Raw genomic sequence first — 72,089 nt, forward strand, 5'->3', positions numbered from 1 at the left:
TGTATAGCTGCACTATCTTTAATATTTAATATGCCTAAACTGGAACACAACTATTGGCATAAAATCAGTAAATAATTTATATGACATTCATTCAGTGGAACACTATATAGCAGTGATAATGAATAATTTAAAATTACTACACTATAGCTACACAAAACCTAGATGACACAAATCATATAGTGAGTGAAAGACATAAGAAACCTAAATTACATACTATGTGACTCCAATTATATAAAATTCAAAACCAGACAAAGCTAATCTATTAAATTAGATGTTTGGCACTAGCTACCATTAGGTTAGTGAATAATTACAGGAAAGGAGCAGGATGGGACCTAAGGGGTGATTTTTTTTCTTGACTGGATGGTGATTCCCCAGGTGAGCTAAGTGCATGACAATTCATCAAACTGTATATTTATAATTTGTGACTTTTCGTTTATACAGGAATAAAAGCTATGCACAAAAAGAGAAATTTAAATAAGTCTGATTATAATGAAACATATGTATCACTCTAAAACAAGATAAGCATAGTGATTAAAAATTTGCTAAAATATATGCAGGGTTATGGGTATATTAAAGTATACCCATAAAATACCCTATATCCTAATAAAAACCTAGGTTATTTTATAAATGTTTTCTATAGAAAACAACATTTTGTAATTTAAATCAATCATGAAAGTTTTTTTCTAGCAGTAAATAACAGAAGCTTCCAATTATAATCAATTCACATACAGATTTAGTTGTATTGTTCCAATGTAAATTACACAGTCATGTGTTGCTTAACAAAAGGGATACATTCTGAGAAAAGCCTTGTTAGGAGACATTGTCACTGTGTGAACATCACAGAGTGCATTTACAGAAACCTAGATGTTGTAGCCTACTATCTAAACTGTATAGCCTAATTCTTCCAGGATATAAACCTCTACAGCTTGTTGCTGTAGTGAATACTGCAGGAAATTCTAATGCAATGGCAAGCATTTGTGTATTTATATCTAAACTAGTTCCCCAGTGCACGGATTCATGCACATTGAAAGGAAATTAATTAGAAGGTGGCTGGTGGGGCAGGTCTGGGTGAGACCAGCCGCACACACCCTGGAGCCAACCTCCCACGATCCCTCCCAGCCAGCTGTACCTGGGGCAGCACTGTGGCTCGAAGGGCGTCTTCAGAGTGGGTGGGGTCCCTCTGGCAAGTGGGGCCCCTTGGCCTGGCCTGTGGGGATTGGGCCGAAACTGGCTCTCCGTCATCCTCTGAGGAGTCCCAGATTGCGAGAGAGCGGTTCTCAGGTAACACACCCCGGTATCGGGCTCCCTCCTCTCTGGTTCCAGGGTGCATCACCCGAGAACTGCCGCTGCCAAGTCACAGTAGCTCAGCAGCTCCTGTATTGAGCATTTGCCCCTGCATGGTCATTGCGCATCATAGCTACCAGTCAGTGGTCGGACGGTTGCTTAGCCTTTTATATGTATAGATGTATAGAAAACATCTAAACATTGAAAAGGTATAGGAATGATATGATATAAAACATTTTTTTTTTTTTTTACAATATGGGGCACTTACTGTGAATGGAGCTTGCAAAACTGGAAGTTCTGTGAGTCTGTGAGTGAGTGGTTCCTGAACGTGAAGGACTAAGACATCACTGCACACTACTGTAGATTTTATAAACACTATCCCACAAGCCCTCTTCTTGCTTCCTTCCAATAGGGTCAGACACAGAACATCAATGCTGTTCCATGAACAGAAATATGGACTGGATTGATTGAAAATATCAACAGGAAACTATCTGGGTGAGGCATAATTCACCAAAATAGTAACTGTCAGGAGAGAGTGAAAGGTGGCCTGAGGATCTGTAGGACTAAAAATTCAAGATGGAGATAAAGGAACATATGGGATTGTCATAGCAATGATGCTTTGGCTAGTGCATAGTGGAACAGTGGTTAGATTAAGGAATTTCGTTGTATTCATAAAACACTATTGTCTGTGTCCATAGGCTATGCATATATGCATCTAAGTTCTTAATATCCTTCCATTTCTTACAGGAAACTCAGCCCATTATAATCTTATGGGACCACCCTCATATATGTTGACAGAAACATCACTATGCAGCACATGATTATATTAAGATCATGTTATTATCTTTATAATTTTTGCTTGAATAAAACAAATTACAGGGCATTTAGCACTTCTTAAATTGAATAACATACTTCTCTAGAATCAATTAAAAATTATCTACACTAATAAAAGACAAAGATGCTAATTGACTGTACCTTCGCTACACCCTAAGCCACGCCGACTGGCCAATCAGAGCAACTATATGCAAATTAACCCAACCAAGATGGCGGCCAGCAGCCACGAAGCTGGAGCAAGTAGGAGGCTTGGTTGCCCAGCTGATGGAGGAAGCCAAGCTTCCCACTAGCCCTGAGCCGGCTGTGACCTCTGCTAAAGGCAACAAAGTTTCAATTATAGAAGATAAACAAATCCCAGATACCTGCTTCCAGCCAGCCTCCACTGGGAGCTTGAGTGGCTGGGGGCTGTGGCCAGCCTGCAAACAGCCATCAGCCCCTCACCCAGGCTGGCCACACCCTCATGGGGTGAGGGTCCCTGCTGGGGGGCTTAGCCAGCCTGAAAACGGCCCTCAGCCCCTCACCCAGGATGGCCAGGCACCCCAGGGGGAACCCCTACCCTGAAGGGGCTGTGGCCAGCATGCAAACAGCTGTCAGAACCTCACCCAGGCTGGCCAGGCACTCCTAAATAATAAAATGGTAATATGCAAATTGACCCTAACAGCAGAATGACTGGGAATGACTGGTCACTATGACACACACTGACCACCAGGGGGCAGATGCTTAATGCAGGAGTTGCCCCTGTTGGTCAGTGCACTCCCACAGGGGGAGCTCTGCTCAGCCACAAGCCAGGCTGACAGCTACCAGTACAGTGGTGGTGGTGGGAGCATCTCCCGCCTCCTCAGCAGTGCTGAGGATGTCCAACTGCAGCTTAGGCCTGCTCACCGCTGGCAAGTGGACATCCCCTGAGGGCTCCCGGGAGGCCAGAGGGATGTCTGACTGCCAGCTTAGGCCCAATCCCCCAGGAAGTGGGCCTAAGTCAGCAGGTGGACATCCCCCGAGGGGTCCCAGACTGCGAGAGGACACAGGCCGGGCTGAGGGACCCCCCCAAGTGCACAAATTTTTGTGCACAGGGCCTCTAGTCTTATATAATAAAAGGCTAATATGCAAATAGACTGAACATCAGAACGACTGGTCGCTGTGACACGCACTGACCACCAGGGGGCAGATGCTCAACCCAGGACCTGCCCCCTGGTGGTCAGAGCACTCCCACAGTGGGAGGGCTACTCAGCCAAGAGCCGGATTCATGGCTGGTGAGTGCAGTTGCAGTGGCGGGAGCCTCTCCTGCCTCTGTGGCAGGCAGACATCCCCCAAGGGGTCCTGGACTGCGAGAGGGTGCAGGCCGGGCTGAGGGACCCCCCCCTCCCCTAGTGCATGAATGCCATGTACTGGGCTTCTAGTGTTTATATAACAGTGTCAGAGTTGACTCTGTAAACGTTTTTGGGGGATTAACATTAGTTAATTTTAAAAGTTTCAGAATATTTTACAATATGGACAGAATTTGATTTGCAAATACTTATTGTATTAGAACATCAGCTGCCTGCTTATTTAAGGAACAAAAAGTGACCCAGCAGTGACCATACTTGAATAGACCTAGATTATACTTCCCCAAAGAGGGATAAGGAATAGATACATTGATAATGTCTGTTCAAAACTAAAATCACTAAGAAATATTTTGTATACACAACAACAACAGCAACAAATCTTTGGGATAGAGATATTAGAAAACTGGAATTAATTCTAGTTTTTCCTATACAGCTTACAGGTCATAACCAGCTATTTGTTCATTAGTTCAACATATATTTATCAAATATCCATTACATGTTAGGGATTTTTCAGTCTGAGAATTTAAAGTAAATATTATTCATTTCCTTTTTCAGAGACTCATATACATGGGAATAAATAATTAAATGCAAAGGGATAAGAGTGAGAGGTAAGCAGAAAAATCCACAGGTTTCAGGTGACAAAATAACAATCAGGTGAAGGTCAAAGCACTACTGGGATTCCTTAGTACTAGATCACTTTTCCCTTCAGACACAAGGTAGGCATTTAAAGAACAGGCTACTTGAAATATTTTTAGGGAAGAACTTGGAAGAATGTCTATACTACATCCAATGATTGCTCATGCTGTTTCCAAATATTCCTGACTTACAGACTTAATGAGATTTGGTCCATACTTTAAAAAAATCGAATAGCCTAATTCTCATAAAGCTCACAAAAAAGCAAACTATAAACCCAACCTGTGTGTGTGTGTGTGTGTGTGTGTGTGTGTTTACTTTTTTAGTTACACTGCATCCTTTCAACAAATTTGATTAACAGAGTCATTTTCAACATTTGGCTCCAAATTCCAAAACAGGATACAATTTCTATCTGATTTATGAGATATACATCAGGAATCAGTCCACTGTGTTTATAAATTATAATTCACTGGCTATCTTTTCTGCTTCCAATCCCATCAAGAAGTACAGCATTTATCCCATATCTGACCAGTATCTGTCAGCAAATGAAACTGTTAGTATAACTGGAATGAGAAGCTACAACACAGTGAATGTGCCTTTGAAACAAGATTTCAAAAGTCTTTCTTTTTCCATGTTCTTTATTCTTTGCCTTCTTCCTCTCTGCATTCTTCCATTCCTTATTTCTTCCTTATAATATTGAGACATACACAGAACATCATTTCAAGAATGGAGAATTTAGTCATGTACCATGTTTGCTCGTAGCTTTAATGTGATGTTCTATGATTCCGTAGACAAACATAAGAACACTGCATTGCACACAAAGCTATAGTCATATCATCTGTGGCTACAGATGGAAAACAGCCTGCACAAACAGGAGGTATTGCTCACCAGGTGGGTTTCCAGTTTCAATATGTTTGAACAGATCTTTGGGTAGCAAACACAAAGACATTAGCAACTGGGCAATGTTGAAGAGGTGTCAGGAGAAAGTACTTTCAAGTCCAATCCTAAACATGTTTCCTAAAATCCAAGAATTAATTGAAGAATCTTAATACATCAGAGCCACCTATCTATGTAATGAGCTTATTTTCTCAATTACTCCTGTGGCAGCATCACACTATGAACTGCCCCTCCTCTCTTCTGGGTTTGCTATTACCTATGAGATGACCAGGAATTCAAAGAACCTACAAACAATCTAAATTAGCTGAATGCTCTCAACCTCTAGAAAATTTTAGAGTCAGGAAAAAATTACTATTTATGCCTGTTCTTATATCTTGTTTGCCTTGAACTTTTTTTCAATTACAGTTCACATTCAATATTATTTTGTGTTAGTTTCAGTTGTACAGCATAGTGGTTAGACAATCATATACTAGTACTTCACAATGTGTCCCCCTCCCAATATTTTCAGTACCCACCTGTCACCATTCATAGTTATTATGATATTACTGATTATATTCCCTATGCTGTACTTTACATCCCCATGACTATTTTGTAACTAGCAATTTGTACTTCTCAATCCCTGCATCTCTTTCACTTCCAACCCCTGGCACAATGAATGCCATCATCAGCAATTTGGGAAAGGAGGGATTTTCCTATGATTGTTCTCCTTTCTCCACCTTTTCTCACCTAAGTGATCACAGTGACCCCTAATGCTCCTTGAAAATGAAGCTCCTCGATTGTGGCCTGTTAGCCTGGCACTTCACCCACACAGCCTCATCCCTGTTTTTGAGGTGTGCCTGGCCTCCCAGCACCCGTAAAACACAACAGTCAATGGAACATCCAGTTTCAACTTTTGCCTTCAGGACCACTTCCCTCCTCAGTGACTCATTCAGCAGGAAAGGGAAATCAGTGTTGGGGTGTGGAGTTTTCCCCTCAGATTAAAATGCTTCTGGCTGCTGGCAAAATTAGAAAAACAGCTTCAAGGTAAATTGGTTTTATTTTATTTCACGCTACCAGTAGGGGACATTTTTAACATCAACACCCAACAAGCATGCCCCTTTGGCTTCAGAAGTCACCCACCCTCATAATTATATAATACATATTGCACTTTACCTCTGAAAACAATTTCTGATGATGACCCGGAAATCAAAATGAGGAAACAGCCAGAAAGCGTTTCCTTTCTTTTATGTTTTATGTCTGATGCCATCCCTGCGCCTATTCATTTATCCTGGCAGAGGTTTGTCTCTCTGCCTTTAAAAGTTAAATCCACCTTCATCACACAATATAGAAAGAAGTGAAATTAAACTGCAGTGTGTTCCAGAGGAGAAAATCTACTTTATTCATCTCTCAGCCCTACTTTAACTTACACTGACCTAATTACAGCCTACATCAGGAGAGGTGGAAGAGTCGAAGGAGCGCTTCTGCCACCTAGTGGTCACTGCCCTGCACTGTACACTGAGACTTCCACGTTTTCGCTTTATTTTTCAAATGTCTGGCACACAAGTGCAAATGACCTTCTCTAGTCTCTGCGTGAACACTGAGGATATGCATCACACAGTTCTGTTTCTTTAGAGATTCAACATGTAATGGTCTCTTCTCAAGAACTCTATTTAGAAAAGGTTGAATTAGTGGCTCTTAAGATGAACTATAGCTTGAAAACTACATTGAGACTGCATGACATTACATGAAAGTTAAATTGAAATAATAATGCAAATATTAATAGTCATTAAACCAATCTTTTAAAAAATTATGCATTGAATTTAATATTTAGGAATATTAGCACCCTCCCCACTAAATCAATTACCGTTCCTTGTAGAAACTGCACGATTTAGCTGGCTGAGTGATTTCTTCAGCTAGCTTATTTGTTTGCTTTTGGGAGTGGTATGCACATTTAAGAATGCTTCGTTCTCTTTTTCAGGCTACATTAATGAGTTATTGATCAGTGACTTAAGAGAAAAACTGCGATGAAAAATGTAGTCAGCCTTAAATCACCAATGCTAATTAAAACCAGGGAAAAGGAGGAAAATGAAAGGCACTTACAATGCCCAAATCTCAAGATAGCTGATCTCCTCCAGTAGCCATGAGCTCAGCCTGGCATTGTTGCCTGTATCACAGAGCAGGGAAACAGACCGGCACCAAAGTCCCTGTGGATAGAAAACAAAGGAATAGCCTTGTATGAGTGAGTGATCAATTCCAGAATCATTAGGGTAAATAATGGTCAGGGTCACAATTACACTCCTTTCAACAAAGGCGTCAAAGTGGAGTGAAAATTTTCAGTGTTAGAGTATATTAGGATGCTCTTTAACCTTGTGGTTCTAGGTTGCTTATCATATTCAATCAAAAGATAAAATTACTAAAGCATTTTCGCCATTATTCATAAGGACTGTTAAGTACCTCCTGCTTCGGTGACCTTTTTTAGAGCTGTAGAACAAAAGATTATATTATTAATGGCTTAACTAAGCCTGCTTTGTGTTATAAAAACTTAAGAGTGTTAAAATTAATATTTATTCAATAAATATTGATTCATCAAATATTTATTGGAGAGTGAATTGTGAGCAAGTCTCTGAAATAGACACAAGGTTTACACATTCCAAGCAAAAACCAGTATGTTCAGGCTCTCATAGAGGTTGCTTTGATTTTTCCCCCTACTATCTGCAACCTGTAGACTAAAGAGATGATGTATAATGAAGTATTGCACAGTATGTAAAAATTAACCATGTCCTTTTCTTTCCATTCTGCTGCCTTCAGTCTGCTTTATTTTTAGCTTAGATTATTTCAATGGCTTCCTGACAGCTCTATGGTCAGTTTCTCTTTGTGGCCCTTCAGAACTCTTATGTTGAAATCCTAAACCCCCATGTGATGGCATTGGGAGGTAAGTCTTTGGGTGGTGACTTGCTCATGAGGGTGGATCCCTCAGGAATTGGAGTAGGGCCCTGTGATAAGGACCCTAAAGAGCTCTCTCGCCCTCTTTTTGCCACGAGAAGATACCATGCAGTCTCAACAGGCTGCACCTCAGAAAGGACCCTCAAGAACCAGACCATGCTGAGACCCTGATGTTGGACTTCCAGCATTTAGAACTGTGAGTAATAAATCTCTGTCATTTATAAGCCATCCAGTCTATGGTACTTTGTACCAGCAGCCTGCACAGACTAAGACAGCATCTTCACATTTTGGCTTAATTAAGGGATTGAGATCTGTAGAGATAACTGTGGGAGTGCATTCCAGACACAGAGAACTGCCAGTGTGGAGCCTGAGACTGGACCTTGGTTAGCGTGGCTATAGGATGAAAGGAGGCCAGTGAGTAGAAAGAGAGGAGAAAGGAGATAAAGTAGTATAAGTTGAAGCAAAAGCATTAACATGTATCGTATCATGTAAGGTCTTGCTGGCTTTTATAAAAACACTGACTTATACTCTTAGGGAATTAGAATGACTTTGGAAGATTTTGAGTGGGAGTGGGGTGTGTGTGACATTATCCTGATGAAACAAGATCATCGAGGTTACTGGGTTGAGACTCTACTTTTTATAGACAAAAAGTTAATTTTTTAATATTTAAAACTAAAAGGAAGGAGTTGCAATTAACAGTACAAAGGAAGCAAGATTTTCAGAAAAGATCAGGACATTAAGCTTGAGATATCTATTTGAAGTTGAGTTGGCAATTGTAGACCTGTGTCTATAATTCAGGAAGTGATATCTGGAAAGATATTTGGAATTCTCAGAATACAAATGGCATTTCAAGCCATGGGACTGTATGAGGTTGCCAGGAGAGAATTCAGATAGCAAAGAGCAGAGTTTTAAAGATATTCTTAATTCTGGAGTACTGTCATTAATGAATCAAGAAAAGGGGAAACCTACAAAGGAGATTAAAAGATATGGCCTATGATATATCCATGAAAACAAAAGAGTTTTGTTCTGAAAGTCCAGTGAGAAGTTCTTACAAGAGGAAAGAGCAATCGAAATGTCACTGCTGCTTATCACTCAAGTAAGGTGAACATTGAGACTGACCATTGGATTCATCAACACGGGATCATTAATGACCTTGACAAGAGCATTACTGGTAGAGGATGAGAAAGAAAGCATGATTGGAGGGGATTCCAGAGAGAACAACAGGAGAACAAATAAAGAAAGTAAATATATTGTATAAACAAATATGCCAATATAGATCACCCAATGTTTTTTGTGTTTATATCATTGCAAGCATTTAACAAATGATTATTATGGACCTCAACCCAAAGCATAATTAATTCTTGAGCCTCTTCAGATTTAATCGCACAATGAATTAACAGAATCTGAAGAGATGCAAAAATTTTCTTTATACAGTATACCTAAGAAAATACTCGTACTGTTATTGCAATTGTTATTATGTGTCCTTTATATTCTTTGTATTATTTATATTCTTCCATTGAAAATTTAGGTATAGCTTATAGATTTTCACAAGTGACCTTTTGTACAGGAATCACCACTGAATGGTTCATATATACTAGTATAAAAGTGTCTCCTAACTTGCAAGGTACTTACTATTAAAATGAGAAAACCATAAAATATGCATATTCCTTTTAAAGGAAAGAACAGAGTTCAAAAAATAAATTAATATAAATGTCTTAATTTTTTTCATTGATAAATTGATAGAGATTTAATAAAATTTACTGTGTTAAAAGACAACATAACATAAAACAAATATATTTAGACCATGATTTATCATTTACATGGCTAGGTATCCTTAGGGAGTCTCTTGTCTTCAGTGTCTACAGTACTTAACAGAATAGAACACAATGCCTAATAAAGAGAGGAGAATACTATAAAAGCAAAATAAAAATGCAATTTTAGAAGCAATTCACAAAATACAAACAAATAAAAAAAATGGAAAGCAGGCCTGTTAATACCTGGAACTATCCCCCAAAGCATGGTGCTATGGAAGATCTCTATGTACTTCAAACAAGTTTGCCTAGAAACAGATTATTTCATGGTCCTATTGCAAAATATCATGTAGACTTGGGTCAGATACCATGACTTTGAGCCTAGCAAAGGGAAATAAACATTTCATGAGTTTCTTAATCCTTAAAAGCAAGGAAGTTTTCCAAGGAAGAAGGCAGAGCATTTGAGGATATGATATTCCTGGTCTTCGGCCTATAAATACACTAGATCCGCTTTATTTATTTATTTATTTATGTACTACATATTATTTTTTTTTATTGATTTCAGAGTGGAAGGAAGAGGGAGAGAGAGAGAGATAGAGAAACATCAGTGATGAGAGAGAATCATTTTATTGATAAGCTGCATCCTGCATTCCCCTACTGGAGACCAAGCCCAAAACCCAGGCATGTGCCCTGACCTCCCTGTTCATAGTCTGACTCTCAACTACTGAGCAACACTGGCCAGGCCTAGATCCAGTTTTAAATCCTCTTTTCATTTAGTCTTAAAGTATGTGAAGCCAGGATTTACTATATATATATTTTCACCTTAATGTTTTTATGAATTATAAAGAGATTCTGTTATAATCAGCACTGTCTTAGCAGAATGGATTAAAACACAGACACACAAATATACACATATATACATTGAAAAAAGAAATAAAACAGAACATTCATTTAGTATTAAAAATTCATTAGTATATCTGAGGGAATAAAATATATTCATAAGCTGTTTTAAATATTTAATGTATAAGATTTTACTACCAAGTAAATTCATTAAAAAGTAATCTTAAATCGATGTGTGTTTTTTCTCTTTAATAAATATGCCAGGTTTAATTATCCCAATCTAAAGAGTATTGAAGATAGTGAACATTAAATCCACTATAATGTTATTTTTATGTTGTATTACCTTCATTGCTATCAATTTAATTGAAGTATGCATTGGCAGGGACCAAAATGACTTAATTGTTTAAACAAAGCTTTTCTTAGTCATTGCCAAACCTAAAAATCAAGCACTCTCCAGTGAACCTTTATTTAATGGCTCCTATAAAACTATTACATGGAAATAATTTAGGAAAACCATAATTTGTACATTTCAATTTTTATCCAATAAACAAAAAATTAAAATCAGCCATTTTAGAAAATACTGTTTTTAGATGGACAAAGAATATCATTCTAAATGAATATCCAAGGGAATCCTGTTTTCCACAATTCTATTTAAGTTTCATATATTAACAACAAACTTTTCTTAAACTACTATATTTTCATTCATTTGTCTTTTTTTTTATTTGCTTTAAAAAATCCGAGAGGGGCTGGCAGATGTGGCTCAGTGGTTGAGTGTCGACCCATGAACCAAGAGGTCCCTGGTTTGATTCCAGGCACATGCCCAAAAAGGTTCGATCCCCAATCCCCCATAGGGTGCATGGAGGAGGCAGGTAATCAATGTATCTCTCTCATTGATGCTTCTATCGCTCTATCCCTCTCCTCCCTCTCTCACATCAATAAAAAACATTAAAAATTTTAAAAAATATGAGAGATGAGACTTGAACTCCTTGCAGATGAGTTTCAGACATATATTTTTTCACTTACGCATTCCTTGCTTATAGCTGATTCCCTAGAACTTAGTGAGCAATCAATAAATATTTAATATATGTATGTTTGGATAAATTATCTGAAAAATGAATGAATGGAATATCAATCCCTCTGCCATTTCAAAGATGAAGACATTTAGACTTAGATATGTTAGTAATTGGTTTTAAAAATTATTAGTGGAAACACTGAAGAGCCTGTTGCGAAGCTGAGGACTGTCCACTGCAACATTCTTCTCAGTTGGTGCAAATAGTTTGGAAGCAAGAGGAGAGGTAGCACTGTGGGAAGTGATAATTGCCAAAGAACAACATAGTTTTAAGTAGGTTCCTAACATCCACTTAGATGTTGACTAAAATGAGCAGAGACAGGCAGGTCATGAATGAAATTATTATGAGCTGGATTGGTATTGTAGATAGAAATACCAGGAGGAAAAATAGTAATTTAGATACCTCATAAGAGAAATCTATAAAACCTGGGCACTAAATGGATAAATAGATCAGAGCGCTGAGAAATCAAAGGAAGGTTTGTCGGGAGATCCAAGAGTGATGTTTTCATTTTGATTAACAACAGGTGACACATTGAGGAAAATATGATGATTCCAAGTTTCAAAACACTATTTTGTGAATAGAACGAAGATAACAAAATAAGTGTCTTACAGAAATTAATGAAGCACAAGATTTTTTTAAAATGTTAAAATGGCAAGTTTGATAATTCAGCACTAATCTTCATCCACATTGGAGAAACCTTGAAGTACTCAAGTGAATGAATGACTTTCAAGGACGTCAAGTTCCTTATCTTTGAAACTGTACCTTGCTGTATCGTTGCAATGTTCTTGCACATATCTCTTTAGCTGATATGGTTTTCTTATTCAACTAGCAACTGAAATACCCCTCCTCCGATGGTTGCTGCTGAGTTAGTACTATTAAGTGCAAAGCACCACTTTGTACATCTTATATATATTAACTCATTGAATCCTGATAAAAGCCCTATGAACTAAGTACTATCCTAATTACATTTTACTTAGAGATAATGGAGACAAAGTATAAGAAATCTGTAATGATAGCTAAACAGTGGTCAGCTTAGTAAGTGAAGATAAATGAGATTTGAACAGCACCGTTTGTGTCTTAATATATGCACCCAGTAATCAATCAATGCTGCCTAAGTACTTGTTAATCCTTATTGACAATATCTTTGAATGCAACCCACTCTGACATCAATGGATTCATTTATTTCCTAGTACATTTTCTGTTCTTTCCAGAGATTCTGTTTCCATAAAGACACAATGCCAAAGGCCTGTACCTTCAATGCAAGCAAGCTGGAATGAAATAAACCTGCACCAGCCAAGCAGGGAGATTGCAAGTTGTCTTAGGTTGTATTCATTTATATATCCACACCCCTTGTACCATGTGATTTTGCAGCTCTTCTCACATAGGAGGTGGATATAATTCCCTATCCCATGAATTTATATTTAGTCTTGTGATATGTTTTGGCCAATTGGATATTAAAGTCTAGAAAAGCATATATGCAACACTTGTGTTTTCACCGTAAGAACATAACCTGGCTAGTTTGTTGGTTCAGAAAGCAGATCCAGCTGAGATAAGCCTACGCCACCCTGCTAAACCCCCATACACATCCCAATAATCTGCAAACTCATGAGCTAAATAATGACTCTTGGCTCTTCTGGTCTGTACTAAATCTGACTGATGCAGAAATTGGTACCAGAAAAGGGGTACTGCCATTATAAACAACGAAATTATCTGGTGTTGCCTTTGCAACAGGCAGCAGGCTCTGAAGAGACAGAAGACAATGGGAAAATGTGAAGGGAACTGTTTTAGGAGGATGAGAAATTTGAGACATGCATTCTGTAGTGATGAAATATTTGGTGAAACTCTCACAGGAGGTTACTTAGAAGATTAAAATTGTATCTAATGAATTCTTGGAATTGCACAAAGAGAATTCCAAGGAAAATAGAATGTTGACAGCTTGGGTTTTACTCTTTTAGCTGCAAAAACTAGAAAGTGAAAGTGAGAGATAACCTCAAAAATAAGTTAGTGAGCAGAGTTTTGGTAACCAGAACTTGCCAGATTGAAAAATACAACTTTTTCTCCTCTCTACACCTGCATCCACAATGTATTCTCAAAATAAGATACAGACTGTAGGTAAAGAGCCTCTCTTCAATATTATAATGTTCGTGGAGGCCAATAAAACATATATACATAGCCCTGTCAGGTATCCTATATAATAAAAGGCTAATATGTAAATCGACCGAATGGCAAAACGACTGGTTGCTATGACACATACTGACCACCAGGGGGCAGACGCTCAACACAGGATCTGCCCCCTGGTGGTCAGTGTGCTCCCACAGGGGGAGTGCCGCTCAGCCAGAAGCCAGGCTCATGGCTGGCGAGCACAGCAGTGGTGGTGGGAGCCTCTACTGCCTCTGTGGCAGTGCTAAGGATGTCCGACTAACAGCTTAGGCCTGCTCCCCGAGAGGGCGCAGGCCAGGCTGAAGGACCCCCCAACAAGTGCACGAATTTCGTGCACTGGGCCTCTAGTTAAAATATATTTTAAAACTAGATTATTTTATGGCTTTATTGAAGTATAATAGATATACAAAAATTGTGTATTTTAATATATACAATTTGACAAATTTAGACATATGCATATATCCATGATACCATCACCACAATCAAGGTAGCAAACATAACTATCACTTCTAAAAGTTTCCTTGGGTCCTTTTGCTATTTTTTTTGTAAAACACTTAACATGAGATCTACATTCTTATGAAATCTTAAGTGTACAATAATACCATATTGTTAACTGTATGTACTACAGTATGCAGCAGATTGCTAGAATCTATTCATCTTGTGTAACTGTAACTTTATACCCATTGAATGGCTTCCCCATACCCCTCACCCCATCCTCACTCTAACCACCATCCTATTTTCTACTTCTGTTAAGTTTGACTTTTAGATGTCGCATATGAAGGATATCATACAGCATTTGTTCTTCTGTGACTGACTTATTTCCCTCTCCATAATGTCTTTCAGGTCCATCCATGTTGTCACAAATGGCAGAATTTCTTCATTTTATAAGGATGAATAGTATTCAATTGTATGTGTACACCACATTTTTTATCCATGTGTCTGTTTATGGATTTTTGAATTATTTCTATATCTTAACATTTAAAAATAATGGTGCAGTGAACATGGGCATGAAGATATCTTGTCAAGATCTTGATTTCAATTCTTTTAGATGCATATTTCAGACGTGGGATTGAGTTATTTTACATGTACAGTATTGGTGCAAGAATGAGTAGATTAATGGAATAAAACTGGACAATAATAAGATATACATTTGGATAATTTCAAGTGATAAGTGTTTGTTCTATGTGGTTGAGAATCAGCACATGCTCTGCCCCCAGGGGTTTGGGGAAAACTGGAAATTAAATATGGTTACAAATCTTTTGCAACTCTTGTTAATAGGAGGCAGAAAGTAACTCAACTCCCTTTAAATTTGATCTTAATGACTTGTATAGTCACTGGGAAGAGATGGTGACCTGGAAGGTGACGAATGGAAGGTGGCTGAGCTCCCAGCTGACAAATGGCTTCTCCAGCTCTGAGAATCATCTTGAACATACAGCACAATGTGGTCTTCAGATAACTGCTTGGTGAGAAACTCCAGGCAAGTACCATGCTGCTGAGCTCAGTCAACCCACAGAAGTGTGAGATATACTAATAAAGAGGTTTAAGCTACTAATTTGGGGGTGCTTTGTTACAAAGCAATAAATACCTAGAAAGAAGCTTTGAAAACTAAAGAAATAAAATAAATTCAAGCCATGTAAGTGCTATGAAGGAAAGAAATTAATGAGTTTGGGACATACAGATGTATTGATTGATTTAATTTTCACAATAATTTTTACAGTTAATAAAAGCCAGAACCAGGAATTTAGTCTGAATACCCTTGGGCCAGAATGGAATTACAATGAGTCGCTTATAAATAATTTTGGGATAACTGGAAACCAATACTATATATACCCTCAGATATATATATATATATAAAATGACATATACAGTGGTCAAATATAAAATATCCTCCATTAAGAAATGTAGGTAAAAGAAATATGCAAGTTGCCAAAATATTTATAGAATAAATATAAAAAATATCAGATTATTTAATATGCAAGAAGCACCTAAAAATCAATAAAAGAGGATTAAACATCTTAATTTTAAGGTGTATAATGCAATAAATACATTTGTAAAAGAAATACAAATCACAAATATATAAAAACATATTTAACCTCATAAATATTATTAAAATGCCAATTTGAATTATCAGTACATTTTACACATGTTTTCCTTAAGAAATGAATGTCCTGCAGAAACCGGTTTGGCTCAGTGGATAGAGCGTTGGCCTGTGGACTCAAGGGTCCCAGGTTTGATTCCGGTCAAGGGCATGTACCTGGGTTGCGGGCACATCCCCAGTAGGAGATGTGCAGGAGGCAGCTGATCGATGTTTCTCTCTCATCGATGTTTCTAACTCTCTATCCCTCTCCCTTCTTCTCTGTAAAAAATCAATAAAATATATTTAAAAAAAAAAAGAAATGAATGTCTAAAAAATTAGGTCATCTCTTGGTGTCAGAAATGAGAACCTAGTGCCTGCTACTAGGCACATATTATAGAGACAGTACTTTTTGAGCACTCTATGACATTACCACAAAACTGAATATGGCATTAATTAAAATCTTAAATATTTAAAATGAAATAAAAAATAAATGGAAAAAGTATATTAAATTATTAGTTGCTGTTATTCAAAATAACATAATTTTAAAACAATATGAGTAACAATAACAAATGATCTACACTAATAAAAGAGAAAAATGGTAATTGGTGTACGACCGCTACCCTTCTGATTGGCTAATCAGCGTATCCTTATGCAAATTAACTGTCAGCCAAGATGGCGGCCGGCAGCCAGGCAGCTGGAAGGGAACATGAGGCTTGCTTGCTCCAGTGACTGCAGACTGCAACGTTCCCGCCTGACTTGCCGGACTCTGAGCTGGCAGTTTGAAACATTCTAACAAATATAGCCGGGATCTCAGAGCTGAAGTTATACATTGTTTCGATTATAGAACGGCAAACAAACCAGCAGGGGAAGCCTCAGAGCTAGAGCCAGAGCTAAAGCTGGCCCAGAAGAAAAAAAAAAAAAAGAAAAAAAGGAGTGGTTGGGAGCTTCAGTCAAAACCCCTAGCCTGAAAGCAGTCCTCAGCCCCTCACCCAGACTGGCCAGGCACCCCAGTGGGGACCCCCACCCTGAAGGGTGTGTGACCAGATGCAAACAGCCCTCAGCCCCTCATCCAGGCTGGCCAGGCACCCCAGTGGGGACCCCCACCCTGATCCAGAACACCCTTCAGGGCAAACCAGCCGGCCCCCAGGCCTCTATTCTATATAGTAAAAGGGTAATATGCCTCCCAGCACCGGGATCAGCGGAGCCACGAGGCCTCCTGGCACCAGATCAGCATGACAGGGGGCCCAAACCCCCTGATCGCCCTGTGGCTCTGTGTGTGACAGGGGGTGGTGCCCCAACCCCCTCCCCCCCCCCCACGGGCCCTGCTCTGTGTGTGACAGGGTAGAGCCATAACCTCCCCATCGGCTCTGCCCTGAGTGTGACAGTGGTGGTGCCCCAACCCCCTGATTGGCCCTGCTCTGTATGTGACAGGGGGCGGTGCCCTAACTCCCCTATCGGCCCTACTCTGTGCGTGACAGGGGGGAGCTCCCCAACCCCCTGATGGGCCCTGCTCTGTACGTGACAGGGGGGAGCTCCCCAACCCCCTGATGGGCCCTGCTCTGTGCGTGATGGGGGGGGGGGGGAGCAGTGCCCCAACCCCCTGATTGGCCCTGCTCTGTGAGTGACAGGGGACAGTGCCCCAACCCCCTGATGGGCCCTGCTCTGTGACAGGGGGCAGCGCCCCAACCCCCTGATTGGCCCTGCTCTGTGCATCACAGGGGGTGGCGCCGCAACCTCCCCATTGAACCTGCCTTGAGTGTGACAGGGGGCGGTGCCCCAACCCCCCAATCAGCCCTACCCTGAGCATGACTGAGGGTGGCATCGCAACCTCCCAATCCGCCCTGCTCTGTGCATGACAGGGGGCGGCGCCCCAACTCCCCAATCAGCCCTGCTCTGAGCCCGACCAGGGGCTGCACCTAGGGATTGGGCTTGCCCTCTGCCACTCAGGAGCAGGCCTAAGCCAGCAGGTCGTTATCTCCCGAGGGGTCCCAGACTGCGAGAGGGCACAGGCCGGGCTGAGGGACCCCCTCTTCCCCCCCCCGAGTGCACAAATTTTTGTGCACCGGGCCTCTAGTATCATATAAGTAACAATCTCTAAATGTTAGTTTCAGGATAATATATACTTGTCATGACCCATTCTTTTTTTTAATCTTTATTGTTGAAAGTATTACATATGTCCCTTTTCCCCTCATTGACCCCTTCTAGTCTGCCCCACCCCACATCTTCACCACAATATTGTCTGTGTCCCTGGGTTATGCATATATGCATAAAAGTTCTTTGGTTGATGACAAATGTTTTTGAAAGAGTTTTTGAAACATTTTCAAATGATTTTGAAATATTGCCTCATGGAAAATTTAAATATGAGAGAAATGGGGGGAAATGATAGAGCTGTATTTTTGCAACAGATCAAGAATAAGGGGCAACTATAGAAACTGAAATCAAGACAGAAATGGAGACAGAGATAAAGATGATACAGTTAAAGATACAGATGGGACTCCTGATATAGTAAAATATTAAAGAACCTTCACTAAAATGTTAATGGACTCTAAGTAAGCTTAGGTGAAATTTTTTTTATAATCAGCTTTATTGAGTTACAATTTACATAAAATAAAATGTGCTCATTTTAAAGTGAGCTTAGATGAATTTTGACAGAGCTATTCACCCATGTAACCACCAAAAGGCCCTCCTCAACCTTTAGGCATTTTACTGAATGTATAGGGGAACACCATTGTTTTTTGTAAAAGCTGTATTGATGTGTAATTTACCCACCATAATACACAATTATTTATAGCATAATATAACTAGATTAAGGTCTTCATTATTAGGTTTATGTACTATAAAATATTGTTACCCATTTGTTGTCAATAAGTATTTTATGGGAAGAATTTTTAAAACCCTGTAAAATATTGTTCTTCATCAAACTCTGGCACACTATTTTGGTGCCATTGTTGTATGTTTGCTTTTTTGAATTATTACTATGATGGTTGCAAAATTTGTTGATTTTCTAAGTCCATTCTTTATTGTATATTTAATAGCTTCTTTTCCACTCTTGGAAAGATCTATCATTCAGTGGTATGAAAAGAGAGAGAGAGAGAAAATCTTATTTTCTATAAATATATTCAGTTTTCATTTGGACTTTAGCCCATAGAAATATTTACATCATCTAATTTACAAAATTTATAAACCATGCAAGAAAACTAATTCTAAGATGGCAAAAAGATTGAGTATAATAATGTGAAAGTATTTTTTTTCCTTTTAAATGGTCATGTAATCCTTCCAAAATAATCTTTCTATAAAATTACTTTCAAATTTTATCTCTTTATTCTTGAAAAAGAGAGCATTATACTTTGAAATAAAAAACTATTTTCTTCTTAAAGTTCTATATGTCTTTAAAATTCCAATAAAATTAAATGTGAAATTCACAGTTATATTTAGTTGAATCGGTTAAGTTTTATCTTTTTAATAATGAATGATGATGGGCTAACAAAGCAATGGTCCATTGCAGAGTGTGAAACAGAGATAAATAAAAAATTAATTTCTGTAAAAATTTAATCCTAATGTGTAAGAGATCAGGTAATAAATTTCCTCATTTATGAAGTGGAGATGATAATAACAATGCCTATTTTATAGGACTTTTATGAAGATTAAATGAGGGAATTAAAGGAGAAAAAGCAATAAAGTGTGTAGAACAGTAGCTGACATATAATGAGTCATTTAAAAGCTATCTTTATTATTAGATGGTATTGCTATATCATTAACACTAAATATTCTTTATTAAAGGGAAATCAAAGACTGGCAACAGGACACATGGATATTAGATATAGTGAAAATATCTTGAAATTTTAAATCCATCATCTTGTATCTGAATGCGACCTGTGTTACTTAATGGTGATGTTATTTGTTTGCTCTGAGAACTTTTATGAAAGTAACTATTCTGCACTGTCAGTGCCTTTAACCATAAAATGGCAATGATGGCTTTTATTATAATTCTTTTTGATTTACGTGAGGTCTCTTCTGATTCACTTATTTAATAAAATTTGTGATATAAAATATCCCATAATCAAAATAATGTAGCACACACCATATACTCATGTAGATTTAGCAAATATTAACATCTCAACCCATCTGTTTAAAACTTTTTTCTTTTAAATTAAACACTTACTACCCAGGGCTGTCCTACACAGAGACAAGCACTACTCTGAAATTAGCATATATGTTTCCTATTGGCATTATCTGTCGCAATATCCATTTTCCATAAAAAGTGTCATTTTTAATTTTTAAAGATTCATAAATGATATTATTTTACACATGGTTTATCAATGTTATCCAGAGTTATAAAAATTAATAAATCCAGTTCACTTACTTTACTACTCATGAATTTAAGTGTAGTTGTTACTTCCAAACATGTGTGTTATGCTAGTTTTCTGCAATTTAAGATAAATTATTTGGCATTTTAGGATGTCTATTATAACCAATTAAGCAATCAACTTTTGGAAATTATACTTTAAATACAGGGTGTCCCCAAAAATGTATACACTTTGAATAATTATAAAGGCAGTGTTTATTAAAATACATTTCATTTTTCAAAATTGAGCTATCAGCTGTTAAAGTATGTATACATTTTTGGGGGGACACCCTGTATATGTTGCAGGCTCCATCCAATTAGAATAAGCTATTCTCTTGTTACACAAAAATTTTTACAGAAGCACTAATGTGTGCAGCCTCTTGTATCAAATTATGAGTTGTATTATAATCTCCCCAAGGGTTTCTGATTTTGTTTAATATTCCTTGTATTTGATCAGCTTTATTTAAAATATCTTAGTCTCTTTTATTAGTTACACAAAGTTCAAGAATTGCATTTCTCATATATAATTTATTTAGTAGCAAGTAATTATCCAAATATCTAGTTACCATCAGTCTGTGGGCTACTACTAATACCCTGTTTGAGAAAACTGAGGATGTGCCTAGAAACAAGATCTTAACAGATTGAGAAATGCTCAGAAGAATGGCAGTTATGCACTCCTTTTATAATCAAAGGAGAAAACATAAAGAACGTTTCACAAAATCCACTAGTGGTAGATTTAGGAGGCAGGAGAAAGCAAAGAGGAACATTTCTGGATTTGGATAAAAGCAAGATAGAGAGATGGTGGGTACACTGTGGTTAACATTTACAGTTAAAAGAGATGGTTCTACAGGCAGCAAGGCAACAGTGAGGCGTTTCGGTGCTGGGGCTCCCATGAGGGTGGCCAAACCTCAGAGGGGTCTGGAAAAGAAGAATACGCTGGTATGTTAACCCGGATGCACAAGAACAATGGACAGGGCTCACTTAAGGCAATGATTAGCCTTTACTCAGGAAGCTGCACGCCTGGGGCATGACTACCCACCATGACCTGCCCAGTTAAGAATTTATGATCTGATCATTCTCTGTGGTTACTTTCAGTCACTGAACTTAACAGGCCTGTCAAGCAGGCCGCTGAGCTTCTCGGGTTTGCTACATAGCCAGCCCCCTTTGCCCATAATTGGAAAAAAAAAAAGAAAGAAAAGGTGTGGCACATACATATAATGGAATAGTATTCAGCATATAAAAAGATGAAATATTGCCATTTTGTACAACATGTATGGATCTTGATATTATGCCAAGTGCAATAAGTCAGATGGAAAAAGGACAAGAACCTCATGATTTCACTTATATCAGATATAAAACCAACAAACTAAGAAATGAAACTGTTTTTGTTTTAACATCGATTTAAGAGTTACAGGCTCTTGGATGATATAATACAAATTTGGATATCTGAACTGCACATCTTGGTGTGGTTTTAATTTAGAGTTTAATTGTTTCAATTTGGATCCCTACACCCCTCCCACATGCCTGGTCCCTAATACTCTCCTCTCAGAGTCTTAGGAAGACGGTCCTTTCTTTCTTTTTTTAAACTCCTTCAGTGTTTTGAGTGGAGTTTCTTCAGTAATTAGGGAGGTTCCTTTATGTAGGGTTTTCACTTTCAACTCTGAAGGGATAAGACTGCATGCATATTTCTTTAAAACATAGTCTCTTTCTGGTAAAGTAATTCTACCTAATTTTATTCCATTATTAAGGCTATTTTCTAGTTAAGTCATGAGTTTTCCATTCCCCTTTTGAGTTCATGCTTCAATCCAGCACCCGGGGTTTCCTGATTTGCTCTTGAGCTCAACTCTGTTTTAAAAAAGATGATTCTATTTTACCCAGCATTTCTGTATATTTCAAGAAGGATATTTTTTTAAATCTTATCAGTCATCCATGTTGCTGTAAACCATTTCCATTTATTTTTTCACTTGTCAATTACTATTTTGAGAAAAAAGCTACATAAGCAAGATCAGAAGAACTGAAATTGCCACAGTGAGAGATTTTAATACTTTTGCAAAATGAAATAAGAAAAACATGTGTTAGAAATTGGTACAGGGAGATCTTTTCAGTTTTGCAACTTCATAACTCTAAAAACTCACCTGACTTTGTTGGACATGTAAGAAGAAACAAACTGAAACACAGCAGCACAAAAGGTATCTTGCCTTCAAGTTTTTATAAAATTCTGCAGTGAAATTTTCATAGAAAGAGGCTTTAAAATTTTCTGTTTTTTTCTTTTGTTAATCCTCACCTGATGATATCTTTTCCACTGATTTCTTTTAGAGAGAGTGGAAATGAGGGAGGAGGAAGGGGGGAGAGAGAGAAAGAGAGAGAGAGAGAGAGAGAGAGAGAGAGAGAGAGAGACTCCTGTGGGGCCGGGGATCACCCCAAAACTGAGATACATGCCCTTGACCAAGAATCAAACCCAAAGGCCTTAGGTCTGCGGGCCAACACTGTAACCACTGAGCCAAACTGGCCAGGGTGAGGCTTTAGAAATTTTCTATTCTGATGTCCTAATTTAACAAATAAATAAATCCATAAACATGAACAATCCATGGTGTCAAGTTCTAGCTAGGAACCAATCCCCTTCTATACCAGTGTCCTTTCCAGTTTGTGGTTCCGAAAATTTCATTTCGAAAACTCAAAGTACTTAGGAATACTAACCATATTCTAAGCCACCCAGGAAGCAACTTTCAATTTGGGTAAGTTTACTGAAATTTAGATTTCATCATTTACTGCTAATGTTCATCCACACATAATAAGCAATTGGTAAGCAAAATAATAAGCATTATGTCATTTATAATTATATTCTTCATACAAAATTAAATGTTGTGTGTGTTCTTTCAAACTTTTATGTTCGCTTCAGGGAATTCCTTCCAAATCCTTATTCCTAATATATATGTGTGCATATGTGTGTGATAATCCATCAACTACTACGCAGATTTGGTTAAGAAAATGAAAACAAAAATAAGATTGAAAAACTATAGTCTATGAATCATAATTCTTTCTAAAGCTTAAAGAATAGTGCTGGAGGCAGAAAGCCATTAAAAGAACTGTAGTCATTGCAAATGTCAGATATGAAGACAGGTTGTTAATATATGAAAAAATAATCTAAGTAGAAGAAAAATTGTGACACGTGATATAGTCATGCTTTGCTTAGTGTCAAGGATACGTTCTGAGAAATGCATCATTAGACAATTTTGTCATTATGCAAATATCACAGAGTGCACTTGCACACACCTAGATGGTATAGCCTACCACACACCCAGGCTATATGGTATAGCCTATTGCTCCTAGGCTATACACCTATACAGATGTTACTATACTGAATACTTGGGGGTAACTGTAACACAATGGCATTTATATATCTAAACATAGGAAAGGTATAGAGCACTTAGCATGAATGGGATTTGCTCTGGGCGATTTAGACTGTGAGTGGTGAGTTGATCATGAAGACCTGCCATTAGTGTACACTGGTGCAGACTATATAAACACTGTACATGTAGGCTAGAGCAAATTTAAAAAACATGTTTTATAAGTTTTTAAAACACCTAGCTTAAAACACAAAAACGCTGCATAGCTATTCAAATAATTTTCTAATTATCCTTATTCTATAAGCTTTCCCCTATTTTTAAATTTTTTATTTTGTTTTATTACTTTGTACACGTTTTTGTTAAAAACTAAGACACAAAGACACACACATCAATCTAGGCCTACACAGGGTCAGGATTATCAGTGTCATTGCCTTCCACCTCTGCATCTTGTCCCACTGGACATCCTTCAGGAGCAATAGGATGCACATAGCTGTCACCTCCCCTGAGAACAGCACCTGCTTCTGGAACACCTAAGGGCCCGCCTGAGCTCTCCTCAAGGAGGCATCACTCTTCTCAGAAACATGTCCATGGTGGTTTTCTTGATTTGTTTCAATTTTTCATCATAGATTTGCTTATCAGTAGACTAGTGACCCGGTGCATGGATTTGTGCACATTGAACGGTAATTAATTAGAAGGTGGCGGGCAGGGCAGGATTGGGCAAGACTGGCCATACACGCCCTGGAGCCAACATCCTGCAGTCCCTCCCTGGCCTGCAGCATCTGGGGCGGTGCCACGGCTCAAAGGGCATCTGTGAAGTGAGCGGGGTCCCTCCAGCAGGTGGGATCCCTCGGCCTTGCCTGCGAGAACTGGGCCGAAACTGGCTCTCCAACATACCCCAAGGGGTCCTGGAGTGCGAGAGGGCACTCTGCAAAATTGCTGTTGTACAGGGTGTGGGACGCAAATGCAAGTATGCAGTAAACCAGATTCAGGGCCGACAGTGCCCCAGCAACAACATAACCCACGGCTGAAGGTGGAATCACCTGGCCCCACGAGGAATTGGTCTCTCTCCTCTCTAGTTCCGGGGTGCGTGACCTGAGAACCACCACTGCCAAGTCACTGCAACTTGACAGCCTGCGTTGAGTGTCTGCCCTCCGGTGGTCAGTGCACATCATACCTACCAGCTTGTCAGATGGCCGGACGGTTGAACAGTTGCTTAGCCTTTTATATATAGAGATAGATAATGCACATTCTTTTGTATTAGTGAAAAACTTTCAGCATTGGGGTCTGTGCTTTCAAGCTTTTTAAGGAGCTTGTAGAGGTCTTATAAAGCTTTGGCTGAACCCTTCACTGTGGTTTTTCTTATTTGTTTTTTCTTCTCCTGCAATTTCCTTTTCTCTTGCATTTTACAGAACTTTTTAAAATATATAGAAAGAGTACACTCTAAAAATGATGAAAGTGTAGTATATTAAATATATAAACCATAATTGTTTATTTTCATTATCAAGTATTAAGTATCCTATATAATAAAAGGCTAATATGCAAATAGACGGAACGGTGGAACAACCAGACCAACCAATCGGTTGCTATGATGTGCGCTGACCACCAGGGGGCGTGGGCGGAACATGGCAGGCATAGGCTGCTGTGGGCTGGTGAAGTAGGTGAGCGGGGGCACCAGACCAAGGCAGGGTGCCTGTCGCTGTCATCGGGGCGAGCCTCTGGTGGTTACTGAAATTTCTTTGCTCCCGCACCACAGTCCTGCCCAGCACTTGCACCTGCTGCCAGCACCGGCCCCGCTCGCTCCCACTGTCAGCATCAGCCCCACTCACACCCACTGCTGGCGCCAGCCCCAATCACTCCGTGCCATCAGCAGGTGTGAGTGGGGCCAGCGCCATAAGCGCATGGGAGCAGTGCTGGCGGGAGCAGAGCTGCCAGGAGAGAGGGGATCGGGGGCCGTGGTGGGAGGGGCCGGGCAGGGGTGCGGAGGATGGGCCCAGACCCGTCCCTGTGTCTACCGTAGCCTCGTGACCCACAGTTCCTTTCAAGGTGCACAAATTCATGCACTGGGCCCCTAGTTGTATATAATTGCATGTGCTATAGTTTTATATAACTAGCACTGCAATACGGTTTTTTTCCTATCACCATAAACATGTGAGTTTATGAGTTTATTTCAACAGCTTTGATGATATCACTATGTGACAGAAAATTTTCAGCTCCATTATAATTTGTCATTGTTCAGTGTATGATTCTATATGGACTGTAACAATTTTAATAGTTTATGAGGATCCTTAGCATTTAGTTCATTCTGTTTCTATTATCTCCAAATTACACTCTTATCATCACCTGCACCCTCTAAAAGTGGAGTAAATTTGTTTTCCAGTCAAAATCATGGACCTCATAAGCATTTTAAAAGAACAAGAGTATTACTTCCGAGAGGCAAAAATTTTACCACGTTGGTCTATTACTTAGATAAGAAATTGTAGGTATGTGCATGATTTGTGTGTATCTGTGGGTGTGTGTGTGTGTGTGTGTGTGTGTGTAAGAGCAATTTAATGACTATAAAAGACTTACTTGAAACAAATGGGTAATTTTGATATGGACTGTAAGCATATTAGATAACAGTAAAATACCAATGTACATTTCTTGAATACTATATAATAAAAGGCTAATATGCAAATCGACCAAACAGCCGAATGACCAATCATTATGACATAAACTGACCATGGTGGGGCAGATGCTCAATGCAGGAGCTGCCTCCCTGGTGGTCAGTGCACTCCCACAGGGGGAGCACTGCACAGCCAGCAGCTGGGCTCATGGCTGGTGAGCGCAGCAGTGGTGTTGGGTGCTTCTCCTGCCTCCACGGCAGCGCTAAGGATGTCCAACTGCCTGCTTAGGCCCGCTCCCCGTGAGAGGGCACAGGCAGGGCTGAGGGGACCCCCCCCCCCCCCCAAGTGCACAAATTTCATGCACTGGGCCTCTAGTAATGTAATAATTATGGTTCCATAAGAATATATGTTCATAGAGGATACATGCTGAAGACTTAGAACTGATATGGTATCTACAACTTACTTTAACATTTTTAAAATATTTTTATTGATTTCAGAGAAGGAAGGAGAGGGGAGAGAGAGATAGAAACATCAGTGATGAGAGAGAATCATTGATCGACTACCTCCTGCACACCCCCTACTGGGGATCAAGCCCACAACCCAGGCATGTGCCCTGACCAGGAATTGAACCATGACCTCCTGGTTCATAGGTTGATGTTCAACCACTGAGCTGTACCAGCCAGGGCTACAACTTACGTTTAAATGTGTGTGCATGTGTACACTTGTGTACTTGCATGTGTGTTTATGAGCATGTGTGTGTGAAGAGAGAGGAAGAGAAGGGAAATGACAAATTGTCAAATGCTGGATACAGGTAAAGTGTATATAGATGATCTTTTTCATTTATTAGACAAATTTCATAGGCATTTCAAAGTGGACATATCATGGGGTTTCCTAAATCTCAATAAATAATTTGATCTTTCACTCATTTATCAAATTCAGAAACACTTCTTCTTTCCATACACATATTTAATTCCCAAGTACTGCTGATTTTAGCTCTTGAATATTTTCAAATATAACTGCCTCTTTCCAAACCTATGTCAGATTTTAATAAACATCATCTTTGGAATCTTACATACTATAATCAATTTTCCCCATAAAAGATAGAATAATCTTACCAAAATATCAAATATGATGATGCCATCACCCCTTCAATGCTTTCTGTGGCTTCCTGTTGCCCTCAGAATGAATCCCATAAGGCAAGTTTCAAGAGCCCTGCTGTTTACCTTATCTTTGGGCTTCAGCTAAATGTTGGCTCTTGGATGTTGCTCAAGCTCTTCATTCTGACTAAAATTATTTTCCTGCCATCTTCATCTGCAAGTTCTCTTACTTTCTTCAGGTCTCGTCTGAGATGTCATTTCCTTCAAAAAATCTTTTATGAGCCCCAAGACTGTACTGCATGGCTCTACATTCCTTCCCAGGAGACCCTATACTCACTCATCATCCAAAGTTATAATTGCCAGCTATGCTTTACAATATGACCTTTAGTGGATATTATATCTTTCTTAACATGGCATGTCAGCATCTGACATAGTGCCTAAATCATGACACGCTCTCAATATATAATTGCCAAATGACTATTGTGTGGGCTATATTGTGTGGGCAATTTGTAATTAAGTATATTATTATTTTAATCACAATGTTATAATAAAACCACATGAAACTGCTAGATGAACAGGGGAAAAGTAATTTTTCATAAAATATAGTTTTGTCTATATGGATCTCAGGTATAACTCTGGTGGATTTAATTGTCATTGGAAGAAGGTCCCACTAGGTGAGAAATAATAGAACTAAAAATATGAAAATAACCTATAGGGACAGAATTGATAGAAAGTATACGTATGATTTCCTGGGCTAAGATGGAGGGAGAGTGAAATTTACTGAGATGGGCCCAGGGATAATACAAATTCTTGGATGTGTAATCCTTACATGGGCGTATAAAATTTGTCAACACTCATCAAACTGTATACTCAAAAGTGGTACATTATACCTCAATTAAGTTGATTTTTAAATGCCTCAGTAATTTAAACAGTTTCTCAATAACATTTCCTGCAGAGAAAGTGTTCAACGATTTTGTTATTAGAGAAAAATTCTATGAGATAATAATATCTAAAAATTCTAAATAGTAGTAATAATGCTGAACTCAGTTTTAAGAGCTTTCCGTGGTAGTTTGTGTATAAATGGAAATTAATGAGTCCCACACTAATTTCATTCAGTGATTAAATCGCCAAACTACTGATCTTTTCCTTGTTTATTCACAGACCATCAGGTAATTAGAACTGTCTCTACTATATCATCTGCCAGCTGTGAGGAGAATGAGAACAATAGTTACTCAGTTCAGTGGGAACATTATCATTGTATAGGAAAACAGGACCTTTGAAACTGTTGAAAACAGGACTAGATATATCTCTTCCTTTTCATCTTTCCTTATTGAATAAAAAGCCAGAACCAACTAAAGACTTACATGGTTACATGCAAATGCAATTCATTAAATATAATATATTTATTAGAACCATCTAATGTTATTATAGTACTGGGGCTAATTTTAAGGAATAAGGGGAAAAAAACTCAACTAGGTATAAGTTCTAATACCTAGATATCTTAACAGAAATTCCTTTTTAACATACATTGATCTTTATCTAGATAATTCGTATGGTGTGTAATAAATACCATGTCCAGGCAAACTGAGGCAAATTAAATAAAGCAAAAAGAGTTGTCTTAGTCCATTTGGGCTGCTGTAACAAAATATCACAGACTGGGTGGCTTATAAACAGAAATTCATTCCTCACCATCTGGAGGCTAGAAGTCTGAGATCAGTGTGCTAACATGGCAGGACTCCGGTGAAGCCATCTTCCTAGTTGCAGATGTGGGGGTTCAAAAACAATTATCCTTCCCTGCCAGGTAGCTAAGTTGGTTAGGGTGTTATCCCTAAACGCCAAGGTTGCAGGGAGGCAAATTCTCACCAGGCAACCCAGAAACAATGGGACACAGAGGAAGTTGGAGGGGGGAGGTAATTTATCTACCAAGCCCACACCTGGAGTCTTTCTATCTATTGTTAAGGTGAATATGGTAAGACTCTTGGGACAAGGCTTTTTATCTAAATCTCTAGGCAGGAAAGGGGGAGGGTCAAATGTTCTTTCTAAGTTCTTAATAACCAGATAAAATTCAGTATCACAAAAGAACAGTCTTGGGGTAGTACAACTTTGTCCCTTTCACAGACTGTCGACTTCTCATGGTGTCCTCATAAGGCAGAAGAGGCTAGTCATCGCTCTGGAACTTCTTTTATAAGGACTATTCCACCCTCATGATTTAAGCACTTCCTAAAGGCCTCACCTCCTCATCCCATCACTTCATTGGGTTAGGATATAGACTCTGGGAAGACACAAATACTCACACCAGAGCAAGAATCAACCACAGTTTGGCTCTCTTCTGCTAGAAATACTCTTATGTCCATTGCCTTAACTTCAACTCTATTGAAAAAATAAACACACACACACACACATTGAAAAATATTAATAAAAATAAAACATAATATTAATAACAATAAGACTAACAATTATGGTATATAATGATAGAAATTGGGGTGGAATTGACTAAAAAATCCTTTCTTTTATTTAAGATATAATTTATATAAAATGGAATGCAAAGTCCTTAGAGTTCCAGCCAGTGAGCTTTAATACTCAATTAAATATATACTAGAGGCCCGGTGCACAAAATTTGTGCACTTGGGGGGGTTCCTTCAGCACGGACTGTTCCCTCTCGCAGTCAGGGACCCCTCGGGGGATGACCACCTGCTGGCTTAGGCCTGCTCCCGGGGGGATTGGGCCTAAGCTGGCAGTCAGACATCCCTCTGGCAGCCCGGGAGCCCTCGGGGGATGTCCACTTGCCAGCGGGGAGCAGGCCTAAGCTGCAGTTGAACATCCTTAGTGCTGCTGAGGAGGTAGGAGAGGCTCCTGCCACCACCACTGTACTGGCAGCCATAAGCCTGACTTGTGGCTGAGCAGACCTCCCCCTCTGAAAGTGCACTGACCACCAGGGGGCAGCTCCTGCACTGAGCATCTGCCCCCTGGTGGTCAGTGTATGTCATAGTGACCAGTCATTCCCAGTCGTTCTGCTGTTTGGGTCAATTTGCATATTACCCTTTTATTATATAGGATAGAGGCCTGGTGCACTGGTGGGGGCCAGCTGGTTTGCCCTGAAGGGTGTCCCGGATCAGGGTGGGGGTCCCGCTGGGGTGCCTGGTCAGCCTGGGTGAGGGGCTGATGGCTGTTTGCAGGCTGGTCAAGCCCCCCAGTGGAGACCCTCACCCCATGGAGCGTGGCCAGCCTGGGTTAGGGGCTGAGGGCTGTTTTCAGGCTGGCCAAGCCCCCCCATTGGGCCCCTCACCCCATGGAGGTGTGGCCAGCCTGGGTGAGGGGCTGAGGGCCGTTTTCAGACTGCCCACCGCCCCTTCAGGGTGGGGGGATCCCACTGGGGTGCCTGGCCAGCCTGGATGAGGGGCTGATGGCTGTTTTCTGGCTGGCCACGCCACCTGGCGACCCAAGTTCCCAGCCTCTCCTTTTTTTTTTTTTTTTTTTGGCTAGAGGGCCTCAACAACCAGGTTTGAACACTTGCCTCATCACCATGGCAACTAAGCAAGCATTCCGCCAGGCCACTCACACTGCTCGCTCTCAGCGGCTACTCCCTCAGGGACTGGGGGACTCCGGCAGGGCGGAGAGGAATGGGTGCCACCATCTTTGTGACAGAGTGATGGTCCATTTGCATGGTACCCTTTTATTAGATAGGATCTTTATTGCTGAAAGCATTATGTATGTTCCCCTTTTCCCCCATGGATCTCTTCTAGCCCCCCACGTCTCCCCCAGGCCTTCACAAACCTGTTGTCTGTATCCATAGTTTATGCATATATGCATACAAGTTCTTTGGTTGATCTCTTCCCACCCACCCCTGCCTTCCCTCTCAAATTCATCATGCTTCTATGTCTCTGGATCAATTTTGTTCATCAATTTATTTTGTTCATTAGATTTCACATATGAGTGAAATTATGTGATGATTGTCTTTCTCTGACTGGATTATTTCACTTAGCAAATACTCTCAAGGTCCCTCAATACTGTCTCAAAGGGTAAGAGATCCTTCCTTTTTACTGCTGAATAGTATTCCATGGTGTAGATGTACCACAGCTGCTTGTTTATCCACTCATCTACTGATGGGCACTTGGGCTGTTTCCAGATCTTAGCTATTATAAATTGTGCTGCTATGAACATAGGGGTGCATACATTCTTTCTGATTGGTGTTTCAGGTTTCTTAGTATATATTCCTAGATGTGGGATCACTGGGTCAAACACATATTTATGGGTTTCATCAATACCTTATTATAAATGACTTATAATTTTATACCATTATCACTACAGAACATATGTTTTATGTTTTTGGTTCTTTGAAATTGAGACTTTTTTCATGATCTAGTCTACTGACTATTATGGCAATTATTCATGTAATTAGAAAGAATATGTATTCTGCATTTGGAGCAGCACTCTATAAATATCACTAGGCCAAGTTGGTGGATAGTGTTATTTGCAAGCATTCTACATTATTCCTTAGTTTGTGCTTACTCATTTGTTAAAATATTGAGATAATAAAATGTACAGAAACATGATTCTGGATGTCATTTTCTGCCAAATTTTAATACACATATTTGGAATATCTTTAAACAGGTCATAATAAAATCTGAAAGGGGATGGAGTAAAGGTCTGGATTTGCAAAGGGGAATGGAGATAAGATGCATTCAAGAAGAAAAAGGATTACTGTATATATGAAACTTGCTTTTGTATAAACTTAATGGCAAACACATACACACATACACACAAAACACACACACAGAATGAAGGCATATAATATAAAAAAGAAGAAACAAATGGGAAAATCATAGATTTCTACCAAACTACTAAAACAATGGACAGAAACACAAGGGAAAAGAAACAACAAAGACACAGAACTTTCAGAAAACAATAGATAAAATGCTGTAGGAAATCCTCATACATCAATAATTACCCCAAATGCAAATGGAGTAAACTCACCAATAAAAAGGCACCAAGTAGCTTATTAGATTTAAAAATAAAAAACCCCAATTATATGCTGCTTCCAGGAAATACATCTCAGCTACAAAGATAAATATATTATCAAAGTGAAGAGTGGAAAATGATTCTCCAAGCAAATGGCATCCAGAGAAAAATGGATATAGCCATACTTATATTTAACAAAATAGATTTCAAGATAAAAAAGGTCACAAGAGACACAAGTGGACATTTTATAATAATAAAGGTGAAAATACATTAAGAAGACGTAACAGTTACCAATATATATTTGCGGCTATATATTGCAACAAGGGAGTAGCAAACTATACAAAGCAACTACTAATAGAACTAAAGAAAGAAACTGACAAAAATACTGTTATAGATCTAAATACCCCATGACAGCCATGGATAGATCATCCAAACAGAAAATCAAAAAAGGAACATCAGCCTCAAATGATACATTAGACTAAATAGACATAACCAACATTACAGAGCCTTTTATCCCAGAAGACAAGATTATACACATAGAAAATTCCCAATGATAGACCATCAACAAATTTAACAAGCTTGAAATCACACCAAGTATATTATCTGACTACAACACTTTGAAATTAGAAATCAACTGCAAGAAGAAATTGGGAAAAACCACAAATATGAGTTTCAACAAATTTAAATACCTTGGTAATCACCATCACAATCAAGATATAGAATATATGTCACCCCTTAATGCCACCATCCTTGACTTCAAGGAACCCCTGATCTGCTTTCTGTTACTATAGATTGAATTTGTCTTTTAAAAAATTTCATATGATTTTTTGTTCTGACTTTTCTTTAGTATATTTTTAAAGTCAAATATGTTACTTTATGTAACTACTAAAATTACTTCATTTTTAAAACAATGAGTAACATTTCTTTGCATGACCATATAACAATTATTTACCTGTCTACTGTTGGACAATTAGGTAGTTTCTAATCCTTAGTTATTATGAAGTGGCAATGAACATTCATGAAAAATTCTTTATGTGGAGTACATTTTGATTTCTCTTGGGTAAATTTTTAGTGGTGCAATTGTTAGGCTCTCTGGAAAGTTATAAAATTTATAAGGCTACACTCCAATTAATGGTGTCACTTTATCCAGCAATTTATGAGTATTCCAATAGTTCCAAATCTTTGCCAATATTTATTATTCTGTTTTATTTTTTAACCATTATAATGTGTGTTATTTAATTTGCATGCCTAGTCCTTTTAAACATTTTTTCTTGAGCCTAGTGGCCACTCATATGTATATATTTTTATAAGGTACCTACCTCTATAAAAATTTGCCTATATTAATAATGCTGTTTGTTATTATTATCATTATTATTATTATTACATGCAAGAATATTTCAGATATATTTTTTACACTCTGGATACAAGGATATTTTCAGATTTTTTGTAACAATGATTTATCCTAATGTGTGGTCTAAATTTTAGTTTTATTGACAGTGAGTTCCAATGAGAAGTTTTTAATCTTGATAAAATATTTTTTTAATATTTAAGCTACTTTTTAAATTAGCCTTTAGAAAGAATAGTTAAGTAACCTCTTTACAAAATTCCATAATACATAATTAAAGTTTCTAAAACAAATTTTGTTAAAATAGATCCCAAAATTAATCACCCATCTTAAGTTTAAAACTTGAGAAAATACCCACAATTATTTTGAATTTTATTAAACTACTAAATGCAGGCAAAAACACAGCCCTGCTAAAATCAGAGAGTTTGTACACCGAGTAAATATATGTTAACTTAAAATCTCCATTTCCTAAAGACATTAAAGCTTAAACAGTTACTGAATATTCATTACAGTGAAATGCATTGTTATATTTTGAAGTTTTTAAAGTTATCTGAGCAGTAGTAACTAAATAAAATGTAGATTTTTTCAATTCTTCCTTTTTTTGATAGGCCCAGCATGTTCATTATTTTCCAGTAAATGGAATAATCAGCTAATTAGCAGTACTTGTTTTGTGATGAATATTCAATTACCAGAATAGAAAAAAAGATGCGTCATACCTTAGTAAATTAATTCCCTTTTGAAGAGTAAATTTGCATCCACCTGGGAGAAAACATAAACAGTCTTCTAGTAAAAACCTTGGGAGGTTTGCCAAAGTGGAGAAATTAAGGGGTGTTTAACCCTTCCACTCTCTGTCAGAATCATATTGTCCCTCACAGATATTTTCTTTATAATGTCATTGAAATCTTATCTGTCTAAAACTAGTACATTTTACAGAGGCAAGAACACTAATTTAGTATATTTCCTTCATATTCAAAGATTCTTGTATTACATATAAAGGAAAATTGTTAAAAATGTAAGACTCTTACACATACAAGAGTAGGTGATATTTAACATGAAATAAAAATAATTTTAAAAAAATACTATAAAGCCTATTACTACCCAGGGCATTTTTAGTCAGTTGAACATTTTCCTCTTTTCTTTCAGCTGCAACTTCTGCTTTCCCTTCTTCTCTTGGCTGAAGGAAAGCCAAGTTTGACCACTCCAAAATATGCTTTTTGGGGTACTTATTTTAAGCTGGTTATTAAGGAACAAAAGACTCAGGGGAAACCTTTGACCTTCCCCCTAACTGCCTAAAATATTTAGATAGAGGACCTGCTTCAGGAAAAAAGATGTCATCAAAGATAACTATAGTTCAATATAAACTATTGTGTGATAAACACAGCCTAGCAATGCCTATTTGTTCAAGTCACTTTTGTGTCCCATTGTTAAAGCTGGCCCAGGACACATTTATTTACCAAATATTTGCTTTTCCACCTCCATGTAAACTGCTTTCCTGCCCTTTCAAGTCCCAAACCACTAAACCCTCACCTTCTTCTTCTTAGTTTGAGAATGATATTAAGCCTCAACTGTCCAGTCTGTCCTTGGGTCTCACATCTTAGGACACCCCTGTCTGTACATCTGCAATAAACTGGACATTTTCTCCTGTTAATCTGTCTCATGTCAATTTGATCATTAGCCTACCTGGAAGAACTTAACAGCCTCATAGTATTTATTTTTCCTCACACTGAATGGCTTCTTCCACAAATTTGGAGGTCTAAAAGTGGACATGTTGGTCTCCTGATTATTTACTGATATATGTGGAAAATACATTGTTTCAAGGAGTCCTATACTTTCTTATAGTTGTTAGTAAGAGAAAATATTAGTGGCCCAAGAAAGAATTAAGACCTTATCCAGGTTTTATAGACATTACCATTTTCCACAGTATTCTGTAGAAAGTACAACAATTCTGCCTCTATATCAACCAATCTTACAGCCCAATGTCAAGGAAGAGCTTGTTTGACTGTTTTGAAAAACAGGAGGGGGTAACATATAAGCCAGTTAAATGTGTTAATGTAGCCAAAACCGGTTTGGCTCAGTGGATAGAGCGTCACCCTGTGGACTGAAAGGTCCCAGGTTTGATTCCGGTCAAGGGCATGTACCTGGGTTGTGGGCACCTCCCCTGTGGGAGATGTGCAGGAGGCAGCTGATCGATGTTTCTCTCCCATCGATGTTTCTAACTATCTATCTCTCTCCCTTCCTCTCTGTAAAAAATCAATAAAATATATTTAAAAAAATGTGTTAATGTAAAGAGGGTTGAATGATGAGCTGCTAAAGCACAAGTTGAGAGTCAGGAAGTAAGATTTTGTTTCAGCTCACCTTCTAAAACTTTAATCTTAGGCAAATTACAGTATTTAGGGGCCAGTTGTAAAATGTGGGTATTCCATTCAGAGATTCTAAGGATATTTGCAAATCTAATGTTCTAGAATTATGTATTTCCTGAGTAGGAATTTTTAAGTTCCAATTTACATTCATCCTAGATAATAAAATGAAGTGTTAACATTTAAATTGTTATTCTGATTTTTCTGGTTTGTCTGATTCATAATAATCGTAAAACAATATTGCATCTACTTAACATTACTGGCAACAGATTATTAAACCTTTATTTCTACAGTGAGCTCTACTGCAGTATAATTCATAAACAGAAATCTTTAAATGTATCCAATCCTCATAATGAATTTCATCAGGAAATTTGATCTCATGACACAAGTAAAAATCAGAAGTATTTAATTAGTGACTATTTTCATTAACTAATGATCCAATTTAGGATTGAATAAGGTAGAGTGCCACTATTATGTGAATTGAATACAACAACATTATTTAGAAATGACTGCTCATTCTCATTTTACTGAAATATAACTTATTACAGGTTGCTTTCCAATGTGCTTAAAATTATGTATATATTTTCTTGCCTATCACTTATTTCCTAATTGCTAGTGTTTTGATGATGGACTTACTGGAGGAGAATCATGGGTGCACATGTGAGAAAAGACACATAAAATGAAGTTTGAATTTATGAGATCTCTCTCTTTCTCTCTCTACCTGTGTGCAAGCAAGCACTAAGGAAAGGCCATGTGAGGACATAATGAGAAGATTGGAAGAGCACTCTTATCAGACAATCTACTATCATGTTGATTTTGGACTTCCCATATTCCAGAACTGAGAAAAATAAGTCACTTTTTAAGCCACCATGTCTATTACACTTTGTTCTAGCAGCCCAAACTAAGAAAGGGGCCCTGTTTGTGTACATTCATTGTTTTTCTACTTACAAAGAACTGAGATTCTAAAGGAAGCTACTAAGTCAAAATTCTACTATTCTAAATTAAGCATACATAATAATATTGGAAATACACCATTTTCGACTAGACCCATCCCTTTTCTCATAACACCACTGAGTGTTTTGTTACTAGCTTGGAAGAAGGTTTTTTGAAATTAAATATAAATATAATACTTTAAATATTGAATAGTTTATAGCCATGTTCTATAAAATCACCTCTGGTTATCAGACCATTAATACTCAGTTGATATTCAATAACCAAAAAATATGACTCTTTTGTAGGATTAAACAAAAGAGGTCAATAAAGTGTTTATTTGTTTAAATCATATTCAGAGATGAAAAGTACTTATTTGAATAGGAAAAACAATTTTCCAGCAATCCTATATAAATAAAAGTGTATCAAGCACTGAATACTATAAACAAGTCACAATAATTCCACACCATGATAGGTGTGACATATTCTTGAAAAAGTGGTGAAAGATACTCTTATAATGTGGACCTGGCAGGCAGTTGTGAATATGGGTTTAAATTTTTGTAGAAAATGTGAAAATAGAAGAGCACATTTTCATTCCTAATTGAGTTTGTCACAATGCTCTAGATCAGGAATGCTCTACATTAAATCAGAAGTAGTTGCTCATAAGCAATCTGCAATGAGATAACATCGATTCATAAAAGAGGTGTTAAAATGCAAACCTATTACTGAAAGGAAAGAACAGATATATTCTCTCTGACTTGTACAGTTTTATGCTTTCTACCTTTTCTTTTGGGAAAAAAAATACTCATAAGGAAATACTCTCCCTTTCACTGCATTAATACCTGGATATTACCCAAAATATTATTTTATCACTTGCCTAAAGAATATAATAACACAGTGAAATGAAATGAAATTTTACTTTAGGATGAACAATAGTTGAAAAAAAAACTGAAAAAATGGCAAGCAAACATTACAGTTTCTAACAATCAACACTAATTAAGATACCTAGACATAAAATGAAGAGCTATAAAATCAACTGTATTAGGAAATGGCAAATTGTCAGGTGGTCCTCAGGGTGGGGGAAGGCTGAAAAATTAGATATATTTGCTATTACAGGCAACAGCATAAATAGTTGTGATAGAGACTCTAGCCTGAAAAGCCTAAAATATTTATTTCCTCATTCGTTATTGAGACCACAGATCTGAACATCGTTTTCCTTATCCCAAAGATTTAAAACATGCATTCATCTTTTTTGCCTCCCTCCTCCTCTCTCATTCTGTATATGCCTCTCTCTCTCTCTCTCTCTCTCTCTCTCTCTCATTGTATCTCTTTGTCTCTCTTTTTATCAGTTTCCCATCTTAAATACTGCCCACATTTATTCTTTTTTTGTAAACATTACTCCAAGAATCTCATTTTCTTATACAGATTACTTTAAATCACTGTTCTTTAGCCAGCCTTCCAGGTATTCCAGGCTAATCTTGTACTCTTTTTTCTATGCATACTCCTTCTTGCTCTAATCATTCTGTCTGTCCCTCAAACCCCTAAAATTTCGAGTTCCTTGTAGTGGACCACATACCATCTTCAATCTTCCACACAATCATCCCAAGCTTATTTCACAATATTCCAAACTAATTCCCTCAGTTGTTAGTCTCTCTGGTCTCTTAATTTCTCCTGAGTACACATCTTACCCTAATCTTTGGGTATGGGCTTACATGGTTTCACTTTCCTTATTTGCTTTCACTTTTTTCTCTGCATGATAGAAAAGACCACCCATTGCTTATGAACCAACCTAAGATCACTGTCTCCTTGGAATCTGCCTTAGCTTATGGCTCTTTTCTATGAGACCTATAGTCTCATTAGAGCCGACTAGAGGTTTTCAGGTTTGAAAGGGACTTCTGGAGGCAAGAAGTCCAAAATCAAGCTGTTAGCAGGGCCATGCTTGTTTGAGTGGCTCTTGAATAGAATCCATCTTTGACTCTTCCTACCTTCTGGTAATTGCTAGCAATCTTTGGCAGTGTTTGGTTTGTAGATGCATCACTCCAGTTTCTGCCTCTATTTTCCCATGGCTGTCTATATATATATATGTTCTCCAAATCTTTCTCTCCACATTAGAATACCAGTCATCTGATTTAAGGCCTATGCTAATCAAGTATGACTTTATCTTAACTTGATTATACCTGCAAAGACCTTGTTTTCAAATAAGGCAGACTTACAGATAAGGGTGGTTAGGATTCAACATACTTTTGAAGGGACACAACTCAATCTACAATAGAGACATTCAAATGTATCTAGACCAGTGGTTCCCAATGTGGGGCACATGACCCACAGGGGGACAATTTGATTTTTAAAGGGGGGCAATTCGAGAATGAGTTATTAACAGTGAATTTTTTGCATTTCTTATGGTTCTAGGGGTCTCATATATAGTATATAAATGTATATTGTGACATATTTATGCATTTCAGTTCTCTATTATCTGTTTTAAAACTTTATTTTCTATTTTTCTATAACTTCATATTATTATTTAACAATTTCTTAGTGATTTCTCCCTCAGTACCTCAACTGTTCTTTTGTTCTTTTATTTTTCTCTTTCATGGATGTCATGTTCTTTGGAAGCTTGTTTTGACCAAGTTATTGGCCTTTTAGGCTTCTTCCATGTGAATAGGAGTTCACTTTTTGAATAATAAGAATTATACGTCACAGGAGGGGCATCAGGATTTTAGAGATGCTTAGGTGGGGCATGGCCAGAAAAAGGTTGGGAACCACTGATCTAGACTAATCACTCATTAATATGACATAGAGAAACCCTAAGTAACTCTGCTTAAATAATTTTTCTGACATTAGAAACTCACACTTTAGGAAGTTACCAGTTTCATAAGTGGATAGCTCAGAATTACGGTAAAAAAAATAATAGCTTCCTTGTAACATAATTCCATTGGACTTATTTCCATAGTTCTATTATTGACTCCATACAGAATTTAGAGTATTGCCTTCTCAATATTATAGACCATTAAATGCTTAAAGATAGTTTAGTTCTTCATGATACACATCCCTGTGTTACTAGATTGCCTTTTTTAATATGTCATGAACATAGTGAAAACTATGACATCTGTCTTTTAGGAAAATGGATTTAATTCCAATTATCTGACTTTGAGAGAATGGCTCATAATTGCCTACTTTCATATAGGATTAGAGTTCATCATATCAAAATGGCTCTGATGTCAGACAGATGTAGTTATTAATCCCAAATTAGCCACTAAGCAATCATGTTATCATTAAAATAAAATAATTTTTCCAATTCTCAATATCTTACTTGGTAAAATTGGAATGTTACATTTGCCATAAGGAGTTAATTGAAGTAGTAATAGAATAATAGATAATTAGCACAGTGCTTGGTAGACCTAATAAACGGTAACTTGTAATAACATAATTTTATTGGTATGGTTACATAGAAATCTCATTTGACAGATCAGAACCTATATTATATTGAGCATGGTCTAGAGCAGTGGTTCTCAACCTTCCTAATGCCGCGACCCTTTAAAACAGTTCCTCATGTTGTTGTGACCCCCCAACCATAAAATTATTTTCGTTGCTACTTCATAACTGTAATTTTGCTACTGTTATGAATCATAATGTAAATATATGATATGCAGGATGTATTTTCATTGTTACAAATTGAACATAATTAAAGCATAGTGATTAATCACAAAAACAATATATAATTATATATGTGTTTTCCGATGATCTTAGGTGACCCCTGTGAAAGGGTCCTTCGACCCCCAAAGGGGTCGCGACTCACAGGTTGAGAACCACTGGCCTAGAACCTTAATGTTAACTCATGCTTTTACAGCAACATCAAAGCTAATATGGATTTGTACTTTGTTTTTCAGACTTACCTATTATATTGCTGACTCTCAGAGTGTAAGAACAAAATAGTTCTAATCACATCCAGAATTTCCAAGGTGAAGTACGCTTAGAAACTTGGTAAATTTTCACATTGGTAAATATGGGTAATGCAATTCTTACCCTCACCATTAATAATCACTTTCACCTCTCAAAGAGCAATCTCTGAAAAACCTATAAAATTCTCTGGTTTCTCTAAAGAAATGGCAACTCTTACCTGACCTTTAGTCTGTTTGCAGATCCCTAGTTATCCATTCTACATATACAGGCCATCAATCCCTGACAAATGAGTCAGAGACTTCTACTCACCACCTGATACCCATTTCCCATTTTTTCCTTGAAAACAGCTGAAATACTATGTTTTGCAGCTAGAATAATCCATCTGATTAGATTCTGGTCAATGAGTTGCAAGTAGCAGTGTCTTCAGGGCACCCAATAAGAGAGTTTAAAGAGACTTGACTTAACATGGGAAACAGCCTGAGAACACAGCCATCATTTCTAGAGCTCTTCAAATATGAAGTGACCTTGATCATGGATGTCAAGATGATTTCATAGACTAATAGGAGGAAGGTGGGTCCCAGATATCCTTGATGACATCAATCTAGCCCTGGGCTTCCTTTATATGGGAAAAAATTGTACCTCTAGCTTTTTAAAACCACTGCTGTTTTATGTTCTCTGCTATGTGCGTATCAACCTAATGCAGTTTTTATCCTCAAATTAACTGGGAATGGACTTCAAATAGACATTTAGATTATTGAAAAAAGAGAAATTATTGGCCTTTGGGTCTTTTTATCAACTGTTCCTGTGTTATGAATTGTGTTCCCCCCAAATTCATATATTGAAGTTCTGGCCTCCATTACCTCAGAATGTTACCTTATTTGAGGATTTAGTCTTTACAGTGGTAATCAACTTAAAAACTAGGTCCTTAGGGTGGGCTCTAATCAAATATATCTGGTGTCCTTATAAAAAGGGGACATTTGGAGACAGATATGCAGAGAGAAAATAAGAAAAGAAACAGGGAGAAGACAGTCATCTACAAGCCAAAGAGAAAGGCCGGGAACAAATTCTTCCTTTGTAGCCACAGGAAGGAACTAACTCTGCCAACACTGTGATCTCAGACTTCTAGCCTCCAGATCTGTGAGAAAATAAATTTCTCCTGTTTAAGCCACCGACTATGTGGTATTTTGTTGTGGTAAACCCAACCAATTAATACACAGGGTTTACTTAAAGGATTGCTACCAAATGGTAAGCCTGTAAACAGATTTATGATCATCTATATGAAAGCAAAGCTGTGATATTAAAAATATTTAGTGACCAGGAAGGCACGATCAGTACCAGTCAAATGATGCCAGCGATAACTGTGTTCACTAGTTGGATATAAGCCCTAAATGAAGAGAATGAGATAAAAGTCTTGTAAAGCAAATATTCTGTATCCAAATAGCAAATAATATGTTGTTATATGAGTAAATGTGTTTATTCATGGTTTATAAGTTGTCTATAAACTCATTGGAAGTTCATTCCAAATTATGTAAATTATTGTGTTTGTACATTACTTTCTGAATGATATTTTCCTAGAAGTTTGGATGTAATAGTCAACATTTTGAGCACCAGTAGCTTAGAGAGAAACACTTATCTCTGACTATATTTAATACCATGCTATAACTTACACCAGCACTTAATAACAAACTTTATAATTTGAGAATATACACTGAATAGCCAGATTATTATGACCACCTGATGTTTGTAGGCAAATTAGCTCTAATTTCAGGCTGAAGTTGCTAAAGGGCCAGACCATTATAAATAGAGAAGCAGATTGTTTACCACGACAGTAGCAGTGATTTTTTTTCTGAAGATATGGGTAAACAAGGCAATTTAACTGCCTTTGAATGTGGGATATATATATATATATATATATATATATATATATATATATATCCTATCTAATAATAGAGAAACATGGTAATTAGCTGTACCTCCGCAAGCCTTCCCATTGGCTAATCAGGGCAATATGCAAATTAACTGCCAACCAAGATGGCAGCCGGCAGCCAGGCAGCTTGAAACGAACAGGAGGCTTGCTTGCTTCAGTGACGGAGGAAGCCAACGTTCCCCGCCTGCCGCTGCCGGCCTCTGAGCTTGCAATTTAAGAAACATTGTTACAAATATAGAAGCTAAACAAAACCCCTGAAACCTGCTTTCAGCCAGCCGGGCTTCAGCCAGCAGGACCGCAACATTGTTTCAATTATAGAACAAACGCAGATCCCTGCTTTTAGCCAGCTGGGATCTCAGAGCTGGAGTGAGCAGGACCACAACAGTGTTACAATTATAGAACCCAAACAAACCAGATAGCTGCTTTCAGCAGCCGAGGCCTCAGAGCTGGAGCCAAGCCTCAGAGCTAAAGCTGGCCCAGAATTTTAAAAAAAAGAAAAAAAGGAGAGGTTGGGAGCTTCAGTCACCCGCCAGCCTGAAAACGGCCCTCAGCCCCTCAACCAGACTGGCCAGGCACCCCAGTGGGGACCCCCAACCTGAAGGGGGTGTGACCAGCTGCAAACAGCCATCATCCTCTCATCCAGGCTGGCCAGGCACCACAGTGGGGACCCCCACCCTGATCCAGGACACCCTTCAAGGCAAACCAGCCGGCCCCCACCCATGCACCAGGCCTCTATCCTATATAGTAAAAGGATAATTTGCCTCCCAGCACCAGAATTAGCGGAGCCGCGAGACCTCCTAGCACCGGGATCAGCGTGACAGGGGGCAGTGACCAAACCCCCTAATCGCCCTGCGGCTCTGTGTGTGACAGGGAGCGGGGCCACAACCTCCCTATCTGCCCTGCTCTGTTCGTGACAGGGGAAGGCACCCCAACCCCCTGATCAGCCCTGCTCTGTGCCTGATAGGGGGAGCTCCCCAACCCCCTGATCACCCTGCAGCTCTGTGTGTGACAGGGTGCAGCGCCCCAAACCCCGCCCCCCACGGGCCCTGCTCTGTGTGTGACGGGGTAGAGCCATAACCTCCCCATCAGCTCTGGCTTGAGTGTGACAGTGGCGCCGCACCAACCCCCTGATCGTCCCTGCTCTGTGGGTGATAGAGGGCGGTGCCCCAACCCCCTGATCCACCCTGCTCTGTGTGTGACAGGGGGTGGTGCCCCAACTCCCCTATCGGCCCGACTCTGTGAGTGACAGGGGGGAGTGCCTCAACCCCCTGATCGGCCCTGCTCTGTGCGTGACAGGGTATGGAGCCCCAACCCCCCTGATGGGCCCTGCTCTGTGCATGACAGGGGGCAGCACCCCAACCCCTTGATCGGCCCTGCTCTGTGCATGACATGGGGTGGCACCGCAACCTCCCTATCGACCCTGCCTTGAGTGTGACAGGAGGCGGTGCCCCAACCCCCCAATCGGTCCTACCCTGAGCGTGACTAGGGGTGGCATCGCAACCTCCCGATCTGCCCTGCTCTGTGCATGACAGGGGGCAGCGCCCCAATTCCCCAATCGGCCCTGCTCTGAGCCCGACCAGGGGCTGCACCTAGGGATTGGGCCTGCCCTCTGCCACCTACCCCCGAGTGCACAAATTTTTGTGCACCGGGCCTCTAGTATATATATATTTATACACACACACACACACACACACACACACTAGAGGCCTGGTGCATGAAATTCATGCATGGGTAGGGCCCCTAGGCCAGGTCGACAATTAGGGCCGATCAGGTTCCCTGCCTCTTTCCCTCCTCTTTCCCTCGCCATCTGGCTGCCTGCTGTTGCCACCATATGATTCCCCCCACCTTCCCATCCCCTTCTTTCCTCGCTCCCTCAGTGCCCCACCGCCGCTACTGGTTGCCCACCATATCCCTGACTCCCTGCCTCCTCCTTTCTTTGCTACCTCAGGACCACTGGCCACCACTGGTCACCCGCCATGTTCCACACCGCCCCCTGGTGTTCAGCACACGTCATAGTGAGCAATCGAACTCCCACTTTCCAGGTCAAAATCCCAAGAGGACACTTTGCATAGTAGCCTTTTGTTTATATAGGCACCAGGCCTCTAGTCCTATATAATAAAAGAGTAACATGCAAATTGATCCTAATGGCAGAATGATCAGGTACAACTGGTTGCTATGACGCGCACTGACCACCAGGGGACAGACGCTCAATGCAGGAGCTGCCCCCTCGTCGTCAGTGCGCTCCCACAGGGGGAGCTCTGCTCAGCCATAAGCCAGGCTGATGGCTGCAAGCGCAGCAGCAGTGGTGGCAGCTTCTTCCACCTCCTCGGCAATACTAAGGATGTCCGACATCCCCTGAGGGCTCTTGGGCTGCCAGAGAAATGTCTGACTGCCAGTTTAGGCCCAATCCCCGGGGAATGGGCCTAAGCCAGCAGGTGGACATCCCCCGAGGGGTTCCGGACTGAAAGAGGGCACAGGCCTGGCTGAGGCACCCCTACCCCGAGTGCACAAATTTTTGTGCACCAGGCCTCTAGTTTCAAAAATAATAAAATATAATTTTGGACTATCCTTCTGAGGCCTATCTCATTAGTTAGTAGTTGGTCATCTCCTCCCACTGTCTTTACATGATCTTCCTTCTGTGTCTTTCTGTGTCCTAATTTCCTCTTATAAGGGCATCAGTCATATGAGATTAGAGTCCACCCTCATGACCTCATTTTAACTAAAACACCCTTTGAAAGACCCCATCTCCAAATAATCACATTTTGAGGTACTGGAACTTAGGACCTCAACATGTGTACTTTTCGGGGACATAATTCAGCCCATAACACCTTGTATTCTTGTTGAATTTATCATTTAGTTTTGTCCCCTTTTTAATAGGACTACTCGATTAATACCCAACTAGCCATGATGTTGTTACTGGTAACAGACTATAATTTATATTGTAAAAAATTAAATTCCTATCCCAAATGTATTTAATACCTATTTTCAGCATAAGATTGAGAGAAAGAAAATAAACATGATGAGCCCAATCACCCTGGAGACACTTTCCAGACTGTGGTGCAAAAAGCAATAACTGAAACAGGGAATAGCAGTATTATTAGGTTGAGGAGATAGCTTCAAATGGCTTAAAAATTGGTATAAGACTGTAAGATAAGAAGAGCTATATAGTTGAAGATTTCCATAAATGTGCATAGTATTCCTTTGAGTCTTTGCTGAATACTAAACTACACATGAACAGAGTGAAACTTTATGAAGCTGAGCAAAAACAACTACTAGATAGAAAACAATTAAAAAGGTACTAACTATAAACCAAATAGTACTGGCTGGGAGGTATTCAAATTCTCAGCAGGCATAGCAGAGACATTATTAAACATCCAGAGAATTCAGTAGCGACTTCAGAAATGTCACACTTTAGTATTAAGCTACTTCTTACAGTTAATCTAGATGTGCCCTAACAAAGTTTAAACTAACTGCCCACTAGAATAAATCCTTATATCCTTCAGAGGAAGACAACATCAATATAACTTTCACAATATCTAGTATTTAACTAAAAATCACTACTTACACAGAGAGGAGAAAATGTTACTCAGGACCAGGAGGACACTTAGTCAATACAAATAGAACCAGAAATGACAGAAATGATGAAATCAGTAGTCAGGAACTTTAAAAGAGCTATTATACATATGTTCAAGCATGAAAGACAAGCATAAACTCAATGTAGAGATATATTAAAACTAATTAAAAATCCAATAAAAATTCTAGAGCTGAAAAAAAATGCAATACCTGAAATATGTCCACTAAACGAAGGGTTTAGTGCATATACTGTAATTATTTTAGGCTTTGAGGGCTATTTGTCTTTGTCGCAACTACTCAACTCTGCCATTGCAGCACTAAAGCAAGATCCATAGGCAACATACACAAAAAGAAATGTGGCTGTGTTCTAATAAAACTATTAACAAAAATAGGTGGCTAACTGAATTTGGCTTGAGGGCCTTACTTGCCAACTCTTACTCTAACCATTAAAATTTAACTCCCAGAATTTTTTTGATTAAAGAATTGGAGGTATGAGACAAGGCCAACATTCTTTGGGAGAATTTTTTTGTGTGATAGTAGCTGGGCACCATGTACTCAAACCTCTGGCCCTTTTACAAAACTTGCACTATCCAGGCTTTGTTTACTCTTTTAAGAATATTTTACCTGAACCTCTTCTCCTAGCAAGAATTCAGGAATTCATGGCATATCTGTTCCTCTGCTGTCAAAAATAGAAAAAAAAATCAGATAACCCCAAAATAAAGCCTCATAAATTAATATCATGAACTGTTTGAATGAAATAAAATTCAAGGGAGAGAAGAACACTTCTAAGATAAATTATGTGAAAATCAAGAAAAACCAAAAGAGGCTATTTATTCAGAACTTGCCATAGAAAGAGTTAGCTACCGTAACAGCATTTGGTAGGGATGCAAAGGCAGGCAGGAGGTGGAAAAGCTTTATGGGGTAAAACAAGGTTTAAGAATGCTTTCTTTGGAGGTTGTTGGTATGTGCAAGGTGGAGGCAGGCTGACTAGAAGTGGGGCTTTCCGTGGGATTGTTTGGGGGACCATATCTGGCTTACTCCAATCGGCTTAGAGTTGGGAATGAGGACAAAGGTTAGGGAACCCAGCAGACATTATCCAAGCTCTGACTCCTTTGGACGGCTGCTGTATAGATTTTGATTTGGCTTTCTGGACTGTTTGCAGCAAGTTGTGGCTCAGATATCTGCTCTCAAAATGGTCTTGCCATTGTCCATTTATATATTCATCACTCAGATCAACCATTTTTAATCCTGAGGGCATTTGCAGATCCTGGACACTAGCTGAATAATGGGGAAGCTTAGGGTAAGAGTTCTAGGGAAAAAGAAGCCAACATTTATTATTTGGCAGCTGTGCACAGATGAAGTAACACATTGTAACCTGAAGGGCTTCAACTGCTTGACTATGTTTTTCCATAAGATAAGTGCTATCTGGGTATTCTATGGACAGTGTGAAAGGCTGAAGAGTTAATGTGAAAGTTTCTAAAGCCAGAATAAAATCTGTCAGTATTGCCTGATTTAGGAAACAAAGACCTGTTGGAGAGTGGGGTAGCCTTAAGCACAATGTTGTTTGTTCTTTGCCTTAGGCAACTGCCTGTTAATGAAGCTGTGTAAGGCAGGTAGCCTAAGAACAGGGCAGGAAATCTCTGAAGTCTTGTAAATTTTCAGAGCTGAGGAGAGAAAACTCTGTGGCTCACAATCCAATAATTTAGAAAACTTGCAAGGCCACACCTCTATAAAGGTAAAACAAAAGAAGACTGAGTCTTCTCAAAGCTGCAATCCAGTCCTGATCAAGATAAATCTTACCATGAATGGAGAGAATATATATTTCCCTTATTTACTTTCTTACAGTAAAAAAAAAAAAAGGGGGGAAACTCTGGAAAATGTGTATACATGAAACCCTATTTTTTGACAAACTGCCCAGATTATATTATAAATATTCATAAACTTTCAAATTGCTAAATATACAAAATTAGTATATATAACTAGTACTCAAGATAACAGAGATAATAGCAGCAAACCCAGAAATGCTCTAGTTCTTTAATATATTTTTATATTATTACATGGAAATTGTATATAGTATATTATGATTACGTAACATATTTCAAAATATATTTTAAGACCTTTGGATTTCTTTAAAGAAACAATATATTACATGGAAGAATATACAAACAAGGAAGTAAATCCAAAGTTAAAAAGTAAAATAGAGTGCATAGTTACAGAAGTAAAAATCGCTGGTGTTTTCCCTTAACAGAGAAATAGGTTATTGGAACAAAATAGAGAGGCTACAGATTGACTCATGTATATGCATAAATGTAACATAGGATCAATTGTCAGCATAAATCAATGGTGAAACAAAATATCACCCATAGAATCATAGTAGAAAGGCTCAACATAGGAGAAAAATGAAAACTCATTCTTTAATCCTACAGACAAAAGAGTCCCGAAGAGATTAAAAGAAACATGCCAAGATAGACTTTCAAAGGCTATAGAAGTAAATGAGCGAGTCTATATTTGTGACAAAAGAGTAAGCGGGGTAGTTAAAAAATACTTAACCAGAAAAAAATTCCAAAAGACAAACTATAAAAAAAAAATTAGTGTGATACATCAAAATTAAGGATTTGTCTTCAATGAAGGACACCAAAATCAAAGTTAACAGATACATGTAAGATTGGGAAAACATTTTTGTTTGGTCTAAATCAGAAAGAGAATAATATTTAGAATATAAAAGGAACTTCTGCATACCATCAACAAAAATTCGGCAACACTGACAGAAAAATGGAAAAGGATGTTAATCTACATGTTTTAAAGAATAAACTCAAAAGGCTAACAAGCACATGAGAAGGTTTTAAATTAATTAGGAAACAAAGAAATGCAAAATTTTTAAAAATGGCTATTATTTTTTAACTGGAAAAGAAAAGCTGGAGAATGCTGAATGTTGGCAGTAAAATACAAATATAAACACCCAGTAGTGTAAGTTTAGACTGGTTCAGTCATTCTAAGAACAATCTGTCAAATCTTCACCAAATTTAGTATATGTTTATACTTTGGCAAAAATCGTAAGTTCTTGGATATGTCTTAAAAATAATTTTATACACATATTTTTACAGCAATAAGCCTAAGTAGAATAGAAGCAAAATTTTTCATATTCAAGAACCCCAAATATTACAATCATACTAACTAAAAATAAATCCACATTTATACATATGAGTATAAACTTGTTAAGTAAAAGACAAAGAAAAAAGAGTTCAAATAGCCAGAAGAAAACAAAACAGAAGTTTTCTTCAAGTGGATGGCAGTAACACTGACGGCTGATTTCTACACATTAAACCTGCAATAAAGAGGATAATAAATATATATTTTTAAATATATATGTGTATACATATATATATGTATATAATTTCAGAGAGGAAGCAAGAGGGAGAGAGAGAGAAACATCAATGATGGGAGAGAATCATTGATTGGCTGCTTCCTGCACAACCTCCATCAGGGATTGAACCTGCAACCCAGGCATGTGTCCTGACCGGGAATCAAATCATGGTTTCTGGTTCATAGGTCTATGCTCAACCATTGAGCCACACTGGCTGGGCAATAATAAATACCTTTAAAGTTATCTTTAAATTTAAAAAAATACATTTTAAAAACATATATTAAAATAAAAAATTTTCCAATAGTGGACCACTGTCCCTAATGAAAACCTTCACTTAAGGAACAATAAAATTATTTTATGTAAAAAGATGTAACATTCAAAAAATAATGAATACCAAATAAAGTGATAAATGGTTAACAATATAAATTTAAATTAATAATAATAATGTTTTACCAAATAAAAAATTTAAAAATAAAGAACTAAACCAAATGACAACAACTTCATAAAATTTTGGAGGAGTTTGATTAAGGTTGAAGTAGTCTAAATTTATGATAGTAAATCAATATTTTTCTCAAACAAGCATAGAACATTTAAAAGTAACACATACAGTAATTAAAATATTTATCTAAATATTAAAAGATTGGTTTTATGTAGAATCTCCTTTTTCTAGTTTTATTAGCTATTTACTTTATACTCACTCTACAATTTTCCCTTCTCCAATTATTTACATAGGATTTTTTAAGCATGTAAATATTCTTTGAAGTGAAAAGCTATTTCAAATAGTGAACCACTATCACTAACTTTACAGTTAGCATTGCCAGTCATTTTATAAAATAACTAGAGGCCCGGTGCACAAAAATTTGTGGACTGGGGGGGGGGGGTCCCCCAGCCCAGCCTGTGCCCTCTCGCAGTCTGGGACCCCTGGGAAATAACGACCTGCTGGCTTAGGCCTGCTCCCGGGTGGCAGAGGGCACGCCCAATCCCTAGGTACAGTCTCTGGTCAGGCTCAGAGCAGGGCCGACTGGGGAGTTGGGGCGCCGCCCCGTCATGCACAGAGCACAGCGGATCGGGAGGTTGTGATGCCCTCAGGGTAGGTCCGATTGGGGGGTTGGGGCACCGCCCCCTGTCATACTCAAGGCAGGGTCGATGGGAAGGTTGCGGCGCCACCCCTTGTCACTCACAGAGCAGGGCTGATCAGGGGGTTGGGGCGCTGCCCCCTGTCACTCACAGAGCAGGGCCAATCAGGGGGTTGGGGCGCTGCCCCCTGTCACTCACAGAGCAGGGCCCATCAGGGGGGTTGGGGCTCCGTACCCTGTCACACACAGAGCAGGGTCGATCAGGGGGTTGGGGAGCTCCCCCCTGTCACGTACAGAGCAGGGCCCATCAGGGGGTTGAGGAGCTCCCCCCTGTCACTCACAGAGTAGGGCCGATAGGGGAGTTGGAGCACCGCCCCGTCACACACAGAGCAGGGCCGATCAGGGGGTTGGGGCGCCGCCACTGTCACACTCAGGGCAGGGCCGATGGAGAGGTTATGGCTCTACCCTGTCACACACAGAGCAGGGCCCGTGGGGAGGGGGTTGGGGCGCCGCACCCTGTCACACACAGAGCAGGGCCAATCAGGAGGTTGGTGCACCACACCCTGTCACACACAGAGCCACAGGGAGATCAGGGGATTGGGGAGCTCCCCCCTATCAGGCACAGAGCAGGGCTGATCAGGGGGTTGGGGCGCCTTCCCGTCATGAACAGAGCAGGGCGGATAGGGAGGTTGTGGCCCCGCCCCCTGTCACTCAAAGAGCCTCAGTGCGATCAGGGAGTTTGGGCGCTGCCCCGTCACGCTGATCCTGGTGTCGGGAGCCTCGCTGCTCCGCTGATCCGGTGCTGGGAGGCATATTACCTTTTACTATATAGAATAGAGGCCTGGTGCACGGGTGGGGGCCGGCTGGTTTGCCTTGAAGGGTGTCCTGGATCAGGGTGGGGGTCCCCACTGGGGTGCCTGGCCAGTCTGGCTAGGGGCTGAGGGCTGTTTTCAGGCTGGCGGGTGACTGAAGCTCCCAACTGCTCCTTTTTTTCTTTTTCTTTTTTCTATTCTGGGCCAGCTTTAGCTCTGAGGCCTCGGCTGCTGAAAGCCGGTTTCTGGCCTTTACCTTCTGTATTTGATACAATGTTGCGGTCCAGCTGGCTGAAGCCTAGCTGACTGAAAGCGGATTTCTAGGGTTTTGTTTAGCTTCTATATTTGCAACATAGTTGCTTAGAGTTGCAGCCGAGAGGCCGGCAAGTCAGGCAGGGAACGTTGGAGTCCGCAGTCCCTGGAGCAAGCAAGCCTCCCTGTTAGCTTCAGTGCATGGCTGCCGGCGGCCATCTTGGCTGACAGTTAATTTGCATAAGGATATGCTGATTAGCCAATGGAAAGGGTAGCGGTCGTATGCTAATTACCATGTTTCTCTTTTATTAGTGTAGACTAGGTCTAATACATTGGTCACAACCTTATAAACCATCCTGTATAAATCAACATAATTTGACAGCTTCTTGGTTGTCATAGAAACTGATTATAGCAAGCATGTTTAATGCAACACATATTTTATGCATAAATGATTAACTTACTAAAGTTTAAAATTGAGCTTAATGAAAGCCATGTTTACCACAATTTTCATTATCACTCCACATTTTATTTAAAATAAATAGATAAAGGCCGTAACTTTAGAGCTAATATTTGGTAGTTCTTTCCTAAGGAAAGAATTTTGTTATTCCAGATGAAATAATGTAACGGTGAGACTTGTTCTAGCAATTGAATTGCTCTTGCTTCTGATGTGTCTAGGTGTTCCCTTCACTGCCTGTTATAATTTGGGGAATGAAAAAATGTGCACATCCAACATTTGGATGCACTGAACTACATCATCTTAAGGATTTAAAATGTAATTTATGAGGAATAAAAATAATACAATTGGAGTCTTAAAAAAACTAAGCAGAGTTTTCTGTGCAAATATTCAAGATCCAGTCAAGGGAATATTTTGTTATTCAGAGGCTTCATCCACAACTGATGAAGACAAAATATGTCATTATTTTATGCAAAATGCATTTTATAAATTCCTTTTGTGTGTTTTAATAGGTACTACCAAAACATAAATATATTATAATGCACAGAGAGAAGCAGACCTATTTCAATACAGAATATTACTAAATCTAGCATATAATTTAGGTATTTACATTAAAGAATATCATTCAGGAAAAACACTAAAAGATGTATGAGTATGTTAAGAATATCCATGAAAGACTTATATATGCTAAGAGTATCCACAAAAGACATATGATATATATATATACATATATATATATATATAGAGAGAGAGAGAGAGAATAGCAACGTAGCCATGTATCCATCACTCAGCTTCAATAAATTAAAATTCATAACGAATTTTGTTTTACCTTCATTCCTACTACTTCACCACACATCACATTTTTAAGGAGCTAAACTGAAATATAATTTCATTCTTCTTATATATTTCATATGCACCTCTATAAATAAGCAATCTTTCACAAAAAACATAACCATAATTTTGTCAACTACCACTAAGAGTTAGTTCCTTATTATCATCAACTATCCAGTGAATTTCCCTTTCCGTTTTTCTTGGTTTTCCATCTTATTATCTATCCTATCTAATAAAGAGGGAATATGCTAATTGATCCTCACACTATGGCAAAGATGGCGGCACCCACAGCCAATAAGAAGGGAATATGCTAATTGTCTGCTTCGCCTTCAAAGATGGCAGCACCCACAGACAATAAGGAGGAAATATGCTAATTGACTGCCCCACCCTCAAAGATGGCAGCTCCCACAGCCACAGATGGTGCCACCCAGTCCTCTCAGCCCCCAGCCTCACAGGGCCGGTCCAAGGTGCAGGCAAGCCTTGGATCGCAGCTGCCCAGCCGCCCAGGGCCGCCCAAAGCTCAATTAACCAGGGCTGGCCTAGGCTTGCGCTGCCGGCAGTGACAGCAGCAGAGGAGTGATGGGGCCATCGCCTTCCCCTGATCACTGGGTTGCCTCCCGCCCCTGAGGGCTCCTGGACTGTGAGCAGGCCAGGCTGGGGGACCCCCCCACTCCAGTGCATGAATTTTCATACACTGGGCCTCTAGTGAATAAATAGATATAGAGATTCAGTTTTAAATTTTAGAAAGAATTCTACATAAATAGATGTTGTGTACTTGCATCAGAGGCCATAATGGATGGTTGACTTGAGTTTGATCTATAGAAGTAATAGATGATAATTACCTGTATACATTAATGACTTTGGGGTTGCAAAATAGTAAAATGATAATTCTAATACCCTATTCATTTATTGGCTGAGATATAACTTATAAAATACAGTTTATATGGAAAGGAGGGAATAAATACTTGACTGTTTATTTTATTTAACAGGTTTAAGAATAAATGATTTTTCTAGCATCTTCCAAGAAAATCATAACATTATTTGTGTACATATACCAATATTTAATATTTAAACCATAGCCATAATTTCTCTTTTATGCTCAACTTATGTATTAGTAGTAGCTTTATTATCTGTAGAGTCATTGGAGAACTTAAAGGAATCTATATATATAAAACACTAATATGCAAATAGACTGAACGGCGGAACAACTGAACAACCAGTCGCTATGATGTGCACTGACCACCAAGGGGCACGTGTGGAACATGGCAGATGTCGGCAGCAGATGGCAGAGTGAGGCACATGGCGGGAGCTGGCCGTGGTAGGATGGTGGAGCAGGTGATTGGGGAACCAGACCAAGTTGGGGTGCCAGTCACTGTCATCGGAGCAAGCCTCTGGTGGTTACTGAAAATTCTTTGCTCCCTACTGCCGGCGCTGGAGCAGCCGCTCACACCTGCTGCCGGTGCCTGGAGCTGGCCCCAATGGCTCAGTGTTGTCAGCAGGTACAGTACGAGCAGCAGTGGTGGGAGCAGGGCTGCCAGCTGACAGGGGACTGGGTGCTGTGGCAGGAAGGGCTGGGCGCAGGCATGAAGGATGGGCTGAGACCCACCCCTGTGCCCACCACACCCTAGGGCCCACAGTTCCTTTCAAGGTGCACAAATTTGTGCACTGGGCCCCTAGTACTATTTATAATACAGTTAAAGTGGCAGTATTTTTTGGTATCTCAATTATGAATGTGTAAGACCATGTGGTTTTTCCTTTTCAAGATGCTATTACATAAAGGTGTGTTTTATGAGCTTTAAAAATAATTTTAATATGATTTTAATTCTATTGCATCAACTAGTATTTTTCAAGATATCTTATTGATAAACACATAAGTAGCTATGTTGCAAAATATGAGGCGCAGGTGATATGGTGTGAGAAGGCTCATTGAATGCATGTTATAAAAAACAATGGTACCTGGTATTATATGTATGTATATCTGATGTAAACTTCACAATTTCTTACATGGAAGATATGTTCATATATAGCATTCATATAAAGGAATAAATTTTACATTTATTATTTGACATCACTAAATATATTGGCACATTTTAAAGAGCCAGGGATTCATATTTCACATTTTCCCTTGGCAAATTAATTTAAAAAATTCAAAATTCGAACTTGTTTCAAAACTCTCATACTATTCTAACATTGATTTCTTAATAGTGAGGGATAACAAATCACTTAAAGAAAAAATGGAAGATGATTAATCCAATTTGAACAACAGAATTGTGATTTAAGTATAATGAAATACTCAACTAGTTGCAATAATTTTCAATATTGTGTTTATTTCTGTTGTCATACAACTTCAAAACATTTTGAAGATAACTGCAATAACTGAAAAGTCATAAGCAAACATCAGATTAGAATATAACCTTTGTTGTTTTTAATAAAGAAGCTTGGTTATGTGATTCCTAGAGTCATTAAAATATGTTAATTAAAAATTCCATAGCAATAATATTTTTAGAATTATTGCTTAAGATTAAAATTTTTAACAAATAGTATAAATACAAATAAGAAATTTTAAGATTTATAAACAGATTTTAAGAGATTACTCTTAAGGAGTACTGTGACATAAATAATGAGACTGTATTAACAAAAATATATAATTATTCTGCTTATATAATATATATATCATATATGCATATATGTGATAAAATTATATCAATTTTGCCCTCAATTGATTGTAAGATGGATTACACTTAATAATTCATTGTATCTGTTAAATCATTCTCCCAGCCTATTTACTCGTAAGTGCAGGGACATCAATATTAAGACACCATGAACTAATCACTAAAGAACACATATTTGTGTTCCACATTGTACTTAAACTGATTAAGAAAAATTTTCTGGTTTTATAAGCTATAGTTTAAAATAATGAGATGTAATTTAACTGGTTAGTTATTACATTTTTTATTCAAAATTATTATTGCATTATGTGCCCACTGCCCAAAGTAAAATAATCTTTTGTTACTATAGATTTGCCCCCCTTTACCCTTTACTACCTCTCTGGTAACCACCATATACTTGTCTGTGCCTATGAGTTTCAGTTTTATATCCCACATATGAGTGAAATCATATGCTTCTTAACTTTTTCTGACTGATCTATTTCATTTCCATAATATTCTCAAGGTCCATCTATGTTGTCACAAATGGATGCATTTCATCTTTCCTTATGGCTGAGTAGTATTCCATAGTATATACATACTCCATCTTCTTTGTCCAAAGGTATTGATTTTCTTGATGTTACCTCCATGAAGAATCCCAATATAAGAGAATCAATGCTCAATTATCTAGCACAAGTTAAAAAATCTATATAAATAAAAATGTAAATGTTCGTTTGTTCAAAATCTTAAATCTCCGAAAGCTCTTCACCGATTGCTTTGAAATTTTGACACAACGTTGCATTCGAATACGCACGTTTTTATATACCTATATACCTACTATTATATAGATGTCACACCTGTGACAGGTAAAAACATGCTTTTTTGAAAAACAGCACCATCTGTTGGATGTAAAAGCAACACACGCCATACTAAATATTTTATGATTCCATTTCAATGTTTCTGTTTACAATTATAAATTGTAGATAAAATTAGCTACAAATATGCATATCCAGCTGCAAAACGATCGATCAGCTGAGATATTCTCACATCAATTGCTGGAAATTGGGAACGGAAAGGTGCCGGTTGATCTGACCTCAGGACGAATTTCATTGCCTCATAACTTCTGCAATTTAGTGACATCAAAAGAAGAATTGGTTGAAAAAGTATTTCCCAATATTCAAACCAATTATAAGAATCATGATTGGCTGAGTGAAGGAGCTATTCTTGTTGCCAAGAACAAAGACGCCTACGAACTTAACAATATTATTCAGTCTAACATTCAAAGTGAGGCAGTCACATACAAGTCCATCGACACTGTTATGGAAGCAGATGAAGCGGTTAATTATCCAACAGAATTTTTGAATTCACTCGATCTGCCATGGAGGCCACCGCACGTACTGCAATTGAAAATCGGCGTGCCAATTATCATGTTGCGAAATATCAACAGCCAAAGCTTTGCAACGGCACGCGGCTTGCAGTAAAAAAATTAATGAGCAACGTCGTAGAAGCAACAATCTTGACAGGACCTTTCAAAGGTGAAGATGTTTTCATTCCTCGCATTCCTATGATTCCAATGGATATGCCATTTCAATTTAAGAAATTGCAATTCCCAATTCGATTGGCGTTTGCAATCACCATCAAAAAAGCTCAGGGCCAATCTTTAGAATTGTGCGGTTTAGATCTAGACACGGATTGCTTCTCACATGGACAATTATATGTTGCGTGTTCTAGAGTCAGCAAACCAGACAATCTCAATATCTGCACAGACAATGGAACAACAAAAAAATATTGTACACCCACAAGCATTGTGAAATTAAACATATTAGAAACGTGCGCTTTCTCTTTTCTTTCTTTTCCATTTAACCAGACTCAGCCACAGCAATGCGTGGCTGGGTACAGCTAGTACATTAATAGAAATGTTGAAAAATTAAAAATATTTAATTCATAGTGTGTCCGCAGGAACCATGCTAATTGCTGATTATATATAGATTGATTCTATAATTTATCATTTAATTCAGTTATTGTTTAAGAGTGAAGGGGGCACTATTAATCATTAGACTGAAACAATGTATATAAAACAAGTCTGTCCAGGGCAACAAGGACATCCTGGTTACAGTGAAATAATTAAAACAAATCTGCCCCTACTTTCTTAGAACTTGTTAGAGTATGACAGCTATTTTATACATAAATAATTAACAGTAAACTTGCAAAGTATTTGATAGCTGAATAGGCATATTTACAATTAAAACATTTATCTGATTGCATATATTTCAACCTTCCTCTGCTATTGCAATTTTTTTCCACCAGATGGTAGCCAATAAATGCAGGAGAGCGATTAACAAAGTTAAAAGAAAGAAAAGCAAATTGAAACCAAACTCAAATTGAAAATTTGATTACAGCTAGAGATATGACAATGCTTGGAAAAATTCATATATGTAAGAACAAATATTGTGAAAATTATTTAGAGTTAACATGGCTTTCTAGGTCTCTGAGACTGTTAAATAATGTAGACAGGAAAATGCTAGATTTGAGCACAGGAGTCAATGCTCATTTTTTCACAGATCATTCACAAACACATGAATACAGTTTTATTTTAAATATTCCTCATGTCTGTTTATTTATAAGAAGCATTGTGATGTTCTAAAATATGGTTTTTAGAATATGCATTTTCTGACAGTTCCTTTTTAAAAATTCATCTGTCCCTCTTATCCTTAAAAAATCAGATACGTGGGATTATTTCCTCTGTGTGGAGTTTTCTTCTCTAGTCTTGGCTTGCACATGAAGTATTCATTATTTGCAAAAACCAATTATCATCCCTGTCTGGATACATTAAGATTTTTCCTACAAGTCTTTTCCTCTCTATCACATTTAAGCAACAGTTTGCATGAATTATTCATAGTTCCCATCTTGCAGGAAAGTTTTTTATTATTAAATTTGATCACAATAATAGTTATTACCCCAGTCATGGCAGTTTTATGAGTCTTCTTCAATGCCATTACATGGAAAGATTTCAATCAAGAAATATAAAAGATGCAAATCAATTTCCATAATAAAATTAAACCGTACCATCTACTCCTTCATTCCAGCAATAGAGCTGATGGACAGCCTCTTCCTAAAAGCTGGAGCAGCTAACATTCACATACAGACAAAAAGAATGGCAGATTATTTGCTTTTAAGAATTTCAGTGGCTTTTTTTCTTCATTGTTGCTATTTGGTGTTTGCTAATCTGACCAGAACATAATATTTAAATCAGAGTTTATGTACAAATTTATTTTCAAGCATACTATTTTCTTTTCTAAAAGTAGTTTATTTTCTCAGGTAGTTGTGCTTATGGAATAAATACAGCATTAAGTGATATTGTTTTCTTCCTAATGATAGTGTAACCTCATTTTGTATAACAAAATACTCTGTTATTGGGAAGAAAGAGTGACTGATTTGTTTCTGGGTGTCAATTTTTTTTAATAAAAAATGATCAGACTTTTATAGTGAGAATTTTCCTGTAAAAGTATGTCATAATCTCTTATCACTCAGTGAGGGGAGGTGTTCCGTTAGATTGAACTGTAAGATTGTAGACTTCTACTGGGAAATTTTTACCATGAGAGATCATGATGTCTGAGAACAACAATTTTCATGAATATGTACAGTACATACCCTGATTTAAAAGATTGGGTCTGTAGACCTATGACCTCCTTCGCTTCCTCAAAACATAGGTAACTAGAATAGCAACCATCCAATTATACTCCTCCCAAAAATGTATCACAGGATCTGAGTACAAGATGAGATAGCAACTATGATTTTTACAAAAATGACTCTTCACCATTCTTCAAGGCAATGGCACCAAACAGATCTCACAACTTAATTCTTCATTTTTTTTCTTTAACAAATATCCACAGTTAACAGTCAATATTGACTTAACATCTAAAATGTCTTCAGCTTAATATCTTTACTCTTTATATTTTTACTCTCACAAATACTTCTGTGATTTGGAATGAAATTAAAATATAATTTTAGGAAGAGAAACACATTTTTTTAATGAAGGAGAACAGATAAATTAATGTTCATTTGGCAGCAGTAGTAGCTCCTAGCATGGTTTCAACATGCCAGCCCTACTTATCTTTCACATAGTATCTTAAACTTTACTATGTCATCAAGCCTTTAATAACTATCCCATCTGGTATAGGAACCTGTTCTCTCTGCTTGTCTATATCATAGCACTTATCACCATGAACGTTTTTTGTCTAATTGTTTAGGTCTACATCATACTATAAATATTTTCTAGCCAGAAATATTGGATATATATATTCCATATCTAGTACAATAACCAGTCAATGCTTATTGATTTGAATAGATGGATTGATAAATATACCAGCTGCAGAGGTAAGCAGCTTCCATCATTGATATTGATATTCCATAAAGATATTTTCTAATCAATAAGCAATTGTTTCTCTCCTGCTGCATAATAGACCATAATGTTTATTTTTGTATCCTATGGGGTGTTCACTTCATTCTCTAGTTCAATTAACATCAATAAGGAGTTAATCTCATTCATAAGGCCATAATATTGATTTGAATTCAATTATGTTTATAGAAAAGTATTATAATTTCAAAAACAAAGGCATACACAGCATATGTAGTTTACATATTGTATTGTTGGAATGTAAAATTTCTACACACTTAACTAGCTAAAAGCAATTTAAATAGTAAACTTAATTAACAAAATTTCCTGAAAATTTGTTGAATATTGATTACAAAATTAGATTTCATATTCCTAATGCATTAAATAAAAAATGAAAATAAATTATACCATTTGTATTACTCATTTGTGACTGAATTGAGAGAAGATTGTCTGAGCTGTAAGTAGATTTTTCCATAAAAATGTCCTTATTAAAATAATAATAAAAATAATATGTCACCACAAAACTGTATTAATTAAGAGAGTGTGGTGCTGGTACAAAGATAGACATATAGATTAATGAAAAGATTTGAAAATCAAGAAAAAACCCTTTATATTCATAGTTGATTAATTTTTGACAAAGGTGCCAAGACAATTTAATGGGAGGAAATAAACTCTTCAACAAATAGTGCTCAAACAACACAATAATCACCTGCAAAATACTTTGTATCTTATATTTCACATCAGATACAAAATTAACTGAATATAAATCATAGATATAAATCTAAGAACTAAAACTATAAAACTCTTAGAAAAAACAAGAGTAAGTCTCGAAGATGGATTAAACAATGGTTTCGTACATAGGAAACCAAAAATCACAAGCAATGAAAAGGAAAGAAATGAGATAAATTAACTTCTTCAAATTTAAAAAGTTTGTGAACACAATAAAGTAAAAAGACACCCCCAAAATTGACAGAAAATATTTCCCAATCATATATATAAAGGGCTTGTTTCCAGAATAAAGAACTCTTACACCTAAATGGCAACAGACATACTAATTCAAAATACACAATAGATTTGAGTAAACAATTCTTCAAAGAAAACATACCAATGACCAATAAGTATGTAAAAAATGGTCAATATTATTAGATATTAGAAAAAAATATAAATCAAAATCACAATGAGATACCAAAGAAGAGCAATAGCAAGTACTGGTGAAGATATAAAGAAATTAGAACCCTCATATGTTGTTGGGAATGTAAAATGGTGCAGCTTGGCAATTCCTCAAAAACTTAAATATAAAATTACCATATGAGCAGAAAAGCTACTGGTATAGAGTGGGGCAAAAGTACATTTACTGTTGCATGATAAATAATACAATAATCAATAAATGATAATGCAAGAATAAACTCTGTTTTGTATACTCACAGCTGTAAACCTACTTTTGTTCCACCCTATATATATAAAAACATGGAAAACATATGCCCATACAAAATATGTAAATATCCATAGCAGCATTCTTCATAATAACAAAAATGTGAGAAACTCAAATGTACATCAACTAATGAATAGATAAATAAAATATATTCATACAATGAAACACTTTCTCATAAATAAGAGAAAAAGGACTTGTACATGCTACAGCATGGATGATATTATGTTAATTGAAAGATGCTAGTCAGAAATGACCATATATGTGTTACTTTATTATACAAAAAGTCCAGAAAAACCAAGAGCAAGTTGAACAAAAAGCAAACAGCAAAATGTAATATTTTCAACAAAGACTTAATTTTTTTTTTAAAAAAGCAATATGATAGATTTTCATTATGCTAAGTGAAATAAGCCAGTCAGTGAAAGATAAATACCACATGATCTCACTCATTTGTGGAATATAAAAAACATTATAAACTGTCAAACAAAAATAGATAGAGGCAAAGAAGCATTGAACAGACTGTCAAACTCAGCAGGAAGGTAAGGGAGGGTTACGGGGGTAAGAGATCAACCGAAGGACTTGTATGCATGCATATAAGCACAACCAACAGATGCAAGACACTGAGGAAAGCGGGGTGAGGACTAGTGCCAGGTGGTAGGGGGTCCTGGGGTAAGTCAATGGGGAATAAAAAAAGAGACATATGTACTATTATTTGTGATACCTTAAGCAATAAAATAAAATTTAAAAAAAGAAAAACCAAAAAATAAAATAATAATAATAATCACTTTAAATGTGAATGATGTAAAAGTACCACTTAAATAACTGAGGTTGTCAGTATCTATCTATCTATCTATCTATCTATCTATCTATCTATCTATCTTTTCCCCTCAATCTAAGAGTGATCCAATGCTTTCTGTTCTGCAAAGTGCCTTCCACAGCTTTCTCTCCCTGTAGAAACAAGGGTGGAGCACTACTCAAATTACACCTATGTTCATTGCAGTATTTTTCACAATAGTGAAAAGCAATCTAGGTATCCATTAATAGATATAAGTGGATAAAGAGGATACTATGTATACATACAATGGAATATAATTACTCAGCCATAAAACAGGATGAAATATTGCCATTTATAATATGCATGCGCCAGGGTGTTATGCTAAATGAAAGAAGTGAGACATAAAAAGACAAATACCATATGATTTCACTTATATGTAAAATCTAAAGAACATTAAGTAAATGAATAAACAGAAACAAGCTCATGGATACAGACAACAAACTGATAGTTTCCAGATGGGAGGAGGTGGGGAGATGAATGAAAAAGTGAAGGGGATTTAGAAGTATAAACTTCCAGTTATAAAATTAGTCACTGGGATGTAAAGTACAACACAAGAGATCTTTTAAATAACATTGTTGTAACTATGTATGGTGCCAGATCAGTACTGGATTTATCATGCTGATCACTTCAAAAGGTATATAAATGTCTAACAACTATGTTGTATACCTAAAACTAATGTATGTCAATTATAATTAAAATAAACTGTAAATAAATACTGTGAGAATTATTGAATATTCTGAATGTAAGTCACAATATATGAGCAATTTATTCTAAAACATATCACTGAATGACTTTTGTATTTTAAAAATCATAAACAGCTAGCACTATTACTTTATACAGTAAATAAAATATTTACTTGCCTTGTTAATGTCTCTTTTAATATCTATTTTAAACCTTGGCAATGTAAATTATTTTTTGCTTTTTCAAAAAACAAATTTTTGCTTGGTTTTTAAATAAAATGTGGCATTTAAGAAATTTGACTGCATAGCAAAAAGAAGTTTCTGAATCTTCCCTTTACATAACATTTCCATATCAGGGTGCTTCTAGAAGAAAAACAAAATGGACTACAAATAAGCAGTAGCTATTTTCTCAGCCAATTCAGTATTGAAATTCTCTAATATTTGATGTGTCTTTTGTATTTATTCATCTTGAAAATTCATCTATATATTTCACATTTTCAGACATGTAAAGAACCTATAATGGTTCGTTCAATACCTGCTACGGCAGTGGTTCTCAACCTTCTGGCCCTTTAAATACAGTTCCTCATGTTGTGACCCAACCATAAAATTATTTTCGTTGCTACTTCATAACTGTAATGTTGCTACTGTTATGGACCATAATGTAAATATCTGATATGCAGGATGGTCTTAGGCGACCCCTGTGAAAGGGTCATTTGACCGCCAAAGGGGTCGCAACTCACAGGTTGAGAACCGCTGTGCTATGGGATTGAGTGACCAACATTGGAAAAACATCTTGTGTCTGGCAAAATGCTTTTTCCTCTCATATGGAAAAAAATCAGTTAAAACAAGGTAATCTTATCCAAATATATGTTTATTCAAGAGTCTCTGCAGCTGACTTTATTTATTTTTAATATTCATAGACTATAGGATGACAATACAACTAACAAATAGAGTTGTTCAGTTTTTCTGACTTACTTAACGAAAACACTTGTTTTAGAAGAAAATAGCTGTTTAGAAAGAATCCCTGAATCTCTTAGGAATTCCATTAGCCATGAAATAATGCTATCATTTATTCACTGAAGTCAAACTATATTCAGATAAGTATTTGCTGACAAAACAAAAAGTAAATATGTAAAAACAAATTTTAGGAAGCTTCTAGACATGTAAATATATTCCCAGTAGAATAAGGTCTCTAACATGCTTTTTCTTTTGCAAGACTATTCTGTGTGTTCCAGATCTTTTTATCTTCCATATACAATTTAGAATAAGTATTGTCAATTTCCATCTAATTTTTTAATATATTTTTATTGATTTCAGAGAGGAAGGGAGAGGGAGAGACAGAAACATCAATGATGAGAGAGAATCATTGATCGACTGCCCCCTGCATGCCCTACACTAGGGATTGAGCCTGCAACCTGGGCATCTTCCCTGGCTGGGAATGGAACTGTGACCTCCTGGTTCATAGACTGATGCTGATCACTGAGCCACGCTGGCTTGGCTCAATTTCCATTTTAGAAAACCCTGCTGGAGTTTTAATTTGGATTGCATTGAATCTAAAGATCTACTTGGGAAGAATCTCTATCTTAACAATATTTAATCACTTAATACATGAATATTATGTATCTTTCAATTCATTTATTCTTAAATTTTAAAGATAAGTGGTCAGTGTAGAATTCTTACACATAGTGTATATTTATATACACTATTACTTCTTGTCCTTGTTTTCTAACTTTAACTACTGGTTTGTCTGTGTTTCTGTCTCTTCACATGTGTTCTAGTTACTGGGTATGAATGAAATGAAGTGACTACTTTCACCAGTGAGTGTCCCCTTTTCCATATGTTAGGAAGATACCATACCTAAATGAAACCATGTTTTGAGTTGAGCTAGAACTGTGTTCGGGTATTGGTAAAAGTCCGTTCTCCACTGTTTGTCTTTAGTCCTTCAGCATGGCCCTGCTTGAATTTTGATTGAGAGCCTAGAGAGTTTATAATTGGAGCACTGAAATTTCTATCACATGGACAGATATTGACTTTTCAGCCTCTCTCACAGATTCAAAATTCCCTCTGTTTTTTGTTTGTTTTTCAGGTCTTCTCCCTCTAGCAAGACTTTGTCCTCTAAATACACAGTGATAATGAGATTCCCTCTGCCTTACCAGTTCTGTATCACTGTTTCCTTTGAAACCCAGAATTTACCAAATAGCCTATGGTAAAAACTGACCTTCTATTAGGGATTCTTCTGTTTTCTATTCAGTTATACCAGACAAACATGGCTGTCAGGATCTGTTTCATTTTACTTCAAGGCGGAAGACTACCTGGTTACGCTTTATAATGTGGGTAGGTCTCATCTAGTGAGTTGCAGGCCTTAAGAAGGTGACTAAGGTTTCTTAAGAAGGAATTATCCTCAAAACTGCAACATAAAAACACTATCTGAGTTTGTAGCCTGCTTCCCTATGGAATTTTGAGTCAAGACTGCAACATCAACTATTATCAAATTTGCAGTCTGCTAGCCTGCTCTCTAACTTTGCCAGCTCTCACAGTCTTATGAGCCAAGCCAATTCCTTGAAATAAATCTCTATATCTATCTCTAATTGGTTCTGTTACTTCAAAGAACCCTGACTAATACAGTCTTTGTATGAAGAAAAAAAAGGGATGAACTATTTTTTCTTCTTCAAAAAAGAGAAATATTTATATCTTTGAAGTTTAGTACAGCCTAAAGTTCAGGAGATTTTATGTGGCGAGAGAAAAACAGGCAAAGGAGAAATTTCCCCCACCCCCCACCTCTGTCCAGTTCTGGGAAAAAAAGACATTGTGGACCTTGACAAGTGGAGTCTTCTGGATGCTAAGACAGCGAAAGCATTTTAGACATTGGCCAGTGAATTCCTTGGACAGGAATATTGGTTCTAAGAATTCAAATATATCAGAATTGAGACAGTTCTTGGCTTAGAAGATTGTATTTAAAAAATAAAAAGAAGAAGAAGACTGTAACTTACTCAAGGATTCCCCAGACCCCCAGATAAGAAGGCCAAGCTATGGTAGAGCTGGATATTCTTAAGAACAATAAACTAAGCAAGCAAAAACTACTTTTCTGCTATTCAGAGAATACTTTAAACCAATGAAGTCTAGAACACAATACCTATCCCAGTGGGGTGTAAAATACAATTGTTATTGGTTATGGTTAAAGCTTTAAAACTGAAATGAATTTTGAAAGGAGAAGACTCACATGTGGTAGCAGAGTGAAATATGTATTTCTGTGCCTAAGCTAAAACTATTAGAATATATTAAATAAATACGAAAGAAAGAAATTTTTCCTTAAGTTGGAGACACTGAGATACTAATATTTTGTATATAATTTAGGAGGTACTTCACATGTCTATTAAAATATACTTGTTTAAAAATCATTAAAATCTTCTTCCAACATGACTGCTCTTCAAGTTTTATTATTAATCGATAACATGGCTTAAAAGAAAAAAAAATTTACCTTCTCAATGTAGGAGGTATTACCATGAAAACCACTAAGACACACAAAATGCTGTCTGCACAGTAGTACACTCGAGCTGCATATTAAATATACATATATGAAAGACTCCCTAGGGCAGATGAGCTTGTTAATCATAGTGTTTGAGTTTCCTTATTTGATTTGTTTCTACTTCTATGGCAGGAGGGTGGACATAGTCACACATTTTCCTCTAATTTCTTGATAAGCACTACTATCAACATGACAGCCTGGACTGATTAAGTAACCCTATTAATATGCAGATATAACCTCTGCATTTAAGAGTCTCTGAGGCCAAAATTAAATGTAAATTAACAAGGGCCAAAACCCCTCTTCAGCTTCTTTCCTCTCAGGCAATTGTTACATATTGCCTTGTGGGGAAAGACAGTGTACTTACAAATCACATTTATTTGTTTTTATGTTATTGGGCCAGTAGAGGTCGGATGAGATACTGCCAGGGGAAGAATAGTGAAAGGTTATAGTAAAAGCAAGCCAAAATCAAAGTTAGAAAAAGAAACATGTAAACAGTGAGTCTGATAAATATGCAAGTTGAAACAGGAAAATTCAGAGTGTAGGGAAGTAAGAAAAAGCAAGAATGTCTTCTAGGCCTAGTTTAGCAAATACTAAATGATCAGGAAAGAGAGAATGCAAGACAGAAAATCCAGGTTAGCGCCCTAGGAACAAAAATGCCAGGAAGCTCTTATGGACAATGTGGGGCTGAATCAAAGACAAACAGTTGGCACAATAAAAATGTGCAACTTTGAACTGGAGTCATGGTTACCAATTAAAATAATGAAGCTCTTTAGGTTCTATGAGTGACTTAAAGACTCTGTGATCTAGGATTCTTGGTAGCCATCTACTTAGAGTCAAAGTTGATCATAGGCAGCAGAAGACCTGGAATCAGAGGTAGAGAAAAAGTGGTACAGCTGGGTCAAATTGGGGAAAAAGGTTAAAATATTTCTCTTCCTGACAATGTGCTCTCCATGAAGGCAGATGCTATCTATAATTGGTTAACTTCTGAATTTCCAGGACTTGGAATATAGTATATACACTCAGAAATGCATGTTGAATGCATACGTGCTCTCTTAAATTCTGTAACCATATTAGTGAAATTTTCGCTCATTCTGATATGGTGGCCTGTATTATTTTTTTTAAACGTTCACTGAACCTCATCGACTCTGAGACTTGGTTTGGCCAATAAAGTGAAGGGAAAATGACACGTACCAGTTATACGCATGGGATTTTAAAAAATAACATTTCGTTGAACATGTCCTTTATTCCCTGCCTCTTCCATTGTGAGACTGACAGACAATGAGCAGTGCTCCTGATGGGCTACAGTTAGGGTTAAATATAGCAAATAAAACCACAGCATATTCACTAAGTTTTAATTTCAGATAAATCATGCATTCATTTTATTATAAGTATATCCCAAATATTGCATAGGACTTACTTATACTAAACATTTATTTTTTATCTAATATTAAAAATTAATTGGATGCCCAGTATTTTATCTGGCAATCCTACCTACAATGAAAATGTAGACTGAGTAAAAACTAAACTTTGCTTTTGTAAGCCATGTGATATGAGGGTTGTCTTTTGCCACAATATAATCTAACTTTCTGATCTATCTTGATTAATAGGACCACAGTTCATCCATTATTAAAAAATGATGGAATTACGTGCTATTTCATGACATTTAGGCTTAAAAGATATTTCTTCCCCCACTAAAGACTAATACGTTAAACTGCAAAAGCATTGCTTTATCCTGGTGACTCCCTTCTTTCCAAACCATGCACTATGGTCATAAAAAAAGCTATAACTATTCCCATACTAAGTTTTAGGAAACTCTATACATCAAATGAATTGCCAAGAAGTAGTATAAACTTTTAGCACCCTCCCCCCCCAAACCAAATGTTTTAAACTAAGTAGTATAAGTTACAGGTAATTCTTTTGATGTATTTAGCTTCTGGAGATGCCAAAAATCATACACAGATCTGACTGATATAAAGTTACACTTACTTATGGGGGGAAATGATGATTAACACTTAGGTAGATGACTAGAGAAATGATGACTCTGTACAAGGAAGGGCTGGGATAAAGAGCTCTGCCTTCACACTTTTCTCCCCCTCACTTTGTCCTGGATCAAGTCCGGCCAGGAGTTTCAGCCTAGGGAGCCAACACTGTTGTGTGTGCCTGCTTCAGCAGCTTCCTTGGTGAAGCACAAAAAGGAGGGGACAAATGGAGCTCAGCAAAGGGAGATGCATAAGAACAAACACATCCAATGTCCTGAAATTCAAATTCTGTGTGGTGTCCCCCACAACTGGTGCACAGTGGAGTAAGTAGTTCCACCTGGGGACAGTATGTTCCAAGGCAGCCTGGAGCCAGGATGACTGAATGAGCTGACCTGGATTTTGCCAACACATGTGCAGCACGAGGAGAGCACCACACAGCACATTTATGTCTTTGAATGAATGAGTCAGTAAACATATCACCACAATAAATTAGGTAGAACTTCATAACAAGGACATAGGAAAAGAGCTACAGACAAAACACTAAGGAATGTGTGCATGTGGTTGTGTACTCTGTGTGTGTGTTTCCTTGATCAGTTTTATCAAGTAACTAACTTACATATTGCTACTTTTCATTTTTATTTGCATTGCTTTCTATAATGATAATACAAAAAAAAAATCTAAAGACAATTAGAACTAAGAAAAGCCCACATGGCCACTGGATACAAGATGAATACTAAAAAATCAATACTGCTCCTATGAATCTCTCTCAGGTCAAATTCTCTTTGAAGCAGGCCTGGATCCAAGGATTCAGGTACAAGCGACTTTTTTTTTAAGGAACTATTCCAGAAAACACCAGAGGAAATGGTGGCAGCAGGGCAGGAAAATGGAAAAAGTCAAACAAGGGTGTGAAAACAGCCTCAACCTAATTCTACCAGGAACTCTATAAATTATATTTCTCTCTGAACAATCATTGGTTGTGAGATGCCTAGGTTAGCGAAAATAAATACTTTAAGATCTCCACCAGTGGGGTTGGAATTTCTCATAGTAGCTAAGCACAAATAAATCCAGGTTTGGGCACATGAAATGGCAAATGAAACTGAGGTGTCTAGACATAGCACAAGAGGTGTCTGCTCTAACAGAAGGAATATCTAATTAGAACACTGAAGTCAGATACAAGAGGCATTTATAATAGTTTGGTAGATAATCTAACAGAAGTGTAAAGTTCCTTTTTAGAAATTCAATTGAAATAAGAAAATAAAACCTTGGAGAGGTACATGATGTTAGTGTATAAGAAATGCAACACTGTAAACATATCACTCTTCCAAAACTGATCTATAAATTCAATAAAATTATAATTTAAAATCCCAATAGGATTGGGGGCATAAGAATTCATAAAATTAGTCTTAACTTTGCACAAAAGAATACAATAACATAAATAAATCAGACACCACTGGAAAGACCAAAAAGGAGGATTTTCCTACCAAATTCAAATACATTTTATACATTATTAATAATTAAATTATGTAATATTGGTTTACAAAGAAAATACGATCAAGTCTTGATGAGAGATTGTCTTTAACATGATGCACTAAGTGTGTGAAAGCAAAGGTTTGGAAGTAAAATATTAAGGACAAGAATCAGAAACATGATAGAATGAAGAGGGCTGAGCTAAACTAACCAGAACAATAATAAGTTTCCATTTGTGCACACAATGGAATCTTATTTGGCCATAAAAAGAAATGAAGTATTGATTCAATCTACAACATGACTGAACTTTGAAAACATAGTGAATGCCAAGTAAAAGAATCCAGATACAAAAGGCCAAATCTTGTATGATTCCATTTATATAAAATCTCCAGAATAGGCATATCTATAGAGTCAGAAAGTAGGTTAGAGTTTGCCAGAGCTGTGGGAGGGAAACATGATGAGGAACTGCTAATGGGGTTAGGGTTTTGGATGATGAAATGTTCTGGAATTAGATTGCTGTGATTGATGCACAGCTTTGTGAATGTACTAAAAACCACTGAATTGTATACTGTAAAAGGGTGGACTTTATGGTACATGAATTATATCTTGATAAAACTGTCACTACAAATATTTCTATTTTAACTGCTCCTGTAAAATCTCTTAGAGTAAAAAATAATAATAATTTTTTTAAAAATAGGGAATCAGAGAAATGTACCATGGATTTCAAGGGAGCGTAATATATTTCCTATTGAATAAGAAATGGCAACACTTAGGAACTGTAGATTATGTTACAGAGATAGTGCTTTCCCTCACTTTTCTTCATATTCCAAACAGATTTTGGTACTATGGTAAAATAGAGAAAAATACATTTTTTCCTCTCATTAATGGATTTTTAAACAAGTGAAATAATTTCTCTCTTACGGTGTTAGACATAGATTTAATCATCTATTATGAAATACTAGAGGCCCAGTGCATGAATTCGTGCACTGGTGGGGTCTGGCCGGCCGGCCCGATAGCGGGGAGGGGATGCGGGAGGTTGGCCAGCTGGCCCCAGCCACAATCGGGGTGGGGGGACAGATTGGGGGTGGAGCCATCCAGGGGGGAGGGACCTCGGGCAGTTGGAAGGCCAGCCCTGCCCCCTGGTCAAACTCCAGTCAAACTCCCGGTTGAGGGAACAATTTGCATATTACCCTTTTATTATATGAGATAGAGTCTTATACCAATTATCTTTCAAAAGTGTGTATTGTTTAATAATATGTATAATTCATTCTCAGTTTCCTGGAAGAGGACATGGGGTCTGATATTTTAGAGAATGATTAAAAAATTGATCCTTAAAACACTATTCACTTTACCTAGTTTTCCTTTTTATTGAATTTATTAGGGTGACACTGGTTAACAACATTATACAGGTTTCAGGTGCACAATTTTATAGCACATCATCTGTATACTGCATTGTGAGCTCACCACCCCAAGTCAAGTCTCCATTCATCACCATTTATCCCCCCCATCCCCTCCTCCACCTCCCTCCATTTCCCACCCCCAGGCAATCAGGGCACTGTTTACCAGGTTGATTTAAATAATTATCTGAAAATCCCCCAAAGCAGCCTTTCTCAGGTACATTTTTTTGTGGCTCTAAACTCTGGCTATTGATCTGATTCTCAGTGGCCGTTTTATAACATAGTTAGAGTGAATTCAGTTGCTTTACCTGATGCTTTTGGATAGATTTTGAAGAATCTGATTGACACTTTAATAACTATTGTACTTACATCAATAATTGTTTAGTACATTTCTAGGGAGATATTAAAGTTAACTGCATTCAGTTGTCTCAGTTATTAAATCTGAAAAAGACTTCAAAGAGAGAAGCCATAACATTTATCTTAACAGATTCAGAGTCTTATATTGTTCATCTCAAAAAACAACAACAACCTGTTCCTTGCCTTGTGGTTTCTATCTCTCCTTTTATATCCATGAACATTTTTAACCAGTTGTGTAGTTTTTATTTTTTGCATTTACTTACTTACCAAAATAATTTGTTGACTGCACTTAAAATAATTGTTTTTGCTCTGTTAATTCATCTTTGATAGTTGCTTTTCCATGAGATTCTTATGTGCCCTAAATTATAAAAGTATTTCAAAAGAGATTTTGTATTTGCCCCTTTGGTAAGCCTTGG

This window comes from Myotis yumanensis, unplaced genomic scaffold (genome assembly GCF_028538775.1).
Source record: "Myotis yumanensis isolate MYYU_CA2020_CCGP unplaced genomic scaffold, mMyoYum1.0.hap1 SCAF_6, whole genome shotgun sequence".
Taxonomy (NCBI): Eukaryota; Metazoa; Chordata; class Mammalia; order Chiroptera; family Vespertilionidae; genus Myotis; species Myotis yumanensis.